This window comes from Electrona antarctica, assembly GCF_951216825.1.
Source record: "Electrona antarctica genome assembly, chromosome: 18".
Lineage (NCBI taxonomy): Eukaryota > Metazoa > Chordata > Actinopteri > Myctophiformes > Myctophidae > Electrona > Electrona antarctica.
Window position 1 is genome coordinate 23,582,340 of NC_136799.1, and position 72,089 is coordinate 23,654,428.

The following is a 72,089-nucleotide window of genomic DNA, read 5'->3' on the forward strand; positions in this document are numbered from 1 at the left end:
CCACAACAACAGAAGCCAGAAAGTTTATAGAACTTCTCCAGGGGCGAGCACTGTGTAAAACAACCAAATGCAGGTGCCACTGTTCACACAGAATGATTGATGAGAAGTGAGGCTGAGTTTCATACAGCAAATTACTCAGGCCTGTCCTGGAATTACGGTGCAGCGGCCGCTATTGTTTTTTCTTTTCTTTTGCCTGGCGGCTTGCGTGTTTCACATATAGGTCCTGACTGGCGAGCGTGTCTCTTTTTTGTATTAGCCTTTATTTATCATGTGAAAGTTTGCTGAGCACACATGCGTCACATTTATACAGTTACACACATTGACATCTGGGAGTTGCTGGGCACAGCATCACTGTAGCAAATGGGATGGGGAGGGTGGGGGTGGGGGGGTTCTCCCCCCCCCCCCTTTCAAGATAGAAGGTCCGCTGGGACCAGCATGAAGCCCAGATTTTGCCCGGCAGCGAATAATAATTCAACTCTTGGCAACCATCCGCGTTCAGTTACGCCGGTGAAATGTTAAAAAATGTAACATGCCGTCATCCCCTGCAGTCACTTTGGGACAGGCCTGAAGGCAGCTGGCTGCTGCCATTTATTGGCTACGGCAACATTCTGATCTTAACGCGTGGGAGTGAGGAAGTCATTAGGATTAAAGGCCCAATGTGATGCTAATCAACTGGACTTGAAGGACACAGCGGGATGTAGTTTGTCACAGTCTTGTCACAGCACTTGGCAGAGCACTGAGTTCCTCTACTTTTGTTTTATATAGCCTACGGTATTTATTCTGTGGTGTCATATTGTCAAATAAACAACTTACATTTAATTGCCACAGTTTAAAAAAATCTCCATGCACACTCCCATCATATGCCGTTTTGAAGAAAAGAAAAATAGGTCAAGATGTGTCAAATATATGAGTACCAAGTCCATGTAGATAGTGTCAGCTGCATAGAGTGCCCGAGTTGGCCGCCAGCTGAAACCTGCTTGTGTCTGGAGACGGTGCCCTGGCCCTTACCAAAAGGCTGAGCTCAAAACACCAGGCCAACATGCACCTGATTATTGGCGCCTAATCTGACCGTGGTCTATGTGGCGCCACACTGGCGTTGCCAAGGCATTGAAGAGCCAGATTGACACTTTCCGGAATCTGTGCATTTTTTTAAAATATCCCTCTGCAGATTAGTCTAGCCCTGCTCAGTTGTGATTAGATTTCGCTGCCCCTGAAGTTGTGGGGCACCAATCAGGAACCAGTATGCAAATGTAGGACGAGTTTGACCAGGGTCATGTCATCTATAAGAAATTCAAGTCTGTTATCTCATACGAGACCGAAAACAAGCTGTTAACAAAATGTTTTCCATCGATACAGTTCCTAACTCAGAGTGAGACCATGGTCATCTATATGATAACATCAATGCTGACGTGCAGAGGAACTACCAGGGGTTTGCCCCAGGGATCAATAAAGGTCTATCTATCTTATCTATCATCTACTACAGCACAAACCAATACAGTCTATTCCTTCTAGAGCACCAGAGAATAGAGCGCAAGGATGACCGACATGGACAGCACCAGCAAGAATGCATGCCTCTGAGATGATTGACAAGCTGACACTCACCTTCAACCGTACCAGACAGGCTGTCATTACCAAGGAGCTCATTGAGATCATCTCTGGAGCTGCCACTTTATAAAAGGGCAAAATCGTCCCTCCTTTTTCCTTGCCAGTAGTAGCTTGAAAGTGCTACAGACAGCTGTCGAGAGTTTATGAACATATATTCTTCTATCCTATATCCTTTTGTCACCGTCCTAATATAATGGCCTACATTATTCTTTTGAGGAAAATTATATTCTTAAATCAGCTCTTTGTGGCACTGGCCACCTATGGTAAAATCAACTATATTCCTTTTTTTTTTTTAAATCATGCTGGCCTGGGCCAGCCGAGCGGTCCAGGCTGGTAATCCTGACAGTGTGTCGCGGGTTCGAGTCCCGATCCCGACTACCTTTGCTGCATGTCTTCACCCCCTTCTCTCTCCCCCTTTCCTGTCAAACTAGTGTAAATCTATCAATAAAGGCAAAAAGCCCAAAAATATCTCAAAATCATGCTGTTCCCACCACAGTAGTATAATGGCCTATGTCAAGAGTCCATCCATCCATCCATCTTCAACCGCTCCGTAGTCGGGTCGCAGGGCAACAGCTCCACCAGAGAACTCCAGACTTCCCTCTCCCAGAGCAACATTAGTAACTTCCTCCTGGGTATCTCATCCTTGGTCTGGCCGGGGTCTCCTCCCAGTGGGACGTGCATCGAGGACCTCCCTAGGGAGACACTCGAGAGGCATCCTAACCAGATGCCCGAACAACCTAAATTGGCTCCTTGTCAAGAGTGTCAAAGACAATGTGACTTATAGGTAAAAAAAAAGAAGAAGACCTGTAAGTCTGGTTTACAATTGCCTAAGTCAAAACACAAATTGGCCTATGTCATTTAATTTAATGTCATTTAAACGCTGACAGACAGCGTTATTTGTATGTCAATAGTCAAAGTCATATATTGAGAGATTAGCTGTGTAAACTAATCAAGAACTGCATAGAATCTTCAGACATGTTCGGACCGAGGGCCAATCATATATTTCTTACATTTTCCTTTGACCACATTAACGTTAATTTCTCCAAGGCAAGGCATGACGCATTTCCACCTCATTGCAATCACCCTCCTAGCCTGAAGCAGGCTGCAGGCACATATCCATCAAAGGCACTTTTTCACGGCCTGGTGTGAAAGTGATCAGGATATACCTAATATACAGAATTTTGTCTCGAGATGAATTTCTACATCAACTACTGTATTTGTGAAACTAGCTTGGCTATCTCTTTCCAGAACAATTTCATTTTTTGACAATCCCGCATACATGATTTCTGTGTTCAAATTCTTGTTAGCATCATGGTTGTTCATAATTTATGTATTGACAAATCAGAACATACATTTTGTTTTAGCCATACTTCAATCTTAGTATACTATATAATATATCTTCTTTCTTCTTCTAATAATAATTTTAGTAATGTCCGCAAAATTTGAGGACGGAATTGAAGCATTTCGGGGCGCTGAAAAATGCCCATGTATGGCGCCGAAATTGGCGCTGTGATTGGCTGGAAGGTGTGCCATTCTGCACTGTGATTGGCTGAGCATCGCATAACGGGTGTGCCACATGAGCCAATATAAGTGGGAGGGAGAGTGATGTCATCAGACATTGCGCAACACTCTCCTCATAACCAGGGACGTGCAGAGAGTGTTAGAGAGGCAGGGACTGAAATCCCATAAGAGGGCACTTTTGGACAAAAATAGCAGATCTACAAGATCACAACGCGTCAAACTGCGACGCGTTGAGAGCTTGTAGATCAGCTATTGTCGGGTGCAACCCAGCACTCTTTAGCTAGTGGAGATGCGGTGTACGACATGGATTTCTAAACAAATTTGTTCAACACAAAATGCTGCGTTCAGGTTCAGGAGACAATTACAAAGCAAGCAACAATTAGCCTGAATGCAGACTTTGGCATGGAAAGGAAAGGAGGGGCATGTGCATTTCTTTCACCATAGTAAATCCTGCATTTGTGGTCTGGAAAGGGCAGTTGTTTTACAGACGGGTAAAAGGGAAGGGGCTGAAGCCTCATAACGCCCCCTTCCTCAATGGCTGGAGCAATTGATCTTGACTACGCCATCCCGGGGAGTGTGGTTGCCTACATGCTGTGATGTCACCGTATATTGTCCAATCATATGAGGGCAAAAAAGTGTTAAAGTGTAAAAATCATTCACCAATGGTGCTAATAGTTGCTACTACTACTACTTTGGGATGTTCAGCAATACACATGGGATGCATGCACACACTACACAACCCCAACTCTGCACATACAGTACTTTGGGTTTGTCATATCCCCAAGCGTGTATGGAACTATGGACTAGTAATATACCAGTAAGACGCCCTGAGGGCGAGGTCGCGTGCACGCATCCGCCTGGGTGATGGCAGACGGCAGGCAGGCTGCTGGGCGAGCGCTGGCGCTTTTGCATCAGATCAACATATGGAATGAATTCTGTACTGGCCATATATGGAGCATGTCTTGAGTGTACAGGGTTTGATGAGGTCAGATCAACATATGGAATGTCAGAACAGGAAGGATGCAGGTTTTCATAGTAAATGCGTCCTACGATCGCAATAAATATTAATAGACCTATAATTACCCAATCACCACTATCATTAACAGGTGTTCATTTCATGTTAATTTCATAAATGGAGAAGTAGTTTGTTTTTAAATACATACATAATCTATACGTTGTCCTTTCAGGGTTTTGCCACACCATTTTATGTCTTCTATTTTTTTTTTTTTTAAGATATTTTTTTGCGGCTTACGCCTTTTATTGGTTTTTGAAGGGACAGACAGTAGGCTGACAGGAAACGGGAGAGAGATGGGGGAAGACATGCAGTAAAGGCCGTGTCGGGCTTGGGAGTCGAACCCGCGGCACACTGCGACCCAGACGGTTACGCCACCGCCTGGGCCATTTTCTGTCTTCTATAATCTACAATCTAATCTTTTTGATATTTCATTGAAAATATGTCAGGTTTCAATGAAATATCAAAAAGATTAGATTGTGATTGTTGCAGTACTGAGAGAAACCAGTCAAAATGTTAATTTAAAGTGAAACTGTGCATGACTGTTAATAATCTAAAAACAAAAGTGTTCAATGTTTTAGCCTTCCTAATGGTCTTAAAGGCGTGGAAATGGAAATGGTGGACATTTTATTTTGAAGTTTAAAACGGTTTCAAGTTGAAATGCTACACCACTAAAAAAGGTATGGCTCCCCCATATCTTGCAAGCATGATTGAACCCTACAAACCCTCCCGCGCTCTCAGATCAGTCAACGCAGGGAAGCTGGAAGTACCCTCACTAAAAACGCCGGGACAACGCTCCACACGTCCCAAACTCTTCTCCCTTCTGGCCCCAAAACTGTGGAATGCACTTCCCGTTGCAATCAGAACTGCAGCATCACTCCCGATCTTCCGCCGTAGTTTGAAAACCCACCTTTTCAGACTCCACCATGGCCCATAGCACTTACCCTACCCCCTTAGACAGCACTTTTTAGACTTAGATAGCATTTGAAACCGACTTATAGCATGTCATGTAGACAGCACAATAACAGTACAGCATAGTATAATATATATGTATAGCTTATATGTATAGTGTCATTATATATAGATATGTTCTAGTTACGTTCTTAGCTTACGCATGTTTCTTGATAAATGCTTTTTATATATGTGATGTATTCCCATGCTTTTTGTTCTTGCTTAATGTAAGTCGCTCTGGATTAAGAGCGTCTGCTAAATGCCTAAATTGTAAATTGCATGGCGTGTGTTTGTTTACAAATCAGATTGTCGGCCAGCTGTACCAGTTTACTGTTATGTGGCTTATTTCTACCCTATAATGTTTTCTGATACATATTTTAGCGTGATGATTAAGTTGAAACCGAGTAATACACTGTCTGGATGTTATCTTGAATGGGAATAAAAACTGAAGATTTCTGTAATCAGTAGCAGATGTGCAGCCTGTGCTGGACGGATGCGGAGATATGGGGAATTAAACGGGTGAGCTTCATTTTTATTGGCTTTTATCGATGTGGGCCTCGACACGTCATCACGCAGCACGTTTTCGTTTTCAGGAAGTAATAAAACATATTTTTTGAGTGGTGCAAACCACTCCAACAACTGGCTGACCGATTTTTTAGGATGTTTTGGAAAATATGTCCCAAAATGGTGTTAAATTGTCAGTCTTTAAATTAATTCTCACAAAAACAATTCCTCAATGCTTTTTAAATAAACAATGATTTCGAAGATTTTTTTTTTGAAATCTTTGAAACTAACTTCTTGATAAGGATTGTAGCAGGGATGTTCCAACCAGATTCAAAACTCCCTTTCATTGACCGGCTTGTATTTCAGCCTCTGCCAGTAGATTTCACTGTTTTCACTGTCTGACACTCGGTGAACTCGCAAACCTTGGAAAATGGCTGTAAGACAAGTGATCTTGTGCCATTAATGGTTGCCCACCCCTGAAGTACAGTAAATTACTCCAGCAGGTGTGTGTGTGTGTGTGTGTGTGTGTGTGTGTGTGTGTGTGTGTGTGTGTGTGTGTGTGTGTGTGTGTGTGTGTGTGTGTGTGTGTGTGTGTGTGTGTGTGTGTGTGTGTGTGTGTGTGTGTGTGTGTGTGTGTGTGTGTGTGTGCGCGCGCGCGTGTTGCCCTTTTGTAGCTGACTGATTAGCTGGCTGCCTGGCAAGGTCACGCATAATATGTATTATGCACACACACATTCTCCGCATTAGACATAAAGTAGCCATACCTGCAGAGAACTTTACTCAGTTCCTTATTTGTTTACTTGCCATAGGGACAATGCACATTAATCAACTTTTCAGGTTCCACTTCAATGTAAATGTTAGCTAATTAGCTCTTCTCATCTGTAGTCCCTGGGTGGGTTATAAAAATTGGTGGCCTGGTGTGATCAATACACCCTCTCTTACACACGGAGACGCCACGCACACACTCACGGCGCACGCACGCACACATGCACACAAACACTTAATACACAAACACAAAATAAGTGCCAAGAAGCCTCTGTGATTAAATTGCTTTATTTGAAGGGGGAGGGGGGTGAGTCAGAAAGCAAACAAAGATGAAAAGACTGTAAATACATTACAGTGCATTTCTGTGGTTTATCCACCATACAGTATACTGTGGCGCTTGTCAGCTGTCGTCAGGAGAGAGACAGCTAGGATTTGGAAAGACAACCTGCAGACTTGCACACACACATGCATGCACACATAGATGTGCATGTACTGTTTACTGGGTCTAAGCGGTTTACTCACACAAAAGTGTGCATATAAACATATTTACACATGAACACACATGCATATAAGGTTCTGTATTGTTAACATGGTGTATGGTAAGAGTACAATTATTTTGTTCTTCAGGACTATGATTACCTCCCTCAGTTGACGGTGACGCACCTGCTGCCCATCAACTGATCAACCCTAAGTATTTAAACCCTGGTCTTCTGCCCACTCACTGATACTATGGCTCAGACAGCCTTTCTGTGTATTAGCATGACTATTGACGAATAGTGTTTAGTATTTTCCTGGTGCATCTGGGTTCTTAAATTAAATCCTCATTTCCTACACTTGCATCCTTTCCTTGCAAGATGTTAGGCCCTCCCACTGTGGGGAATGTAGGAAACAAGGAGGAGGACATTTTGTTTTAGAGAAGTGGAAGTCAGGATATATTTTCTGAAAAATGTCCAATCGAGAATAATAAATGTCAATCTTCAATGTGTTTGTAAAGGTGTCTAACTCACCTCACAAAGATTGAAATTCAGTTTCCCTAGGCTAGGGCAATCTGTAAAGAGCCGCTGAAATTTGGGGTACCATTATAATTATGCAGGCAAATTTTTTTTGAGTGGTTACGGAGCTATGTGTGTGGGTGGGTGGCTGGGTGCGTCTGAGCACGAAAACAGCATGGTTGTTTTTCACCACCTGTGCGCAACCTAACACACACACAAACACACACGCACGCACGCACATATTAACTGTATATATGGTGATTTTGGGTGTGCTAGTACAGTACAGTGGCAGTACAGTACAGTAGAGGGTACAGTAGAGGGACCCCCACACGGTAACTCTGTCATTTCTCAACCGTTTCGGACGTGGGGTGGCTCGCCGTTCCTGTGGGTACGCATCCAGTTGCACCACTCACTTCACACGGGTGTGATTTTTGATGATTTTTGATGATTCTGAATCCATTGCAATCATTTGTTTTGCACAAAAAAATACTCCTTGGGCTAAAACAAAAATGTGATGACCTGGAAAAGTGGCTATGGCCACTGCAGCAACCTATAGGCTATCTCCGTCTCCGTGGCCGCCGTATTGGGAAGGGGGAGCCAAGCCTTCTAAATGATTTATGTACATTGAAGGAGGTGGTCTCTCCACTATTTCCACCATAATTCCCTGAAGTTTGTAATAAATGCCAGACATGGAGTTATGGAGCCAGTATACTTGGTTACATCTAAAATCAACAATGAAATACATCATTATTAAATTCAAGAACCGCTGTCTGTCAGTCATTCCCTTCCTTAGCATAGAGCAAGACAGCTCTCGCCTAGAGCGCCTCACGGAACCTAGCGCTGTGCAGCCCTGTCCTCCAACCTCATCTGCCCCGCATTACACACGCCAAACATTCTAACAATCACCTTAATTACATTAATTTGCGTCAAAAAAATACAACTCCCCGCAAATCACGTGTCACCAGTGTCACCAGCGAAATGCATTTTGGGACGGACACAGATTAATACTGGGACACACTTTTCCGCGTAACAGACCCACACTGGGAAAACTACTAGCTACTCTTGCGTCAGTCGACAGAACTTCTTCTTTGGGGAAGCATCGCGGCCAACGCGGGGGTTGTGTGGCACAGGCACCTGCAAGCCAGTTCTGACAATTGGACGGGGGCATGTTAACGTGAACACACAACTTCACAGTACACTATGGAGGACTTTTGTATCGCAGAGTGTGTGTGTGTGCGTGCGTGCGTGCGTGCGTGCGCAAGCGCAACAACACATAATAATAATGAATAACCCATCCGTTACCATATATTCAGAACGGGTAAGGACTAGTATTTTAAATTGTTTGGACCAGAAAGACAATTTAAAATGTGTTTGTTTGTTTTACAAAAACAGCAAATACAAAATTAATGTTCTGTATTATATTTTTTTTATACATTTTTATCCCACGATTTTGCAACCCATTTTTTCACCCAGTGTCAATATTATCTAATGTAATCCTGGGCGCTACGCTTCCTCTGCCAACCTGGGGGGGGGCAGCGGACTGACCTCATGCTTCCTTCTATGCATGAGGAGTCCAAGCTGCTTCTTTTCACCTAACAGGGGGGAGTTTCCCCGGCCGGATGTAGCGCGTGGAAGGAACACGTTATTCCGACCAGTTTCTTTCCCCTCCATCAGGCACCCTGGCTGGCCAGGGGGAGGTAGTTTAGAGACCAGGATTACTGCATGTTTTTTGTGAGGGTACCTACCCTAGGGCGACACGGGGAGAACATGCAAACTCCACACAGAAAGGCCCTTTCGCCAACCCCGCCTCGGGTATGGGCACTGATGATGCGGAGGAGAGAACACGCCCCCAGCTCCAACAGCGTCCCCAGCGGGAATCGAACCCAGGACCTTCTAGCTGTGAGGCGACAGCACTACCGACTGTGCCACCATGCCCCCGGTTCTGTATTTGAATGGCACTGAAACCATAACACAACATACAAGACAGTTGAAGAAAGCAATTATCACATCAAAGTCGCAGAGCAGTATAGACGCCTTATCAGACAACGTCACACTGATAAGCACCAGCATGCGCGCAAGCCGGCAGCACCCCCACCCCTCATAAGATGCAATGAAAAAGTTCTAACTGAAATCACGTGTAAAAAGATGCCCCATACCCAATCAAACTTTCAGATGGTGTTTTTCTTCCAGTATGATGAAGAACGATTAAGATTCTTATTGTGATCTCTCACTCTTGAAATAATCCATTGGTTTCTGTTGTGTGTGAACAATGAGATGAGATGAGATATACTTTATTAATCCCCGAAGGGAAATTGAAGCGCTACAACTGCATAATGTGACACATAAATCAAGCTGGACAGACAGAAAATAAACACAAGTAAAACACAAGTGGACATAAACACACTAGACCAGGACCACTATGGGACCATAAGCAAACTTTGGGAGGCAGTTCTTATGCATTAGCATTATAGAGTCTGATGGCAGCTGGTATGAAAGAGAGTCTAGAGATAGATAGATAGATAGATAGATAGATAGAGAGTCTAGATAGATAGATAGATAGATAGATACTTTATTAATCCAGAGGGGAAATTTAAGTGTTACAACAGCAACAAGTCTATACCGCTCCGTATGCATTATCGGGGGGAAGGTGAGCCTTCGACTGAAGGCGCTCACCCTATCCGTACATACGTACGTGTGTACGTCTGCAATCCACGTAACTTAGAACTGTTCGCCCCACCGACTTAAAATTTGACACACGCGTTCCACACCATCACTGGGACAGGGCCCCTACCCAGGCTCTGGACAGGGCTCAAATTAGCTAATTGATCACACCTGATCACCCCTACATCTCCATATATGGAGCTGGCCTGTTCTGTCATCACACTGATGACCCCGCCCTTTATTAGTTCCAAGTAGGCCAGTGCCAATTTCTTCAACAAATAAAAACTAGACTAAAATGTTAGGAAGGGACTAGTATCAACATATGGAATGAATTCTGTACTGTCCATATACAGTATGGAGCATGTCTTGAGTGTACAGGGTTTGATGAGGTCAGATCAACATAAGGAATGTCAGAACAGGTCAGCTCCATATATGGAGATCTAAGGGTGGCAGTGGGGACAGTTGGTCACTGAACTAAATAATGGACCCATAATCGTCACAAGCCACACAATCTTCCCAAGATTTTCATACTAAAATTGCTTTTTTCAGAAAGGCAAATCGGGAGAAAATCTAGTTTATTATCGACCTTTCTTTGTTCCAGCAACACACTGGGACACACACGTGGGATCTAGCACCAGTAAACAGAATGTTCGCAAGATCTTTTAAAGTAATAGTTTTGCTTTCTTATCCTTTTGTTAATTGTCCATGTCCTTGTTCATGGCTCTGACGGGAAAAGAAACCTTACCACAGGGATCACCCTCCCGTCTCTTACGACAGTCGATGCTTGTGTAGAGCAAAACGATTACAAACAACAAGCACCCTCACCTGACAATGAACCTTTTGTGACGATGCCATTAACTGACTCTAGGTATGATGCGATCATTGCCTCAACGTCTTTGACACAGTAGCTCAGTAAACCACACGGTTATAAGCACAACCCGTGTAGGAATTAGTATGTCGCTGCTCGGCTATATGTATTCTACAGGTCAGGTGCTCAGACCGCTGATGTGCACACCCTCCCCACTAGTGCCCCACTGATCAAGAAGCCATATGAGACCTCTGCAGTTTCTTGCAGAAGTCCATGATCATATCCTTGTTTTTTCGGACAGACAAGAAGAGGCATTGCTCCTGGCACCACTGCGAAAGTTCTACCTCCTCCTGCAGGTATGCCCTCTCGTCATCATTTGAGATCCTTTTGGCATTAGTTTATAACTGTACCTCTGTACTTTTGGTAAACTGTTAATAAAGTATTCAATCAATCAATCAATCAATCAATCAATCAATCAATCAATCAATCAAAAACCCACCAGCACTGTGTCATCGGCTAACTTGACCATCGTGAAAACACATGTGAAAGGAAATTCAGTGCATTTGGTGCTGATCAGTCTAGAGGATTGCGAGACTATAGCTCCACACACACACACACACACACACACACACACACACACACACACACACACACACACACACACACACACACACACACACACACACACACACACACACACACACACTCGCAGACAGACAGACCCACCCTCTTATAGATGGCTACTCGTAAAGAGCCATCACAAATTGTACAGGCCAGCTCACACTTGCAGTCTTGCACGCACGCACGCACGCACGCACGCACGCACGCACGCACGCACGCACGCATGCACGCAGATGCTGATTGCTGAGACACTCAGACGTTTGACAGAAGAGGCTGGCTGTTTAAGACTGGAGCAGATCCCGGCTGCCTCTCTGACAGGCAGCAAACCGCATTAGCAGAAACAATGGAGCACTCAATCTCTCACACGTTCCCAGAGATAGAGATAGAGAAAGAGAGAGAGAGAGTGAGTGAGTGAGTGAGTGAGTGAGTGAGTGAGTGAGTGAGTGAGTGAGTGAGTGAGTGAGTGAGTGAGTGAGTGAGTGAGTGAGTGAGTGAGTGAGTGAGTGAGTGAGTGAGTGAGTGAGTGAGTGAGTGAGTGAGTGAGTGAGTGAGTGAGTGAGTGAGTGAGTGAGTGAGTGAGTGAGTGAGTGATCAGTAGTGGGATAAAGAAGATCTACAGTATAGTAGCCCAAAATTGGGAGGCTTTGGCATGCCACTGAACTGTTTACCGTTCCTGTCTGTCAGTGGGAAAATGAGGGTCATCAGGTGTCTGTCAGTGGGCAGTACACAGGGTAAATGAGGGGTCATTAGGGGCCTGCTCATCGCCCGAGTCAGTGGAGCAGTCACGATGTGTGATCGGGTTGCAGACCCCTGTCCATCATCTGTAATAGAATCTGAAACATGAATAATGAAACTGGCCTATAAGGCAGTGCTGCTGTAGTTTAGCACGTTTTTGTGTGCTCTGATGCGTCAGCATCCATGCTACAGTGAGAGCCGTTGATTGCAGCTCCTTAAAAGGCAATTGATTCCCTGAATATTGGCACAGCTGTGTCCATTTAAGTGTCTGAATTCGTCTGTCTAGCTCTGAACCACGTTCCGGCCCGCCTGGCTCTATCATCTGTCCACCCTGCTTGTCCACAAGTACACGCTTGACTTCCTTTCGCCTGTGCATCTGTCTTCCTTTCTCTTTGTCCACATGTTGTACCTGTCCCTCTTCTGGTTTGTCTCTGTGTCTCTCTATCTCTCTGTCCGTGTCTGCATCCTTCTGTCCAGATCTGGCGCAGTGCCAGCTCAGCCCAGCACTGCAGAGGCCCTCATCTAGATGATATATGAGTCAATGGCACATCTCCCTCTCTCCATATCTTTCATCCCCCCCCCTCCCTTTCTCTGGCTGGCTCTCTCTTTTTTCTCTTTCACTACTTTTCGTTTTTAACTCATTCTCATGTCGTTTATCAGATCATTGTATAGCAAGCGACATAAAGAGCCAGATTATTCTATTCCTAGTAACAACAGAGGAGGATGGGCGAAGCATGGGGGGATTATTATCAAGAGCAGCAGGATGACAAAGATGGCGTGGCTCATTTAAGAAAACTTTAAGAGAGTGAATGGCAGGAAGAGCGAGAGAGAGAAGAGAGATGCTTAATGGAGAATTTCTCTGCATGCGTCATCGTGCCAACAGTCATTAGCTGCCGGTGAGGGCTTTTAAAATAAAAACAAAACACCCTTCTCCATAATCTGCTGACTTCACCCTGGGTCCACCACCTACATAAATCTCCTCCCTGTGTTAGGGACTGTTTACTGTATATTTACTGTATATTTATTTACAGAGGCTATGCTCCTTTAGTCCTGGAGGGCCCGAACAAGGCATTTATCAAACTCCCCTTCCTTTCTGGTTTGTCCTTCCCTCCCTCTCCTCTTCTCTCTCTGGATTAATTCAGACTGCAGGCAAATCTGACTTGTTTCTCAAATACAATCTTTAGGACTGACATTCCACGGTGTAACACCGTGATCAGATTGGATTTGTGTATTCCAAAAATAGTGTCGCCAAGGGTAACATTTTAACGTGTTGTGAGTTTGTAGATTAGCTATTTCTGGCTTGCGGCACAATCGTACAAAGTTGAGAAGTGTCAAACAAAAAATGAAATCAGTTTCCACATGTTTTTTTCCCTGTTCAGACTTGATACAAACTATTCTGATTTGGGTCAGTCTGAACTTAATCTCTCTCTCGCTCTCTCTCTCTCTCTCTCTCTCTCTCTCTCTCTCTCTCTCTCCAGCTGTAACTTTAGTTCTCTCCCACTTAGCCAGATGGGAAGTGACACATATATCTCTCATCTTCTCCGACAGTGGAGAGGCTGTGCCGCGTTGTTCTGTTCTGTGTATATAGTTAGTGGTTACTTGTTGTGATGTATCATGTGCAACCGCCAACAGCGCTTACTGTGATTAATTGATGCTAATGGCTAACACAGTTAGTGGTGAGTGATGGCTGTCATGGCTCTGCAGACACAACGGGGGATGAGACACAAATCATGATGGGACTCGCCGCTCACTTTTGTGCCATGTGCTCCGTTTCTGTCCTTCTGTACAGTATATACAAGCTGGAGCTGAGAAGTATTTATGGCCCCCCAGAGTCCCACAGTAGGTGACCCTTTTCAGTGCAAAGTCATAGATAGTAGATCATGTAGTTTTTTAAAGGATACCCAAAATGTCCAAAAAGGTTTAATAAAAAGAGGTCACCAAAATAGTTTCACATTTAAACTTCTGCACAGCAATCTCATTATTCTGTACAACATAAGATGGGATATGAGTTGAAGATAAGATAACAGCCGTGTGAAAACAGTAAAGACGAGCTACAATAGAAGGAACAGTACGAGAAACACTGTTAAAATGTGAGAAAAATCAATCCAAAATGGGCCAGATTGCTGCTGACGAAATAGCCAAGTTTAGATAGCTGCAACGGCCAAAAATATGCCAATGTCCTCCCACGTCTGGGTGTCCGTTTTACACTCCAGAACCCAACCTAATTTCATTTGCTATACATACTAACAGTATTATTGTTAACCATATGGCGTTGAATGACTGCTGTGCACAGTGGATATGTACTGGGAGAGCTGACGCAGGAGGGAGGGACGGACGACCTGGACCAATACCATGAATGGATTTACTTGTTTCTTTGTGAAGTCGAAAAACTGATCCAATATCAGGAAATACTGTTGGTAGAGGAATGGGAAACATTTGTTCTAAACTTAGATACAATACAGTGTATATTATGCATCTATATGGATATAAGAGCCACGTTTTTTTTATTTCTTCTGTAACCATCCCTAGTGTACTGTGTCCCTATACTGGGCTTGCCTTAATAGGCTGAAATCGATCTTGTAGATTGGCTACTTTCGCTATTTGACATACAACGAAGAAGTATAGGCTTTAAGTGGTTAACACAATTTATGACTCTGCGGGTGAAGGAAATTGACTTCAAAACTGTCACCTGTGGCTGATAAAATGTACAGCGCTGTCACCTGTCACAGACTAGATCATCTACGTTTTAGAGATATTGAATGACAAACTTCAGATTTGTCATTCTCTTATCCCAACACCCCTCCCCCCATAGAAAAGATGAATGTATGGTTTCGTAAGAGAAATGTCACCTCAGCTAAAGCTACAAATTGGTGATGTAGCATTCTCAGTCAATCATACAATGAGACATTACGAATCTGTGACAAAGCACCCATCACCGCGGATGACTCATCCAATATGGCTGCCTGCCTGCACATGGCCTTAAACTGGAGTGCAGCCCTTCCCCTTTTCCCATCTCTCCATCATTACTCCTCTGGACACGGAGTGCTCATCACTCATTCGCTCCGCTGTGGGGCCTCCCTACCCTGCGGGCTACTAGTCTTAGTTAAGGCATAACAAAAGAGAACACCATTCCTCCTCATCTCTCTTACTTGGCTGACTGTCAGCTCTGACACCAGGAACATTGCAGAAGAAGACTTCCTCCTAGTTCTCTCTCTGACTGCTATACTCTGCTATCCTGATTTTAAGTCTCTCCTGTCCTGTTGCATTTCAACCCCCCCTCTATGCACACACGCACACGCTATCTCTCCCCGCCAACGATAATACTATCCCAATGTCATTGTACCCACGTAGTCTCTCTTACTCTTACCAAATGACAACTCTGTCACCACATTACTGCAGAAGAGGAGTTAATCCTCTATCAACCACATTTGAAGACTCCCCCTGTCCCCATGTAAACCCTACAGTACCTACCCAGGTACTCATTATGTGTCACTCTACTTACTGACTGACTGACTGACTGACTGACTGACTGACTGACTGACTGACTGACTGTAGTGACTATCCACAATGTCTTAGTTAAATATGTTAAAGTGGCTTCTCTCTGCAACTCCTACACAGCAGTCTTGGGTGATGGGACAGATACGTTGGAATACGGCTATAGAGTGTCGCAGTCCCGCCCCCTCGAGAGACCCAGAAAATAATTCCCCGTTCATTTTCCTCATAGACTTTTCAAAAAGTATTTATTTAAAGACCTTTTAAGCGTCGTACAAAGCCAACTCGAGTTGTGACAAATCATGACAACAATCTTTTGGGCCGAACAAATAATTAGAAGAAAAAAAACGGCAGGTTACAACACTTTTTTTCTTGTTTTTCTTCTTTGTAATTATTTGTTTGGTCCAAACTATTGTGTGTGTTGTCATGATTTGTCACAACTGTGTCTAATGTCTAATGCATTGGGAATTATTTCCTGGGCCTGGCGTCATCATGAAAGGGGGCGGGACTGCAACGCTTAATTTTGCAAATGTAATGGTTTGCCTCCTCAAGAATTCAACGTGACAAATAGCCTAATTACCATGTAAAGTGCAAGATTTTCACAAAACAGGGCAATGACTGAAATGACAAAATGACAATTAAGACGTCTTTAGTGGTTGCTGTCCGATCAATTTGTGCTGCTGAAAAGCAACAATGAATCTAACAATGAGAACTACATACTGAAACTGTATGTGCAACTGTGCATCGCAACATCACCATTTAATAGCATAAAGTTTGGAATGACAGATGGACAACATTGAGACTACTTGCATAGTGCGGCACGGAAGAGAGATAGAATAGCTTTTGGTGTCCTAGTTGTCTCCTTATCAGCTATGCAGTATGAGAGCAAAATCTTTTTTTTATTTTTTCAACAATGTATGTATTGATTTTCCTTTTTCCACACAAATGACAATACAAATATACAAAAAACATTACAAGACAATTACTCATATAAAGAACGCAAAACAACAATAACCAAAAAAAACAGCACTACTCCTCTTCAGCTTCATCCATTAAATATGACAAATTATTGTTCTTAATATATCTCATAAAACGGCCCCACACCTCCTGAAACATTTCTTGTTTGTCCTTAAAAATGTATGTAATCTTTTCCAAAGGTAAACATAAAGACAATTCCCTGAACCACTGTGTAATACTTGGTTTGTCTGGCCTCTTCCAGGTCAATGCTATCACTCTCTTAGCTTGTAAAAGACATATATCTATACACATTTGTTCATTATCGCTTTATCTTGTGTCCCTCTGGATATAGACCGAGCAGGAAGAACTTTGGTTCTGGTACAATATTAACAAAATCTTCTGTATTTCCTGCCCGACCTTCCCCCAAAACTCCATCAATTTTGGACCATAGACAGTGGAACAATGTTCTGGGATTGAGTTTGTGCACAAGGCGTACTCCATTGTTCTACTGTTAAATCCTCCTGAATATCTGTTCTCCAGGTATTAAGCCTATCTTCCGAGGACTCTGGAGAAAAGTCAACCAATAGAGCATCTTTTTGGTTTTTAATTTAAAAGATGGACGTAAAAAACAAAAGTGAAACCTATCTAGTTGATTTCTATAAAGCAAAGCCGTGTTGCACATGCAAGCTTGAACTTGCATGTGCAACTCAAAAGAATATCGAAATGGAAGTGATATGTTTTACAATTATTTGTTGTATAAACAAGTTTTGGTCAACAAGAGGGGATGATAAAATAAAAAAATACCATTACGATTTTGCTGTGACCACAAGCGCACAACAGACATGCCGTAACATGACATGAACATGTAACATGTCACATTTTGGGACAAATATATAGCACCCATTAACTTTGAAAAAAGGCAGACAATCCAAATGTAATAGCTAAATGTAATATAATATATAATATAATATAAAAGGGCTTGAAATGATTACTGTTTTGGTCACACGTACTCCTGAAATTTAATCTGTGCAACCTTGAAATATAATTGGGAGCATGTGCAATAAATGGTGGTCTGACGCAAATTTGACATTGGGTGAATTAAAATGAACACTCTTCTTCTCCTGCCATCCAGAAAAACAAAGTATACGTGCATTGTGAGCTCACAGTAGGCGCTCTGATGCTGTAGTATAGTCAAGGACATAGTTTGCTCATTGGCACGAGAGTACAGAGACGTCGCTGAGTGTGTACGAAAATACAGTGTGTGTGTGTGTGTGTGTGTGTGTGTGTGTGTGTGTGTGTGTGTGTGTGTGTGTGTGTGTGTGTGTGTGTGTGTGTGTGTGTGTGTGTGTGTGCGTGTGCGCGCGCGCGTAATAAGCTGTTCCTCTAGTCGGTGGTGACGCATTGACTGGTATAGTGACGATTGAGTATTGAAACATTTTCAAAGATTAATTTTCAATATGTAGCCGTATTGGAATATGCATATTTATGACAACACTAAACTTGATTGATGCCTTATACACCGACCACTACACCACTGGCTGCAGCCTGACGTTATTTCCCCTTCATCGTCTTTTCTCATAACATTAGAAGCACGCTGTAATGCTATGGTTTATGTTTACACAGAAGCACACCCTTAATTCTATCATTGTTGCCTTAAAAGTTCCAAAACATACAGTGCAATATAGCATTAGATGTGAGGTGAATTGTAGCGATTCTGATCTAGATATATACAATTTGAGATAATGTATACATTTGTGAGTGAGTATTTATTTACAGGTAAGTTGACCTGGCAGCTGGGTCAATGCACACGGTCTGTCTGTAGTGGCTTTGTGACAGTTACAGGTCCGGTGTTTGCCTGACAGCACAAACACTCATCACTCAAAATCATTTGACTTACCCCCCTCCACACACGCACGCACGCACGCACGCACGCACGCACGCACGCACGCACGCACGCACGCACACACACACACACACACACACACACACACACACACCCATCAAAATCCTCACCCCACCGTCATTACAAGACGTCAGCCACGTTGCTGCCGGCCCGGGAGGGATTGAAATACCTTCATCCTTCTCTGTCAGTGGCGTATAGTTCCGATCCCCTGGCCTCATTAGCATAATATTCCCATTCCCATGCTGCCTCACTGCTGCCGTATCAGACGACTGCTCTGGGTGGGAATTATGGAGGGAGATATCGCACGCACGCGCTAGCTTTCATCCTTTTTCTATGTGATACGGTCTCTGTCCCGCTCTCTCTCCCTCTCTTACATTCATATTTTTCTGACAGAGACACACTGACTTTGCAATTCTCTCTCTCTCTCTCTCTCTCTCTCTCTCTCACACACACATAATTATGTCTGCTTCCCTCCTTTCAATTTGTTTCATTTATAATTATAAACGCCTAAAACAACCAAACTACCAAGTTCTCCACAAGTGTCAAGTTCTGCCACAAGTTTGTGAACTTCATGTTCGGTAAGTAATAGCCTACTGATGAAGTATAAATCAGGCTCATCTCAATGGCTCTCATACGGCCATGTTTATGAGAGCCATTGAGATGAGCCTGATTTATACTCACTCTGTCTGCGTCCCTCTTCACAACTCAGTCTCATGTATTTTCACCTTTATAGTAGGCTATGTCTGGTCCTTTCCTCCAGTGGTGAAACAAGTCAAAGCCAGGCCCGGAGGGCAGATTGCATGATCGAAGCCCCCTCCCAACCCCACAACCTCTATGAATGATGTATTATACTTGGACAAGCCAAGTTCAAAAAGGAGTTCAAAGCATTTGAGATATTGCAAAACCCATATACTGTATATACTATAGTGTATGCCATCAAAGTTAGTTCAATGATATTCATACAATGTTTTTAATTACAAAATACAGTATGCACAACAGCCCATGCACGCACTCAACCCAGAAGAGTTCATCTCCACAGACAGCGATCAGGAATTGGATACCACTTTAACTAATGAGCAGTAATGTAAATAATGAAAAGCTAGAATGTTTAAAAAGAAAAACTGGCACGGTACGACGGTACGTGGTCCATCAGTTCAAGTAGGCTGCAAATTCACTTTCAAGTACTGGACTATTAGACCACTATTTATGTATTATACATGAGAAGACCTCAAGAGGCGGCTGTTCGTATATATGGCTACAGTGGAATCAGTAGGCCTACTGCTGTATGGGGCTGAGACATGGACTCTCACAGCACAACGGGAAAGGGTCTGGGATGGAGTCTACGCAAGAATGCTATGAATGGCACTACCTGTGTCACATGGATGGACCACATCAGAAATGTGGTCCTCTACAGGGACCTACCACGGGTCACAGACAAATTAAGTCAGAAAGAGAAGGATGAGGCTGGCAGGACACTGCGCCATTCATCCATCCGTCCATCCATCCATCCATCCATCCATCCATCCATCCATCCATCCATCCATCTTCAACCGCGTATCCATATTGTCGGGTCGCAGGGGCAACAGCCCCACCAGAGAGCTCCAGCCTTCCCTCTCCAGAGCAACATTAGTAACTTCCTCCTGGGGGATCCCGAGGCGGTCCAAGGCCAGTGATCGTCGATGTAATCCCTCCAACTGCGCCTTGGTCTGCCCCGGGGTCCCCTCCCAGTGGGACGTGCATCGAGGAGTCGAGACCTCCCTAGGGAGACGCTCAAGAGGCATTCTGACCAGATGCCCGAACCACCTAAACTGGCTCCTTTCCAGGCGAAGAAGCAGCGACTCTACTCCGAGTCTCTCTCGCGTGACTGAATTTCTCACCTTATCTCTAAGGGAGATGCCAGCCACTCGTCTGTGAAAACTCATTTCGGCCGTTTGTATTCGTGACCTTATTCTTTCGGTCATGACCCACATTTCATGACCATAGGTGAGAGTAGGAACGAAGATTGCTCGGTAGACAGAGAGCTTTGCCTTCTGGCTCAGCTCTCTTTCCGTCACAACAGCGCAGTACAGCGACTGCAATACGGCCCCTGCTGCTCCAATTCTCCGGCTGATCTCCTTTTCCATCCTTCCCTCACTCGTGAACAAGACCCCGAGATACTTAAACTCTTTCACCTGGGGTAATGTCTCATTCCCTACTTACTACACTGCATCAGGCACCCGGAATTAGTGGCAAGCAAACTGACACTATGGGAGCGAACCCTGGACAAAGCTAGGAAAGGCAAGAAGCGCACCACCTATGTAGAATGCGGCGCGACAGCTTAGATCGGAGGGTGTTGAGGGCAGCGATTCAGGAGTCCCGAGTTGGTGTTGCCTAGACCGCACAATCGCATCGCACATGTGATGGGCCTGAAAGGGAGTGGGGTCTGTACAGTTCTAACTCATAAACAAATACAGTAGGTCATTGTGAAGGGCCCTGGAAGTCCTTCCCCCCTGGGGCAGCACCCCCCTCAGCCCTATTCTTGAAGCTCTACTCTGCCCTTGGCCCTCCTCTCTTTCACCTCCACAGCACCAGGCCTCTTCTCTCTCTCTCTCTCTCTCTCTCTCTCTCTGTCTCTCTCTCTCTCTCTCATTCATACACCCCCTCTCTGACTGTCTTTATTCAATCAGTCTCTTGTCTCCTCGAGTGAGTTTTCCAACTCATTTCTCTCTATATCACCAACCATCTTAGCATGTCCGCACGCATTATGTATTTCATATTCTCTCCCCCTCTATCGCTCTGCCCCCATCCCTCTACCGGCCCCCCTGCCAACATCAAACTATACCAAAACAGACAACTCCATTAGAAGGGTGAGTGAGCGAGGGTACGAGGAGACAGTCTGAGAAGGAGAGTGGGATATGAAGGAGACACAGAGTAACGGCATGAGTGATGGAGCGTGACGCTGTCTGTTTACATGGCTGGCTGGCTGCAGCCACTTACACAGATGATCTATAATGTGTTTGTTGTATGTCTCCGCTCTCACCACAGAGGTGACACATATCAAACACAGTATTTCTATAGGCAAAAGCTTACAGTAGAGCAGTGGTTACGACACTTTTTCATGTCAAGGACCCCCAAATCGACATTCATTTGGCTGCGGACCCCCATTTGAAAAGATATGTCAGTGACCCCGATAAGAGAGGATTTTACGGCTCTAGCAGTGATTCCAAAACATATTAATTTCATGGACCCCCAGTTTGATATGCAGTAGACTACGGCTGACCCCCATTTAATGGCATTTCTATCTATGGGACTCCAATTTATATTGTAAAACCACTTTTAATTTAACTCTGAGAGTGTACAAATGGGGTCCATTTGGTTCCATTTGTACACTCTCTGAGTTACAGACCCATAAAGGTCCATTTGGTTCCTAACTATCATTTAGCTGGGGACCCCCTGGAACTCCCTCAAGGACCCCTGGGGGGGTCCCCGGACCCCACTTTGGGAACCCATGCAGTAGAGTAGGCCTAGCCTACATCTGATATGTGTAGAAAAGGCCCCATGAGATAGACAGAACAGAGAGGAAGAAAGCCAATCAAGCAGAGCAGACCATTATAATCGGTGACCTTGCTGAAATATGAAAAGTGCCTCTTCTACCTGTCTTTCTCTTAGACTGATTGCTATTCAACTGCCCCGTCACCGGGCTGGCCTGAGTGATGGAGGTCTTACTTAACACCTGGCATTCAGCAAGGACGGAGAGAAATGTGCCCTGGCCTACAATGGCTGAATCATGGCGATGGAATCAAGTTGTGCAACTTCGGGCCAATGTTGTGCAATACCGCCCCCATTTGGTCACTCGACGTTACTGTAAACTCGAAATGACCAAGAAATATATGTTGTGCGATTGAAACACGTTAAGTAGCCTTCGTTACAGTAATTATTTAGAAAAGTTAAATAGCCCATGTGGTTATATAATCTGGCAAAAAAAAAAAAAGAAGTGAATCTAAAAAATATATACAGAAAATCTAAAGAATGTAGTCTAATATCAGATTACATTCTTTAGATTAGATTTACTTTGGTATTTATTTTTTTAACTGGTCTGAGTTGAAAGGGAGGGAATCGAGGATGTGGTCAGTAGAGGGCAGCACAAATCTATACATTTCCTTATTCCAAAACAACCAGCTAGCCAGACAGTCAATATGCATATTGTATCCCTTGGCACAAGAGGGGCAGTGCGTAACTGCCTCTGGAAAAGGAATGAGATGTGCATTTTTCGTTTTAGTCTCTAAGTATCTGATTGGTCGAAAGTTTTAGTTTAGTTTTCCCCTCTGAACTTTCTCCCTATAAAACTTCTGGTGATGTGAAAGCTCCATTCTTTTAAAGTGCGCCACAGACCCTGCTTGATGGAATAATTGCTTTGACAGGAGATTAACTTTCATATTGGATTAACTTGTGTGGTGGAATATCAACTCTGTCATTACATTTAATTGCATGCCCTCGGTCAAATTACACATTTGGTCAATTTGCAACACTTAACCGCTACTCACTTTATCGCAAGGCTCATTTTGTGGTCATTGACGGTTTTTCAGCGCGGCACCAGTCCGTTTTACGCACCAGACGTTTGCGCCATGGCGAACCCGTGTCTCCAACTGAGCGGCTTTCTGATCAGCTGTCTCGGCTGGGTGGGTATAGTGGTCGCGACCGCCACCAATGATTGGGTGACGATGTGTAAATACGGCATGAACACCTGTAAGAAAATGGACGAGCTAGAAGCCAAGGGACCGTGGGCTGACTGTGTCATCTCCACTGCTCTGTACCACTGCGTCTCTCTCACCCAGATACTGGACCTTCCAGGTAAAAGCTGCTCTCTAGTTGTATGCTTTTCTTTCACTATACCTTTTTACCTAAACTATAGCCTATCATTATTTATATTTCTAAATGTTATTTTAAATCTCTTCTAAAAAAAACACCTTTATGATGATAAGGCCTTTTTTTCTTAAATTCCTCTTGCTATTTTTGTTTCATTGATTATGTGTATATGTTTCCATTTTACATTTTGTGCCTGCTATTCATTTTGTAGTTTATCTCTCTAATGTTTTTATCATGTTGCTTTCTTTTACCCTGTTCTGTAAAGCACACTATGTCTGGAAGTGTGCTATATAAATCAATTCATTATCATTATCATTTGGAATGACGATTAGACCTACAGTGAAGTAGAAGTTAACATGATGACCTATACATGGTTCTTGGGTGATCATTATATTAACATGATTCATGTGTACTGTACACCCGCAGCATACATCCAGACAACACGTGCCCTGATGACCACAGGTTCTATCCTGGGTCTCCCGGCAGTGGTGATGGTCTTGATGTCCACGACATGCATCCGCCTGGGTGACGAGCCTCAGAGCTCCAAGAACAAGCGCTCCGTGTTGGGAGGAGTGCTCATACTCATAGTTGGTAAGAGACCACCGGACCCCTCGTTCTTCTAAAGAGCTCCAGAAATCTGTTCAAATGTTGTAGTCAAAGCAATCAATCAATCACTGATGTTGGAGGTGTTTATCGCCTACATTGAAGTTAATCATAGGAGGACATATTGAGACGCGCGCACACACACACACACACACACACACACACACACACACACACACACACACACACACACACACACACACACACACACACACGTCTCACACACACACACACACACACACACACACACACACACACACACACAAACACACACACACACACACACACACACACACACACACACACACACACACACACACACACACACACACACACACACACACAGTTACATCACGGCCCGCTCCTCCCTGACCTTGAACTCCCTTATCCCAGGCTCAAAAGTTTAAGAGGTGCAGTGAAAGTATAAAGGATACAGTGGGTGACTGCTTTCCTCCCTGGGGATACGCACACATACACACGCACACACACACACACGCACACACGCACGCGCACAGACACTCATTGTTCCTGGCAGTCCATCCAGCCCTCCCCCCTGACCCCCATGTACATTCCTGTGCTCCACCTACTCTCGTCCACACCCAGCCTATTTCTGAGCCACATAGAAATCCACTCTCAGATTTAGCAGCTTTAGCACTCCCATAAATATTTGACTATTTAAGCAGTATTTTCCAGCACCATGTCCCTCGTATAGGAGAAACTATTTATGACGCCCGCGTCACCCTGGGTGGAGCTTTTTACAAAAACCTGTATGCGAAGGCAATTTCCATAACCAAAAATAATAGTGCTTTAGATATCTCCAAACACAGCACAAAACAAAATCGTATTTTCGCTTGCTCGCTCCCTCCCTCTGTGTACAATGATAAAGAAAGATCCTAAGAGGATCCTTTTTTTTCATTACTGTGGATTTCTTTTTACCCCCCCCAGACGAAAGACCTTGAGTGTGAAAAAGGCTTTACCACATAAAGCAACAGGGTGTAGAATTAAGAACAAGCATTCACACTTTCAATAACACAAAATGGAATTGCTTTATCGTCCCCTACTCTTAGGGCAAAGTCGTTCTGACACAGTGACTGGTCTGGGAAAAAACCTTTGTGTGAGAGTTATGGTCGTTAGAAAACATTTGTAGAGCTGAGAGCTGCTGGGCGTCTGTGTTCTCGCTTCTGATCTACCCATTTAGTTTGGACTAAAATCTGTACATTTTGGCACCGCATATTCACAGTATATCCACAGTATATTGACATAGTATCAGTGTGTTAAATGATTTCACCCTTTCTTTGCTCACATAGTGAGGGACTTACGTGTAGCCCAAACCATGTCCAATTCTTGGAATTCCTTATTCGAGGTTTGTCTATACTCTGCTGCAGTTCATGACATGGCATACCTTTGGTCTGTCAATATACAGTACATGTATTTCTGATACACCTCATGTTCCTGTACGTCTGTATAGTGTAAACTGTAAATCTTAATATTTATCTACATTATTTATTCGTTACTTTATCTAACAACGTTTTCACTCACCGAAAGTAACTGAATTTCAACAACAAAAAACACGATATGTCAGTAGTCAAGTAAAGGCTACAGATATACCATCCAGGTAGCTCTGGTCCATAGCCTTCTACTGCTTCTATGATTCTGCCCTGCAGTATAAGGCTATATGGGACTTTCAGTTTTAAAATCTCAAATCGAAATCAGACCAGCCTCTCCTCTTTGACCTACTCATCAATACAAAGACGGGTTGTGTCAATAGAAAGCCTACTTTCCTTAGTGGACGCACTATGAGCCCCCCACCACACGTATAAACGGTACTTTTTGGCCAAAAAGGGATTTTGTTTCCACCGGAAGAAAAATACTTTTAGTTACACCAATGCGCCTTCTACCGATATTGCCCAGAGAACTGCCTCATAGAGAATATTTTTCCTCCGGTGAAAAAAAATCCCTTTCTGGCCAAAAAGTACCGTTTATACGTGTGGTGGGGGGCTCAGAGTGCGTCCACTAAGGAAAGTAGGCTTTCTAATTACACAACCCGCCTTTGTTTTGGTGAGTAGCAAAAACGTTCTTTTAAAATACGCTAAAGAGGAGAGGCTGGTCTGATTTCGATTTGAGATTTAAAACCGAAAGTCCCGTAGCCTTATACTGCAGGGCAGAATCGTAGAAGCAGTAGAAGGCTATGGACCAGAGCTACCATCCAGGTAGCCTATACTTAATATGGGTACAGTTAAGTCATCAGTCATCATGCTAGTGCTACAGTACCACTTTGTTTTATTATGGCTATTAATATTAATATTCCAAATATGGAAAGGCATGGCAGGCAAGAGGGAACATAAAGGCAATGTCAGAGTATTACTATACATCTTCGCTGTTGGGCAGAAAGCTCCATCTCAAATATTTCATTTTCTTTAATGTTTTTTTTTGTTTTGTTTTGTAAATCGCTGCCCTATTTTATACTTTATGCCTTTATGGTATGACAGTGTCATACAAAAGTAGTGAAAATAGCCCAAGCTCACAGCTTGTAGATGACGTGCCCAAAATGGGGATGCAACAGTGGTTTTTGATTAAGTCTCTCTGTGGGTTTTATTTTCACCAATGTACTGTACTAGCCCCATGCATTAATAAGGACTTGTGACTAAATAATAACTACACTGGATCTAGTTTAGCCTCGGAGACCACAGGTGTTTTTTCCCCATTTCCTGGAAAGCAGTAGTCGCACATTGCAAAGCGGTGTGTATGTGGAGTGTACAGTACAGTACAGTACAGTACAGTACAGTACAGTACAGTGCAGTACAGTGCAGTACAGTACAGTACAGTACAGTACAGTACAGTACAGTACAGTACAGTACAGTACAGTACAGTACAGTACACAGAGTATTATGTGATCAGCTGATTGTGTTTCTTCCCTGCAGCTGCATGTGGAATGGTGTCGACCATATGGTTCCCCATCGGGGCACACCACCAATATGGCCTCATGTCCTTTGGCTTCTCCCTGTACGCCGGCTGGGTGGGCACCGCCTTCTCCCTGCTCGGGGGGTCCCTGGTCACCTGCTGCTCGACGGAGCCCTCGCCTCCCCATGCCTACCAGGACAACAACCGATTCTACTATTCCAAACAGGGGGGGCCCAACCCCCCGGCCGTGACTTCCACCAACCACGCCAAGAGTGCCCATGTCTGAGGCGCGACGGGTTTGAATGAGGGAAAACGTATAGGTGGACTGTGTACACACCCGTGGAAGGACTCAATCCAACAGACGCGCGCGCACACACACACACACACACACACACACACACACACACACACACACACACACACACACACACACACACACACACACACACACACACACACACACACACGCAATGCACATACCGGTACACACTATTACAATTTAAGTAAAATAAATTTGAATGCAGTATTAACACAGATACACAGTGTTAAAACACATACTGTATTGTGTAGACACTCACACAACTGTTTTTCACGGGGAGCTCATTCTTTGGCATACAGTACAATGGACTGTTTTTGTATTGGTGAGCTCATCTTCAAGTGTCTTCTTGAGAGGCCTTGCATGGACTCAGCCCATATGGTTGCAAAATTGCACAGGTGTCTGAATTACTGCCTGAATCGAAACCTGTGGTCCTAATCATCGTATTGTTCTGGCCATAAGGACTACATTTATTGATACTTTTTTCTATTTTTCTATGTTAATGGAGAGTACATTTTTGAGTACCTTTTTGAGTATGTGTTTTTTTTTTATTTGTATTTTCTTGAATGAATACAATGCTATGATGACTTAAAACAAATTAACACAGTGTACATCGGTCTTGTTTTGCAACAATATATTGTTTTTCCTACACTCAAATATTCAATAACTGTTTGACACATCTGTTCCATTAAATGCTACACAGTAAAATCCTCAGTGTTAATTCATCCATTTGTAACAACAGTGAGAGTAAACACAACAGGGTCCATTAAGGTTACTCAGAGTTAAATGAATGCTGGGGATTTTAATGTGTACTACTAACCCTTGCTCCCACTGGAACAATACATGGCGTCAAATTGCCCCAGATTGCTTGAGAGTTTATGTATAACAGGATCGGCTCTATATGGAAAACATGCAGATTTTGGCCAACGGCCGCTGTGTGTTGGCACCAACAGTTCCCTACATTAGCATTCTTGGCAGGACGTTATTGTCTAGTGTCTGATAAGAGTGATAGTGCTTGATAATAGCTAATCGGAGACCTGACTTGGCAGAGCTGTTGGTATTATCAGTGGGTTCTTTCAATGCTGTCAACTAAAACTAGTTCATTAGACATCATCAGAGAACATCAACGCCCTATTTTATGATTCTTGCTGCCTTGTTCATAATCTACGGTTACTTTGACTGTAACTAACTCATTGCCTCTACAGTATTATTTCCTATAACAGTGTTAGAAAATATCATATGCAATCCATTCCATAACATTCAAACTTATGAACTTCTTGTCTTCTATGAACTACTTGTCAACCAGTAGGTGTAGGGTCTGAATTTATCAATGGAAGAGTAGGGAGACAACCACTGCAGATATGCAGTATATAACTCTGCTGTAAACAGACTCTACAATCTATATACTTTAGTTTAGTTTTTAGTTTTTTTTATGAGTGAAAGTCTGTGAAATGTACAAATTTCAAATACATTGTATGTATGGGGTGTGGAACGTTGTTAACACTTGACTTGATGTGTTGAAAGTTCCAACATCAACAACTACTTAATTTCAAGTAGCTTGAATTGAACCCCATATTTCCAAGCTCTACCACACCAGTGTTAGCTTATTTATTTCTCATAAATGATACAAAGTTGTGCCATTGTTTTTGTTTTATTTTGTATTCTGAAATAAAGATTTGTGTCAGCTTTAAACTGCTCTATGTTGTAATTGTTTCTTACAAAAAAATAATAATAATCACGATATCCTTAACTCCTACTGTTAACTGTGTGTACGCACATGCGTACGTGCGTGTGTGACAATAGTGCAGATTACATGTCTGTTTTCAAGTGGAAACCTACAGATGCAGAATGTGTTTTGTTATTGGACAACAAAGACACTCAGCTGAGGACAGTGAGATAACACATTCACTAATGTGTGGAATGTGATGTGACTCAGTGACCTTACATCAGATCAGTGCAGAAGAACCTGTCCCCAAGACGCACTCGGGTACACAGTGTACTGACCCCCTACGCAAACATGCTGGACAGACAGTATGCCTAAACTAACGTGTGTGTGTGTGTGTGTGTGTGTGTGTGTGTGTGTGTGTGTGCGCGCGCGCGCGCATGTTTTCATGCTTGTGTATTTCGTTGTGTGAGCTGTGGTCACAGTAGTGATGTTCCAGGCGTACAGTCAGACAACTCACCCACAGGATGTTGGTGGGAGTGTTGCGTGGAACCAAGCTGTTCCTCTGTCTATGGTAAAGGCTGTACGTTCACTGCAACATGCTGCTCCGCTTCAGTGAGTTTGTATGGGCTATCTTCAGTGTTAATTCTGCTATCCTTATTGTTAAGGCCTATATGGATTCAAACGCAGGCATCCTTCATTGTGAGAGACCAAAATTGTACCGCTCAACCAAAAGGCAATTTGGCCAGGGAAGTTGTTGTGCTTATGAGCTTTGTGCAGTACTACCTGTCAAACAGTAGGATAGGTGTTCTACCCGACACCAGGGTTTGAATGTCTCAATGGAAGTAGAGAGACCTCCTCCAACCACTGATATTGTATAAACATACAACAAAAATCATTACAATTTGTTCCAGATTGCAGTGTACCATTGTTACAAAATGGACCTGTAACTCTCACTGAGAAAATGAAATATGGCACTGAACACGTGCGTGCGTGCGTGCGTGCATGCGTGCGTGCGTGCGTGCGTGCGTGCGTGCGTGCTCACTGTATGTGTGCATACTTACTCTATGTGTCATCATTATATCGGTTCAAACCGTTCTCCCATATCCCACAGCTGTCAAAATACAGATAGCAAGGAACAGTCAACAAATGAACAAACCCATTTTTTTGGTATTTGCAATAAATAACTTTCATTGATGCATGGAGGCAATATCAACAACTCAACAGAGTGCGCCCAGGAGCGACATAACCACACACACAGAAGAATCCAATTAAAAAGAGAAAAATAATAACAACATAAAAAAACAACTACGTTATACAACTTGGTACCAAAATATACAGAAGATGAATAAAAGAAAAAAAGGGATATCTAGTTTTGCGAGGGAAGCCAATCTCAACAAGTCCGACACACACTGACTGGACATCAGGCCACGGCAGGAAACAGGAAGAGCACAGGAAGAACATGGCATGCCATCTCTGAGACTATAAAGAAACAAACAGTAGCTCATTATTAAAGCAATATAGGAACAACATTTGTTTGCTTGTATTTTTTTCTTCTTTTGCGGAACTGTATTAAAATAGCTTCTGTATGTGTTATTATTATAATCCTACTGTTACTTAAAGATCCTTGCCTGAACCTTCTAAGCTCCTACTGTTGATTTGAGTTTCAACCATTTCAAAGTCCTCAAAAGTAAAGGTTAAGGTCTCGAACCAGACTCTGGAGAGGCTATCGTTAAAAAATATATTTTTTCCCCCGCTGTTTCTCCCAGGCCAATAACTCCTTCCACCTCTTTTATAAACACCCACCTGTGGAGTGCAGGTGGAGGGTAAACAGCTGTAGAAAAATACTTCTCTTAGTTCACTTGTCTTTTTAGTGTTTTATTTTTCACTTTTTGCATACCTATGTCCACCTAGCCTCATTGCATGAGTACATCTACTTTAAAATGTAGTCTGTAAGAATACTTTGAAGGTATTTCGATTAAATATTTTCAAAACATTGGGACAATTTCTTTTTACTTGTGAACTGCTGGCAAACCGTACGGTGTACTTGAAAAATAAAAACAGTCATTTCATAATTTAATAATGTAACTAGATATACTGTACCAATATTTACCAAATGGTGCATACAGTAGTAACTTGCAGACACTCAAGTCCATTTCTAATGTCTTATTGTAACGTAAGTATCCAATCCACTGGCCTTCTACTTAAGTAAACAAATATTGTGGAATTTGGCTTGCTTTGTAAACAGAGATAGTGGTTCGAGAAGAGGGTTATACAGTAAGTAAGTATATTTTAAGTGGGAAGTGGGGTGGTGATGGGAGGTCACACACACACACACACACACACACACACACACACACACACACACACACACACACACACACACACACACACACACACACACACACACTCTCTCTCTCTCTCCAAAGTTTGCTACTGTACATGTTTTTGTTTCCCATTTCAACCACAGTCCAATATCATCCATACCTGCAGGGTGCTGAATGCTCAGGAAAGAGTTCAACAATCAGAGAAATAAAATGTTTCAATTAATCACTTTCAACCTGGCATAGGTGACATTTTTCAATTAAAAAAATAGCAGACCTAAAAGCTGACACGTTGATTACTATTTTCTCATTTCTTATATAGGGTTTAAATGGTTAAGGGTGCATTTGTGAAATCCACTCCGATGCTCTGCTGCATGGGCACAGGATTATTTTGTGCAAAACTGGAAGGATTTTCAAGATGGCACAAATTCAGATGGGTGTGATGGTTTTGTATCATAGTAAGAACTAAATGCGCTTGTTGGTAGGATAACTAGATAATGCAATAACATTTAATTCACAAAATTAGCCACAATAGAAATATTTTGCATCACGCTTAAACTGTCTCTTTAGCTAAACACATTCATAAACAACAAGAGAGCACTCCGACACCCTCGGAGTGGATTTACGAAATGCACCCTAAAATTCAGTCTAGAAAGTGCAGAGGGCTTAAAACGTCATCACTTCGAACAGGTTTAGTAGCAGCGATATCATGATAAGATATACATTTCACAATAAAATTGCCCGAGGATTGGGGACATGGTAGGCTACTGTAGCTTTTAAAGCCAATGCCTGTGCTGAGCTGAGTTGAGAAATTAATCTGTTCTTTACTGTCTGTAACTATTAATATCCTCAATGCTGTGAAAGATGCCTGGGCATGAGAGCTACAGTACGGCTGTATTTGAAATATTGAATATACCGTAGGTGTCATTTGTTAGGATTTCTATTGTCTCGTTGCGTTCAGTCACTACATGCAAGTACAACATTTACAGTCTGGGCCTCATGCGCGAGAGCATGCGACACATCCACCAAATAGCCACAGTGAGGCGCAGGTGTGGACCACACACACACACGCACGCACGCACGCACGCACGCACGCACGCACGCACACACACCCGCATAATAAATTACATACACAGGTACACATACTAGACACACACATACGCATGCATACATTCACACACTCGTATACTGTACAGTAGCCTACCGTATACATATACACACACGCAAAGCAGACTATAAGACAGTAGGCCTACAATCCAACGTAAGAGGAGGCATGACATTGCCTGATTCCCCTTCTCAATTTGGCTGAGCTATGAATGCAAAGCTGTCATGTTTTTTTGTTTGTTTGTTTTTTCCGTTTTTTTTGGCTGAGCTGGATAGTTGGTGGTGGCTGTTTTGGCTAGATAGAAACAGTAAGAGGTGTGGAAAAGCTTTTAGGATTTGTATTTTTTTCCCCCTTTTTTGGTGTATCATATAATTCATAATTATAATTCCACCGGATGTTCCTCGCTGGTGAGGGTTTTGGGGTAGTCCCGAGGATGTGGGTGCTGAGGGGCACATGGGTACGGGCAGGAGTTTGCAGCATGGCATCATTAGATATAGTGCAGTAGACTAGACATATACTGTATAAAAGCCTATTTATACTTATAGGCGACGTGTTGTGAGCAACATTGGTGCGCAACTCAGTTTAAATCAGGCGTAAGGCTTCCCAGTACGGGACCGATGCAGCAACGGGGGGCAGGGGGGTAGTGGACAACATTCAGTGCATATGGCAACAGCAAGACCTTCCACAAATCACATGGTCTGTAACAGGCTGTTTTGTTTGTTCGGTTTGGGAGTTCCGAACCCTGACAGTGCTGCTGCTGCTACTGTACCATACTCCACAGAAATGACTATGGAAGTGGTTCCCAACCTTTTCTGAATCAGGGGCCACCTGACCACTTGTGTAAGTGGTCACTGGTCAGAGGGGGCTTGAATCAATGGAACTAACTTAGTACATTTAAAAAATGACTTTAAGTTACTATTTATTGGTTCATTAGATTTTTCAAGTAATACAATTACTGTGTTTTACTTCATTTATATTAAAATTATGTTATCAATTAAAGTTGTTTTGCCAATTATTTGTGGGCCCACTTACAATATCCTCACAGTCTCACTAGTGAGCCCCGGCCCACAGGTTGGGAATCCCTGGGCTATGTAGTTGGATTTGGCCTGACCAGAATCTGTAATGCAAAAAAAAAAAAAAAGAAAGACAAAAAAAAAGAAAGAAGTGTCCTATAGTTACTGCAGACAAGGTGGGAGGTTTTAAAAGCTTAGGCTCCTTTGGTTGGAACAGATCCAAGAGGGGAAGAGAGAGAGAGAGGGGTTAAACAGGTGGTGTTGAACCTCCTGGACACAAGCTGTGGAAATTGAATAGATTACTGTCACAAAGCCTGACAGAGAAACCAATCACAGCTCCATCACCTGTGAAATCTCACTTTAACCCCTTCGGCTGACATGAGCTGATGGACAGCAGGATGGGGAAGAGAAACAGGGAGATGGATGACTGGGGGTGCCGGGTTAAAAGAGGAGATGAGGGGGGGGGTGGATATTGGCAGAAAATAGCCTGCAGTGGAATGGATGAGGAAATGAGCGATGGGAGAGAGGTAAAGAACAGGATCGGGGGGATAATTCACTTTCGGGCTTCAATGTGAGACTGCACCTACTACCGTGTATAGTAAACTGTGTACGTTGAACTGAACTGCATGGAAATAACTGGACTGAACTGGTCAACTTGAAAGTGAACTAACTCCCATGCCTGTCAAGAGCAGCATTAGCAAAGAGAGGACCACACAGCGAAGACACAAAGAAACATCATAGAGACAAGACAACATCGTGAATCATGCAGTTTGTCCTTCAATATCCATAGGTCTGGCTAGATTAGGTTGTGACGGTGTGTGTGTGTGTGTGCGCGCTGTGTGCGTGTGTGCGTGCGTGCGTGCATGCGTGCGAGAGCTGCAAGCTGAGGCTAAAATTGGGAAGAACAAGAAATACCACATTCTACATGTCTACAAGTATATAATAAAACCAACAACACACACTTAAACACTCACCCCCCCCCCCCCCCCCCCCCCCACACACACACACAGATATGAGAACAGATGTGAGGCGTGTTGGTTTAGTTGCACAGACACTGTCTCATACACATACACAGGCAAAATGAAAGAATAATACACACACATACACACAGATGAAGGCACTATTGCAAGCAAAGTCCAGGTACCACTTTTGATAGAAAACATTGATTCCCTTCTCCCAGTCCCTGCCCAGTCCCTTGGGCTAGATGTTGGAGACACATGAGGCAAGTAAAAACAGACCTATCCAGCAGTTTTTCTCTGTGTGTGTGTGTGTGTGTGTGTGTGTGTGTGTGTGTGTGTGTGTGTGTGTGTGTGTGTGTGTGTGTGTTCTGTGCACGTGCATGCAGCTGGTTTCCTGTCTATCAGAGAAATGAAGAGCTGAGGAGACCTAGGTCCTAGAAACAGGAAGTGACCTGGGATCTGCTTCCTGCCTGTCTGTGTTGAAACACGAAGTGAAGCGTCTCTCCTTTTTTCTCACCACTCTCTCTCTCTCTCTCTCTCCTTCTCTCCCACCACTCTCTCTCTCTCTCTCTCTCTCTCTCTCTTCTCTCCCACACAGTCTCTCTCTCCTCCTGTCTCACTCAGATTGCGGTGGAATCAACAGCTGCTCACACCGTGACACATGCAGCATCATCATCATCAGTGGTGGAAAAAGTAACTAAGTACATTTACTTAAGTACTGTGCCTGAGTACTATTTTGAGGTATTTGTACTTTACTTGAGTATTTCCAATACTTTTACTCCAACTCACTACATCTCAGAGGCAAATGTTACCCTTTTACTCCACTACAATCATTTGAAAACTTTTGTTATTAATTATTTTATCCGCTTGAGCCCCTATATACATTTAGACTTCCGGTATTTGAAAATAGCCGATCTACAAGCTCACAATGCTTGTGAGCTTGTAGATCTGCTATTTTCAAAAGATTTGATTGGAACGGGACATCTGGGCATAATGAGTATACTTTTACTTTTGTTACTTTAAGTACATTTTGATGCCAATGCTTTTCTCACTTTTACTTACTTCACTAACACGGGATTTCTATAGAGTACTTTTTCCACCACTGGTCGTCAGTGACATGTGCCAGTCTATCTATCTATGTGCTGACGTAACGCTGCACTCATATCTGGACCTTTCACCGCCTGCGAGCAGGGAACTCTGGGTGAGTGAAAAACAAGTGATAACTTGTTTTTCTGATTAACAAGAGAGTAGAGACATGACCTTGACACCCACCACAAATTTCTGTAAATGTGGGAGTTGGGCTGGGGGGTGGCAGTGATAGGTGAAAAAAACAACAACAACAAAACGACCATTGCAGAGAAACGATCTAGCCCAAGGGTCAGAAGTACTTACGCATGCACACACGCTCAAGCACACATACACGCACACACACACACGCACACACTCACTGTATGTGATCACATATCATGTCACATCAATTTATACTTTGTCGTATACGATTTTTGATTAAATCGTTTATTTTCGACAAAGCATAAATTATGCTTTAAAAGTTTAAATCTTCCCATTCACACCCAGGCACACCCCTCCATCCCCCCCAGGCAGCAGACAAGGCAGTACAGTACATTCAGGGCAACAGAGAGTCAGTCCTTTCAGAATCCATCCATTGGGTCCTCCTCAGCGAGACCGTGATTGGCTACGGTCCTGGCCCCACCATTTGCTGGCGCCACGCCGCCTTCTGGCTTTCCCTCGGCAGGTGGTGCCAGCTCTGACCCTGACCCCCCCGGCGCCGCCCAGGGGTCGTTAGTGGGCGGGTAGAAGTCGTCGTCGAAGCCGCAGAAGCCCTCGTCCACGCCATGGTCGTAGCGCTGGTAGGTGGAGGCTTGCACCTCATTTTCTCTGGCCGTGATCTCTAGTTTGCTGTTCCACATGCCGTACCCAAAGTAGATGATCACACCTGCAGTCAGATAACACACACACACACACACACACGCACACGCACACGCACACACACACATGGACTTGTTACAGGGGCGAAACGCAGTGCAATTGTCATTGCTAGTAGTTTCCAACCAACGCAGTTGTCATTTTCACGAACAGTGCTCACGTTGTGTAATTAATTGTACTTGTGCCCATCTGTGTGCCCATCGGTGTGTTGGTCTTAAAACGAGGTGTGGTCTTCTTGGTGTTGATATGCATTGATATCTAAGGTGAAGTGAAAAAAGTCAGAAAGTGATTGCACCTTAGACCAGCTCTGATCTAGTCTAAAGTCAGAAAGTGATTGCACCTTAGACCAGCTCTGATCTAGTCTAAAGTCAGAAAGTGATTGCACCTTAGACCAGCTCTGATCTAGTCTAAAGTCACCTTAGACCATCTCTGATCTAGTCTAAAGTCACCTTAGACCAGCTCTGATCTAGTCTAAAGTCACCTTAGACCAGCTCTGATCTAGTCTAAAGTCACCTTAGACCAGCTCTGATCTAGTCTAAAGTCTAGCGCAGTCCCCCAGAGCAGTATACAGTATTACAGTACCCTGTTCATTTAGTCATGAGTGCATTATTAGACTGATCTGTTCTGGACGTGTGCACACTGCTTGCAATCAATCCATTAAGTCATGGACATACTGTAAGTTACTTTCCCCGTTAAAGTGGACACATTATATTGCTTTATCTTCAGCTTTCATACACAAACTAAAACTAAAAACTAAAAAAATCTGAACTTGCAATAGTCGATTTTTGGCCCTTACCCACAAGGCACCAGATGGCGAACCGTATCCATGTGATGGCGGACAGTTTGAGCATGAGGTAGATGTTGACCAGCATGGCGGAGGCTGGCACGAAGGGCACGCACGGTGCCATGTAGGGCAGCCGCTTGGGGTTCTCTGGCTGCTGCAGAATGATGATGATGAGCAGCGCCAGGGAGAGGATGAGGACGATCAGCAGCAGCAGAGCCCACCAGCTTCCCTCGGCGATGCTGCTGGCTCCTGAGGCAGGTGTATCACATTATCTCAGTTGACATTCGCTGGTGTTTTACTATCAAATGATTGCACAGTCAAATATGGAGTGTTAAGGCCATTGAGACCTGAGGCTGAAATGTCTTCTAAATCCAAATTGCTATATGAGTGGTTCTCAAACTTTTTCATGTCAAGGACCACCCAAAATTACCACCCATTTCTAATGTTATCAGCCTATAATCAAGTATATGTCCGTGATCAGAAGCTTGGAATAGAGACAATGTCATAATCAGACATACTAGGAAACGCGGAGTGAAACTATGTTTATGTTTATTCAACTTTCAGCATGATCACAGGTTTTAAAAGACAGGTGCCATTAAAAACACTGAATTATTTTGCCGATCACAAATATAAAACTTCAAATCTAAAATGCAATAGCCTATCTAAAAATCCACTACTGACACGTTAGGGAGTGCTTGCTTTTTGTGACCATGACCATGACCGTGACCATGAAGGAGGCATGCGTCTCTGGTGGCCTTGAGCCACGTGAGGCACCACCGAGTGAGGCGCTAGCCGAGCGAGTCGCCATGCCGAGCGTTGCAACGGCCACCAGAGACGGGTCCCCAGACTTACATGAAGTGCTTACTAAAATAGAGGCAAAGTAGCCACTGCAAGAAGACGATTTGCATATTGGGACTATGATTAAGTGAAAGCAAATTGGCTGAGTCATCTGAATTCCCCCCCATCCCATCCCCCCCAAAAATGCAAACTGACTTTAGACCAAAATAGCATTTCCTCTCTTCTCACCGAAGATGATGAAGGAGCAGAAAACGAAGATGAGGATGAAGAGCAGAAGGACACACATGGTGACCGTCTTCCCCGTGGCGGGAGTGGGCCTGTCCATCTTCCCCGGGAGGCCCAGTCGGATCCTCAGGGTGTAGTACCGCGGCCCCACCAGCTTCTTGAGGCGGCGAGACAGCCCGGTCTCCGACTCTTCTGCCTCGATGCCTGTCGTCATGTCCACCGTGCCGTAGTTGGGGTGGCTGGCGGTGTAGGCGGTCTTGTCGGGCTTGCCGATCAGCATCTCGTTGTCACCCAGCGAGGGGAGGTTCTTGGCTCCGCAGGTGTTGGTGGGCACTCCTCCGTAGTCGTCGGCCTCGCTGGTCGGCGAGCAGGCGTCCTTCTCGCACTCGGCCAGGATGCCTTCCTTCTTCTTTTTGTTCTGCTCCTCGGACAGGAAGTTGACAAAGCCATGGATGTCGCCCTCGGGTTGGTACCGTAGCAGCAGCACACACAGGCTCACCTGGAGAGTAATACCTTGATTAAAGAGCAACTTAACACTAAAACATTTTCTTCCAATCTTCCATTTTGTGTCCAATGTCATGGGTGCTGGTCAGCTGCTATATTATCATAATATAGTAGACGAAGTGCTACTGCTCATTCCTGATGGTTGGTAAATCCTAGAGGGACTGTCTACCATTTTGCTTGCCTGGGCAATTCCTAATGACAGCAATGCTAATCTATTCAAATGCTATTTTGTCATTCCCTTTGTGGATAATTAAGCAATACAACACGAGGGGGGGGGTGCTTTATCATGGTTATTGGCATTGCTGTGCTGCGGCAGAGGCCCAGCACATAGCAGTTTATAGTATTTTAGAACACCACTGTTGTAAAAATCTTTTTTGGCACAAAATGGGGTCTAATAATCGTGTGGATCTTGGACTCCATGAGGCAGTCTATGACTCCTCATGACACCTGACTCCATATTTGGACAAAGTTTTAGCCTGATCTGACCCACATTGACTTCCATCCATTATACAATTCTAGTTAAACATTCCAAAACAAATAACACATAAGTATAGTATAGTATAGTGTTACATTTAGCTAAATTGCATTGCTTTCAGCCATGCACCATGCACATTCTCCACAGTTTATCATTGCAATTGGCAAATTAACGCCTGATGGACTGGTCCACAACATACAGTATGACGGAGGGATACATTTGCCAGTGATTGGTGTAATGTGTTTATTGGCATGGATCAGAATTCCTCTTGGCCAATCACAATGTGTGGTTGGATGTAGCTGTTGTATAAGGATATGGCTATGTGATAAACACATGATCAGCTATGCAGTTCACTGTGAGTGGTCTACTTTCCCCAAGACGAACAGATGGTCTACTCAGGGGGAATACAGTACATACATATTGTATATCGTTGCTGTCGGGAGAAACCTCTTATCTCTGTATTTTTTAAAATTTGTATCCTTCTAAATCAATGCCCTACTTTGTCGTACAAGAGTGTCACGCTAAAGACCATACGTGAGCTTGTATGGACTATTTTAGCTTTTTCTGTGGTGTCCGTGGGTTTTAGAATTATTGAACCAATGACAAGTAATAACTAGAGCTTGTGACTAAATAATTCCATTTCCTGAAAAGTAACGGTTTTGGACATACAAGGTTTCCACCCGACATCGACGATATGATATGTATGTACTAGGGCCGGGACTTTAACGCGTTAATTGAGATTAATTAACTACAGAAAAAATTACGCGTTAAAAAAATTAACGCGGAACGTTTCTCACTGTGTTTCTAGTAGTACTGAATTGGCTGCGGCACGCGAGCTGCAGCAGCAGCAGCAGCAGCAGCTGTTGTTCACTCTACACTACAGGCTACAGCTCCGTCAGAAAGCCCAAAATCCAAACCCAAATGAATCTAATGAAGAAGCCGCTTATATCGCTTTTGCTCCATGGATGGGACATTTAGATGTAAAAGCTATCGGATGGACGTGTGGATAGCGGCATGGCTGTGTGCAATGTCAGAGGGAAAGGATCCATTTATGACCAACGTTAGCTTATATGCTAGGCTTGCTAGCTGCTTCAGTTTAACATGTCTCACAGACCACCGGAGATGCGCGGTGATTTCACCACAGCACGAAGCTGTCAAGCTGTCCTCGATGCGAAACATACTGAAGTAGCAAGCGACAAGCGTGGGTCAGCCCCAACCTCATGTGAAATGTTTCCCCCATAATAAAGTTGTTTTTATTTGTTCTCATGCCCCGCCATGTAAAGTAGATTTGAGTATTTCATATACACACTGAAGACACTATATAAGCACTTGCTGCTCTTGTTTATCTGTTGGGATAAAAAAGTTGTATTGCTTAAAGGGGAATACCACTCATTTTCAACATTTTTCTATGGAGTTGTGTGCACTGGAAATAATAAAGTCCCCCCATTATGTGTTGCCTATAGAACTGGAGGTCTGAAAAAAACAGTAACATTATGAAGTACATTTCAGACCTCCAGTTCTAGGCAACACAAAATGGGGGGGACTTTCTTATTATATCCACACAACAACTCTAAGGTATATTAATGACAGTAAAATGTTGAAAATGAGTGGAATCCCGTAGTCACTATTCACTGGGATACCAAAAAACATTTGAAAAAAAAGGTTTCTCACTGTTCTCGGGTTGAATATTGATATGCGATTAAAATGCGATTAATCGAGATTAATTAACTACAAAGCCTCTGATTAATTAGATTAATTTTTTTAATCGAGTCCCAGCTCTAGTATGTACATACGGAATAATATAGAACAAATAAATACTCACCAGAGTGTAGGCCAGTAAGGTTCCTATGGACATCATCTCTATGAGGTCCCTGAGGCTGATCAGCAGAGACAGCAGAGCAGCCAGGCAGCCGGACACCACACAGGCCACAGCTGGGGTCTCTGTGTAGGTGGACACCTTGGCCAGGAACCTGCATATACAGTACATACAGTTGGAGGCCATCGATATTGTCCTTTTCTTTTTGCTGAGGTTTGCGTGATCTGCGCAAAAGGACAGTTAACCCATTTTGGGCGGGAACCCCTTTTGGTGTTTTAAACATTGTTATAATTTAGCTATTGAAAAATAGCAGATCTACAAGCTCATAGCGCGCCACCGAGTGGCGCGCTACGAGCTTGTAGGTCTGCTATTTTTGAAAAATCGTGGAAATATTTATTTCAGAAAACTGGAGGATTTAGAAGGATTTTTTTAAATTTTGAGGTCAGGCCTAAATGGGTCAAATGATAAGGGACAATATCGGTGGCACCCAACTGTACACATGACATCAGGGTTGTAGCCATGGGTGGGCAACACCCATTTTGTTTTAAATATTTATTATAAATAAATACATGAATAATAATAATTAAAAAAAAAAAGCTTTATGCATCGTCACACACGTGCATGTCCACCCACTCCTGGCCAGGCCCACCCAAAGATTCTGTTCTGGCTTTGCCACTTAGTGTCCTCCTGAGTGTGTGCAGATGTAACCAAATGGACTTGTAGCAGTCCATGATGATTACATTTGTACACTTGTACATTGTACATTTGTTCCTGTCTGCGACGGACGTGCAGGGTTTGAATTCAGATCGGTCAGATAATAATTTAAAAAAAAACTATTTGTGGTTGATGGTTCTCAAGATACTGATCTATTTGAACACAGGTTATTTATTCAATTTCCTGAAAAGTTACGGTTTTGGACATACAAGGTGTGTGTGTGTGTGTGTGTGTGTGTGTGTGTGTGTGTGTGTGTGTGTGAGTTAGATGTATTAGATGTGTGTGTTTAGAGAATCCTCACTTAAACAGCAGGCCATCCCCAGCCATAGCGTAGATGACCCTGGGCAAGGGGAACAGGGACCCTAGCAAAGAGACAGTGAGTCCTGCTATGGAGCCGACCGCCACAATGTACTTGGCCCACATACAACCGTGCAGGGCAAACATCTCCATCAGAGGGGCGTCTTCATCGATGTCAGCGTAGGGCACCATCAGAGTCAGGATGACGGAAACCTGGAACAAGTTACAATATACAAAATGTTGCCATATATGTATTTGACATATGCACAGATGTTTCTATTTGTAAAAGTATTAACCCTTAACACCTTTAAAAATCTTTAAAATGTTAACAGTTAAGGTATCAATCAGTTTGATGAAATATGACTAGTGACTACCCATTACAAAGTAACATGGTTTGTGTACATTTGAAAATATCTTTCCATATTATTTAGACTTTGTATTACTATTTTGGTAAGGACATACGTATCAAGTTCATCAAGTCTGTTTTCCTAATTGATTATTATCTCATGAATAAATAAAAAACATTTTGTAACCATAACCAATACTTGGACACATACTTGGATTAAAACATATCTGTAGCACACATACGGTATGGATGGTGAGGAACATGCAGTCCAAGAGTATTGGACTACAGTATGTAAGTCATTCTAGCGTTGACCCACAAACACACACAAAGACATAACATTGCGTGTATGCTTTGCATGAGTCATGATGGTGTGTGTGTGTGTGTGTGTGTGTGTGTGTGTGTGTGTGTGTGTGTGTGTGTGTGTGTGTGTGTGTGTGTGTGTGTGTGTGTGTGTGCGTGTGCGTGCGTGCGTGCATGCGTGCGTGCGTGCGTGCGTGCGTGCGTGCGTGACACGCACACACTGCGTGTATGTATGTGTGCGTGACTGTCTTGTCTGTGTGCACGTGCATGCGTGCATGTGCTAGTCTCTGATGCTTGCATCTGACGTGTGAAAGCAAGCAAGGCCATCTGTCACCAAGATAAGTGTTCAGTACGAGAGAGGGATTTGGATGAACAGATTATATACAAATAAAGCGACAGAGAGACAAATAGAAAAGACTAACCCTCACTGGAGAAAGTATTACAATGACCTTTAACCCACATTCAATGCAAGGGTGTGTGAACTACTGTACCAATCACTGATGGAAGTAGTACCCAGACATGTACAACTCTGTAACAAGTAAATATCCTGTATTCAAAAATACAAAGGTATTCAAAATGATTTATTTGAATTGTCAAAATGTGTCAATTGCTAATCTACGAGCTCCACGCCTCTCCATGCTATGTATGGTGAGTTTGTAGGCCTACTGTAGATTGCCTATTTTTGCCAAAGGATAAAATGGGGCTTAAGTGTTTGATGTACAGTATGTTTTGCAATAATCCTATATTAAAATTGACAACTGGGAGGAGCAGATGGCAGACCATGCATGGCCCTCTGACTCAAAAATACCCCCCCCCAATGCCCATATATAGGCATGTATGGTGTCCAGAGCCACAGATCCGACTGCTACAGTATTCACATTATGGTCATGTGTGCAAATATAACCGAATGACTTGAAACTCGGAATGAAACTCGGCATGCACATCGGCAAGGACTCGAGGGAGTGTGGTGCCCGCGGCCGAGTCGTTGGGATATGCGCTTGATCAGAACTGCCGATCAGACTGATCTATCCATAATATATGGGAATATACGGATATCCAGTTGTCAACGACCACCGATCCAACCAATATACCCATATATCATATCAAATCAAATCAAAATGTATTTATATAGCACATTTAAAACAACCAAAGCTGACCAAAGTGTTGTACAGGTTAAAACAAACAGAGCGTCCACAGGGCCCATCTGTGCAGACAAATAAGCACATCATTAAAAACACATAAGACGGTCAATTGCAATTAAAAGCCAAGGATAAAAGGTGGGTTTTCAATAAGGATCTGAAAACCTCAACGGACTGGGCAGATCGGATGGGGAAAGATAGGTTGTATATGGGTATGCCAATATACAGGGTATGGGCATAAAGACCTAATGACATCAAGGCATAAAATGAACTCAGGTAGACAGACAGACAGATACATACCTGGGTTCATTTTATGCCTTGATGTCTGTCTGTGTCCCTTTTGTGCTCTGTGCCCAAATGTATCTGAGATACATAATGCTATACATAATGCCCATAATGTATTATTATTATGTAGATATTATGTATCTGAGATACAAAAGGGACACAGACAGACGTGCACAACGGATACTCTGAGTCTGACAGACTAAGACATAATTGGTCGGACTGGCGGTGCGACGTACTGTAGGTGTACAATATTAGCATCTTAGATGTAGTGGAGTAGAAATATAAGTAAAGTATTAAGTTCCTCAAAACTGTATTTCTGTAAATGTATTTGGTTACTTTCCACCATTAGTACTAGGCATGTACTACAATATCGTATATCAATATATATCGATATTAATCCCGACGATATATATCGATTCAATAAAAAAGAAAAATCAATTATCTTTTTTTTTTAGCGGGGGCTGATATGAAATGTGAGTTTTAATCATATGCCATCACATTCGAGCTGTTTGTCTGTGACTGTGGCGTGCCCAGGTGATGGTCGTTGATGCTCATTAATACATCAAGGAAGGCTGTTTCTGTCAAATAGGTCTACATCTATGCTAAGATGCCTGGTCCACAAGATTCGATAAACCACCAAGATACCCATGTACCTGTCTAGATACTTCCTTAATGTTAACGAAGTCCACACCCACAACACCAGAGGGAGTGCAACGAACCATGTACAACCCAGATTCGGCACAAACAAGGGACTAAATTATTTTCGCTCCTATGCCACCAAAATGTGGAACGCCCTACCAACTGTCATTAAGACATGCGAATCCCTTGACTCCTTCAAAACCGCTCTCAAAGGGCACCTACGGATGGCTGCAATTCGAAACTGGCCCCCGTAAAATCTGAATCCCCCCCCCCCCCCCGCCCCCCCCTTTTTCCCCTCACTGTATATATTTCTTTTCCCTTTTTACCTCCTTTATGATGAATTCCTGTTCTGTCTATAGAAGTGTCTATTTGTACGTCTCTAAATGTTTTGATGATTTGAACATGGTGGACCCTATTGGAAACAAGTGTAATGCTTAATTGGGTCGTCCACTCACAGTTAACAGCCTTTGTATTGAGTTTGTGCTTGAAATGTACTGTAATTCTGCAAACTGTTAATAAATTCTTCAATCAATCAATCAATCAAAGAAAGCTTTTTTTTTTACATGTTAACTCGAGCTAGGTTATAAACAAGAAAGCATGTTTACAGTTGTTGCACAGAATTTTACTTTTGCAATATAGTTAAAAATTGTGAAAAAAGCTTGGTCATTTTGTGTTTAAAATATCGTGAAAAATCATATCGTGAACCTCATATCGTGATACGTATCATATCGAGTTGAGTGTATCGCTACATGCTTAATTAGTACCAATCCTGAGTTATTTAAGTGTAGCGAGAAAACTCCTCTTACAGTAGCTAGTAGTGAAAACCACCAATGTTAAATGTTCGTTATGTGAAACCCCCTCCATTGCAATCGATGGGTTCTTTGCCCCCAGGCTATGCTAAAGAAGTCTCAAACTAATTCCTCATAGGAGGGTGTTATCTGGAAACCATAGCAACAACCAACCAGGCTGATGGTGCCATGTTAAGAAATCTGCTGCAGTCTGCGAGCAGAATACTAAATGATCCAAGAGCGAGGACTCACACACACACACACACACACACACACACACACACACACACACACACACACACACACACACACACACACACACACACACACACACACACACACACACACACACACACACACACAGTTGGAGTGCAGTGGATTTTAGTTAGTGTGTATCTGTATTGTGGGGAGAACGTTCACAGGAGGAAAAGAAATGCCGATCTACAAGCTCACGATGTGTCGCGTTGCAACACATTGTGAGCTCAGATCAGCTATTTTCAGCTATAAACTATTTAATGTAGAGCAAAAACAGAAAAGTCACTAATATAGATATACAGTAGAGCCTTGAGGTGTCAGTGGTTACTCCTCTGCAGGTTTACCGTTCAGGCTGGGTCTTCTAATCTCTGCTCTTACATGAATTGATGGGGACTGAAGTGCTGGGCTGCCGTGGGGGAGTATATGAACGTAAAAGCAAATAAACGTTGCAGGAAAGCAATCCAGCTGGTTATCGCATCATTGATAATAGGGATTAGTTATAATGACAGGAAGTGGTCCTGAAAGCGCCACTGCCTCCTGTTTTATGGCAGAGTGAGAAAATAATTGTAAAATCAATTCGGCATTGAAAATATATAGAATGCAGCCAGAGAGACACCATTATGGACTACAGAGAATTCTCGTCTCCCCACCCAAGGCCACTACAGTGCTGATCAATTAACATTGTGTGTGTTTGCGTGCGTGCGTGCATGCGGGTATGTGTTTGTATGACAGTGAGAGTCATACAATACTATATGAGAGTTTCGTGAGCGAAATATCCCCATATATTCATAAAATCTTTATAATACCAACGTGTTTGTGTGTGTGTGTGAGAGTGTGAGTGTGAGTGTGAGTGTGAGTGTGAGTGTGTGTGTGTGTGTGTGTGTGTGTGTGGCCAGCTGTGGCCCTCTACACTCACAGAGACGTAGGCGGTGAGGCAGGTGATGAGGGAGGCAGTGATGGCGTAGGGGATGGAGGTGTGTGGACTCTTGGCTTCCTCTCCGGTCGTGGCGATGATGTCAAATCCGATGAAGGCATAGAAACAGGTGGCTGCGCCTTGCATCACCTGCACAGCAATGCAAACAGCGGAGACAAAGGCTCACACAAAGACACAATGCAACCGGATGGTCAGGTCAGTTAGGTTAGGTGTTATTATTACCAGAGTTACTGGCTGGAAAATTAGAGTCCCTAATCTGTGCTCTGTGAGGCCAAGCACTACAATTAAATAAATTGGATTATAATACAATTTTAATGAAATTTGATTTAATTTCAAAGGCATTACACAAAGGGAGAAGAGATTAGGATGACTGCATTGAGTTTGTGTGTATTGTGAGAGAGACTTAACTGCCCACAATATCATCATCAATGCACAGAATATGATGATGATTCAAATCATATCATCATCATATTCTGTGCCTGCCCTGTGATTGTGCCTGAATATGGATGTATCCATGACCCTGTGTGCATGTGTGCGTGCACGTGTGTGGTGTGCGTGCATTTGTGTGTCCACAACTGGGCCGTTGACATGTTAGTTCCCAGCGGTGAGCTTACCCCAGACCAGCCGAAGGGCAGGAATCTGCCATCGTCCCAGTTCTCTCCCTTGATGAAGAAGAGCCCTGCGATGATCATGAACACCCACACTATGAGGTTGATGACGTTCAGGACGTTATTGAAGCCCACAGAGTTCTTCACTCCCAGGGCTACTATCACCGTCACCAGCATGGCTATCACCAGCGCCAGCAGGTCTGGGTATGACTGCTCCCCTTTACCTATATACGCACATGGACGGCATTGGGCACGCACGCACGCACGCACGCACGCACGCACGCACGCACGCATGCACGCACACACGCACGCACGCACACGCACGCACACACGCACGCACACACATGCACACACTATGGTTAGTTTTCAAGAGCTTGCCCAATGCAGTTAATTTAACAGAAGAAAAAATATATAAACACGAAATAAAGGTTGCTGCCTGCCTCTATCTCTTTCACACACACGCTCCTACATCTCTCCCCATTCCTCTGCTTGTGTCTCTAGGCCAACATAGGCGGCTGTAGCTGATCCATTTGGGAATCGGAAGGTCACCGGCTGTTGTGTTGAAGTGACCCTGATCAAGTACACTTAACTCTATACTGCTGCCTGCAGGTGCCATATTAATGAAATGAAATTAAATGATTACTATATTTACCCAGGGTATCTGGGCTAAGTTCAAGAACTTGTTTCCAGCCAGGCCCTGCTCATAGAACATTTCATTGTAGTGGTTCAATGCCTTGTTCAAGGGCACTTCAGCGGTGGTAATTGTAACGTAATTAAACGTAACGTAATTTTAACGCTGTTCGGCCACCGCTGCCACTGGCATCCACTGCTTCCGTTATAGGATAAGTAAATGCAGAGGAAGAATTTCAGGTATGTGCAAATGTACTTGACACATACAGTACCGTAACAACTAAAGGGCACAACATTTATATTATTTAATGTTTTAACATGCACACACACAGCATTATTATGATTTGACCATTTTATGTGAAACTGTGTGGGACAAAATGTGTAATGGGCGCACATTGGAGCTAAACATCTACGCTTTCCCAGGCCTGCGTTGGAGAGGTTGACCGTTTTCCTGCAGGAAAGGGAAACGTGAACTTTCCATCACAGTGCTGCAGGAACAGCTGTCTGCCCGTCACGTGACCAGTGTCTCTGGCCAACAGGAAGAGGCTGACAGGGCAGGGTCAACAGATAGAAGCGACTGGCACACAGTGGAGGCTATAGCCTTACATACCATATCCACAGGGTTTCCCCGTCTCGTCGCGGAACCAGAGCTAATGTGAAGTGACAATCGTTACAATTTCCGCGGTAGTATGCTGTGGTGGCTGCCATCACTGTGATCATGACGGGGTCTCCAAGATAAACAGGATGGCCGGAAAATTCCCTGGCTCTAGTACTACGATTTCAAGACGCTTTGATTGGTTTTAGACGATTTCCGTGATAATACTCATCATCTGTCCTTTCAACTTTCATTTTTGATATACCGCTCAGTATTGCCACTGCCCTATAAAGCATTTGCAGGGCATCTTAATTGCCACACATTTATTGCTGCAAATAACAGACGACCTTGCCTCATTGTAAGTTTCTTGACCTTAATGGCTCACAGCCAAAACACTAAATAATATACAAAAACAAAGTCTTAGGTACAAAGGATGAATGGACAAATTCTATAAATCTTTTTGAAGATGCAAAATTTCAACATTTTGCTCTTTAAATCCAGTAACGTACCCGTGTTAAGCTGTACTCGTATATTATTTGCATTATGTGCATTCAGCCTACAGCACACCAAGTCTCTTCACCAAAAATTATGAGCTTGTAGATCGGTTTAGGCGGTTAAACGGCAAGTACAAAAGTTAGTTTCAGTCTGTCCTAATGGAAACTAATATCCGCGTGACAAGTGTATACCGTTAATATGACAAAAGGTGCACACATCTTACCCAGGCCTTTGAGTGTCCCGATGTGTGAAATCATGAAGTTGCTGATGGTGTGATTAGCCAGAGAGTCTGCCATGCTGCTCAGGGCCGACGCCCCTGCGGCTGTGCCAATCAGATACTCCAAAATCAGGTTCCAGCCAATGAAGAATGCCACACACTCTCCCACGGTCACGTAGCTGTATGTGTAGGCGGAGCCTGTGGTCTTTGGCACACGCACTCCGAACTCCGCGTAGCACACTCCTGTAGTGCAGAGGGAAAGTCCACCACGTGAAAATGAACACACATACACATGCACGCGATAATAATAAGAGTGAAATATCAATTACCGCACACACGCATGCACGCGCACACGCACGCACGCACACACACACACACACACACACACGCACACGCACACGCACTCACACACACACACACACACACACACACACACACACACACACACACATACGTGTACACCAGTAATATCTTTCAACATTCAATTAAAGACCTAGACTAGAGAGAAATCCTGGACTGAGTGCACGATAATAATATAATACTCTAAGTGAATGTCATGGCAGACGATAGCAAGGGTTGTCTTATTAAGATAGTATTGAACTATTGCCTCAGTGCCCTGTAATATTATGGCTTTGCCCTTCTAATGTCAGCATGTAAGCTATTAGAGGGTGCTTAATAAGTTAATATAAATGGTAAATGGTGCATTTATATAGCGCCTTTATCCAAGGCGCTTTACAGAGATTGTGCATTACATTCACCCATTCACACACACATCCATACACCGATAGCAGCGGAAACCATGCAAGGCACCAACTAGCACATCGGGAGCAATTAGGGGTTCAGTGTCTTGCTCAAGGACACTTAGACAGTAACTCTGGGGGAGCCCGGGTTCGAACTGGCAACCTTACGGTTACCATCCAGGCACTCTACCCCTGAGCCACTGCCGCCACTATGGATCAGGTGTGTGTCTGGCCTGCCTGTAGGTACAGTACTGCATATACAGTAAGGAATTGTAGTATGGCTATATTTGATCTAGTAGACTCAAAGGTCTTGTAAGGCGGTGGTGTCCTGCATTTGGGTCCTCACCACCTCACCAGAACGTGACACGATGATGTAAGATGATTAGAGCGCCCCTCACTTCACGGGGTGTGATTTTATATATATACTTATAAATATGTGTAGATATTTGGCCTTTAGGGGGTTATTGTCTGTGCCTATACTTCTGACATGCATGTCTGAAGCATGAAAACGTGTATACTGTATGTGTAATTTGTGTATGTACTGTAGCTTATGTACCACATGCTGCCGGCCTCACCTGACAGTATGGAGGCCACGGCGGCGATGATGAAGGACACGATGACCCCCGGGCCGGCCATCTCCTTGGCGACCAGGCCGGATACCACGTACATGCCCGTGCCCACGCAGCTGCCCACGCCCAGCGACACCAGGTCCACGGTGGACAGGACGCGCGCCAGCTTGGTGCCGTGCGCCGACGTGCCCCCCGGGGGGCCCGCCGTGTCCAGCATGGACTCCACCGGCTTGGTCCGCAGGACGCGGGACGCAAAGGTGCGCCACTGCGCCCCCCACTGGACCCGCTGCAGCTTCCCCATCAGACCGCTCATGGTGACAACCGAGGGGACACGGAGGGTCACAGTCCTCAACAGGGGAGGAAATGGAGGTCGTGGATTTCTGAGGAACTCTTCTTCAAGCGCTATTTTCTTTCTTACTTTCTTTGTTGTTGGCAGGATTACAGGATAAAGGAGGTGTGGATCAAAGAGATGCTTCTTCGTCGGTCCTTGTGCTGCGGACGACAGATGAGTGAGTTTGTGAAGATAAATCCTAGTATCTGTCTCTTTCTCTATTTTTGTGAGTCTTCCCTTCCGCTGTCTCTGTCTCTGTCTCTCTCTCTCTCTCACTCACAGGCTTATTGGAAGGTTGTCTTATTTTTCCTCCACATGGTGAGACAGATGGGTATCTGTGGAAAAAAAAAGTTAACGTTATGATGACACAATGCTGATCTTTGAGTGCGCATACACGTGTGTGTGCGTGCGTGCGTGCGTGCGTGCATGTGTGCGCGCACAGCTGGAGGACTATTACTGATTCAACCGCACAGACAAGGTGTACCTGAATGGAGAGACAGCTAATTAATGGCCCTCTCCCTACAGCCCTGTTGCTATAGTGACCGAGCTCATTAGAGGTGGCAGAAGATGCCCGATCATTTTCATCTTTGTGTGTGTGTGCGTGTACGTGTGCGTGTACGTGTGTGTGTGTGTGTGTGTGTGTGCGTGCGTGCGTGCGTGCGTGCGTGCGTGCGTGCGTGCGTGCGTGCGTGCGTGCGTGTGTGCGTGCGTGCGTGCGTGCGTGCGTGCAATGTTAATGTCATGTGTGTACACCAATGATAAGAGCTACAGTACTATAACTGTAGTTATATAAAGATGAGTTGGATGTTAATGTCATGTGTGTACTGTGTACCCCAATGATAAGAGCTACAGTACTATAACTGGAGGCTATTATAGTCATTATGACAAATATGCAGCCCAGCTTTCCCCTCCCTACACACACTACACAAATGCAAGCAGCAGAGTCGCACGCACGCAAACACAATACAATGTTTTGGGCCGATCAAATGATTAGAAAGAAGAAAAACAAAGTGTTGTACCCTGCCCTTTTTTCTTCTTTCTAATTATTTGATCGGCCCAAAGAGTTGGCTTTGTCCGAGGCTAGCTCTGGTCCATAGCTCTAATGCGTTTCATTTAGAGCTATGTTACTCTCAACTTCCGCCGCTCGCATGAATGCAGACCAGCCTCTCCTCTTTAGCGTAAATAAAAAGAACGTTTTTGCTACTCACCAAAACAAAGGCGGGTGGGTCATTAGAAAGCCTACTTCCCAAATTTAATGTACAGAATCAGGACCTTTTTAGGTACCTACAAATCAGAGACTTTATAAATAGAAAGCTATTAAGAAGAGAAGATGCAACAGGAGTAGAGATCATTAAGATTTTCCAAAATGCGTATGCAGACTCTACTTATCAAAAGATAGTTTCAAATTTATATGTAGTGCTTCAAAACATGAAAGGAGATAATACTCTGAATATTAAAGCAAGATGGGAAACAGAGGGCAACCTTACTATATCAGCAGAAGAATGGGAAAGAATATGTAAACATCAGTGGAAAATGAGTAGTTCCCCCACATGGAGAGAATTCAGCTGGAAAAATGTGAGTCGTTTCTTTTGCACTCCAGCCCAGAAAAGACATTACACGTATCAGTCGGACTGTTGGAGACTCTGTGGGGAAACATTGGCGAATCATTTTCATGTGTTCTGGAGTTGCCCTTCTGTGGTTCCATTTTGGATAAGTGTCCACAGTGTCCTGGAAGCAGTTTTTGGTGTTGACATTCCTTTTGATTTTAAAACCATGTATCTTGCAGATCTGGAAGGACTTCAATTTGCAAAGCAGGATCAGTATCTACTGAGGGTACTGCTGGTGGCATCCAAAAAAGCCTTAACAAAAAAGTGGCTTACAAATGTTATACCAACTATGAATGAATGGATTGATTTAATCTATAGTATATTTATTATGGAGAGAATTACATTCAGCTTCAGAGGTCAAGTTGAAGTCTCCACAGATAACTGGTTTAGATGGATTACTCATGTTTCTACCATAAGACCTGATTTTGTATAGATTCAGTTAAACCTGTTTAACCTGTATATGCACCTGTTTGAGGTACTTATGTATTATGAATGATCATCAATAGAGAAGAGAGGCAGACATCTCCCCTTGTGTGTATTGTACGTATATTGTCTTGTTTTGTTTTCGGTTGTATGTATTGTCAATTGTCAGTCGTTTCGTTTTCATGTATGTTTGATTAAAATTCAATAAAACGTAAATTGAAAAAAAAAGAAAGCCTACTTCCCTTAGTGGACGCACTCCACCACACGTATAAACTGTACTTTTTGGCCAGAAAGGGATTTTTTTCACCGGAGGAAAAATATTCTCTATGAGGCAATTCTCTGGGCAATATCGGTAGAGGGCGCATTGGTGTAACTAAAAGTATTTTCCCGGTGGAAACAAAATCCCCTTTTGGCCAAAAAGTACAGTTTATACGTGTACGGCTCAGAGTGCGTCCACTAAGGAAAGTAGGCTTTCTAATGACACAACTCGCCTTTGTTTTGGTGAGTAGCAAAAACGTTCTTTTTATTTACGCTAAAGAGGAGAGGCTGGTCTGCATTCATGCGAGCGGCGGAAGTTGAGAGTAACATAGCTCTAAATGCAACGCATTAGAGCTAAGGACCAGAGCTAGTCCGAGGCTTACAAGGTCTTTGAATAAATACTTTTTGAAACGTCTATGGGAAAAATTAATGGGGAATTCTCCCTGCGATCCCTGCGATCTATTGCACTGTACTTGGTGCACTCTTTTTTTTTATTGACTTCGCTTGACGATGTGCTATTTTTTGTGAATAGGGACGCTGGACTTCAACTGGTCAAGACAATATAATCCCTAATTAACACCCACACACACGTCTTACATAAACAAATACAGGCAAGCACTTGCATTCCTCACCCACAGAGATATCTGGACACGGCCAAACACACACGCGCACACACACACAGTCAGTCAACAGCGGTCAATAACGTCTGATGAGTGTGTTGAGCAAAGGAATAGAACCGTGATGAAGGGAAGGGGAGGAAGGTATGAGGAGAATAAGTAAATCTGTTTCTCATTAGGAGCAGCGTACATTGATCCTCTGGTTGCTCTGAGACAGGAGGATATATATGACCTGTCAATATGCGCGCGCGCGCGTGTGTGTGTGTGTGTGTGTGTGTGTGTGTGTGTGTGTGTGTGTGTGTGTGTGTGTGTGTGTGTGTGTGTGTGTGTGTGTGTGTGTGTGTGTGTGTGTGTGTGTGTGTGTGTGTGTGTGTGTGCACGTGCTGTTCAATTTGTGCATGTAAAAGAGTGTGCAACTTGTTTTTATATTTTCAGATCGGGCGGAAACCTTGTATAACCAAATATTTTATTTTTCAGGAAATGGAAAAAAATAACCTGTGTTCCAATTAATTAATTCAATGCAGTTATTAATAGTTAATACTTTTCATTCGTACAATTTTACTTGTAATCTAACTATAAATGCACCAAGTCTCTGTCTGTCTGTCTATCTGTGTGTATGTGTACTGTTGTAATCCACGTAACTCGAGAACCGTTCGCCCCACCGACTTCAAATTCGACACACGCGTTCCACACCACCACAAAGAGTGCAGTGCCCGATGTTGTCCAGAACCGCCCCAAAAAGGCCTCTGCCCGGGCTCTGGACAGGGCCCCTGCCCACGTTCCATATATGGAGCTGGCCTGTTCTGACATCATTCTGACGGTTGCATAGACTCCATATTTGGGCATGCCTGACAAATGGGCATAAAAGGGACACAGACATATCTGGGTGGGGCATGCATTTCCAACTTGCATTGTTCCAAGTAGGCCAGTGCCCAACAGGCACCACTGACGCTGTAGAGGCTCCAACGCGCACCGCTCTAGTGTATTACATTTATCAGAAACAGCTAAATCTAGCAGATCTACAAGCCTGCAACGCATTGCATTGCTCTGTGAGCTGTAGCTATTCTTGCTACATTTGCGTGACACACTTGTATGATAAAGTAGGGCTGTCATTTGCAAGAAGAATATGAGAAAGATACAACTTTGCCCACCAGTGTACTGTGTGTGTTCCGTGTTTCTGTGTTGTGCATGTGTATTAGTAGCACGCTCAGACATACCTCTTCTGGTTCAATTGCCCACATTGAGGTCTAGACACGTATCCAATCACTCTCAAAAGAAACAAACACACACACACACACACACACACACACACACACTTTTCACACCTTCCGTACATTTTTCTGTTAGTCTAGGACCTAGCTAAGATATGTATGCAATTCATTTAGGAGAGAATATCGCAACTGTTCTTGACTAATATGACCGCCGCGAACAACTTGGGAACTGTGAACAATTCTCTATCCGGGTCGAAATACCCGAAAATGACCACGCCCTATTTAAAATGACCGCTAGTACAAACATGGCTCTATCTTCTAAACCGTTGGCGCTACAGATTTTCTGAGGTGCTCAAAATATTCAGAATACTCATGTTTGTTGAATCCGTGCCCGAGCCAGCAACCCTCCGGGTCATCATAGTGGCCAAATCCAATATGGCCGCCAGTCCGCCACCTGAAAAAGGTTTTGTCTAAAACTTTTGAACCAGATGAGCTTTGAATGCAAACTTTGTGTCTAAATCATGTTTTTTGACAATTAGAAACATTTTGGAATGGTTATCTTTATGTGTCTGAACCTTATTTGCTTATTACGAATACTGTATGGCCTATGAAAAAATGTTATGTAACATGAAGTTTCATCCAGATTTGAGTGTAGAGTTGTTGGAATAAGTTAAGATCAAACTGGAGGAAAGAAACAACCTCTATACAGATGCAATGTTATTGAAACAATAGAATAATGGCATAATAAGAGAATAATAATAATAATTTATGCTGGGCAGGTCTATCAAATTTTAACAGTGTGTTTAAATTAGAAACACACATGCGCGTACACACACACACACACACACACACACACACACACACACACACACACACACACACACACACACACACAGCATTTGCTCCGTCCTTTTGATTTCACAGGGAGAAGTCTATTTGTTTTTGTCCTGATCATACAACTTCTATCCAGCTTTGCAGAACTTTATTTGTGTTCAATAGGCCTACACGACTGTTGCAGCCTCAAGGAGGATGGTGAAAGCTTTACTGGCATCTATAAGACGGGTCCAGTAAGGTTCCTAAATCTTACTCATGGAGTTAGTGACCAGCCCGATGTACTGAAATTTGGGATGTGGTGGCCTTTTGACAAGTTCAATCAATGTAGCCTGGGTAGGTGGAAGGTTCTAAAACCCACTGAGCAATAGACGGCTATTAGACGTGCGTCTAAAATTGCGATAAAAACGGCTAAAAATGAAAGTTTTTGTAGACGTCTATTCTTAGATTAGACGTTGATTAGCGGTTGTTTAAACGTCTATATATAGACCGTCTATATATAAATTTCCATGTCCAAAGATTGGCGTATGGTCTTCGTCATATACAGCAAGAGCTGTAGCCATATAGCAGAGTAGATGAAGCCATACATTGTTTTTTTCTCAAATGGTACCAAGGCAATGGTACCAAGTCCCTCTAGGACAGAGGTGCCCACACTTTTTGTACCTGAGGCAGCTTTAGAATAGCACCACTGGCATTACATAATAAGACAAAAACACACTTTCCTACATAGTCTGGCCAATCTTTGGAAATCTTTTCAGGCTCCAAGGTGAGAGTGACCAGGGTTTCTGTGAGATTCCTGCACTCCTTTTCCCATAGTCAGGGAAGGCAAATGTTGGTCAAACAATGGTAGCAAGAACCTTCCTCCTACCCAGGCTACATTGATTGAGCTTGTCTAAAGGCCACTTGCGCCCACTACATCCCAAATTTACATTGGGCTGGTCACTGACTCCAAGACTTGGATACCTTACTGGACTCATCTTGTCGATGCCACATCATGCCAGTAAAGCTTGCACCATCCTCCTCCACTGAGGATGCAACAGTCATGTAGGCCTATTGGACACAAAGACAGTTCTGCAAAGCTGGAATCCGTTACATCTCGATATATAATTGTATGATCAGGACAAAAAAAGTCTTCTCACTGAGGAATCAAAAGGACGGATCACAAGTTCACAACGTGTGTGTGTGTGTGTGTGTGTGTGTGTGTGTGTGTGTGTGTGTGTGTGTGTGTGTGTGTGTGTGTGTGTGTGTGTGTGTGTGTGTGTGTGTGTGTGTGTAATTCAAAATTTGATACACGGCTTTGACTAATGCTCAGCATAATTTATTATGCTATTATTATGCTTTTATTATGCCATTATTCTATTGTTTCAATAACATTGCATCTGTATAGAGGTTGTTTCTTTCCTCCAGTTTGATCTTAAAGATGGAGTGCCACTATTTTTGTATTTTTCCAGTTTTTCATGTGTCCATGAGGTGACAGTACTTCATTAGACACCTTGGAGTCGTTTGTATGTGCAATGAAGTATTAACTTTGTATTTAGGGTTTCTTCCTGGAGGCTGAACAGTCATGAAATAAACAGTAATATAGTGACATCACACTATCAGTCCTCCCCTAACCCCTCCCCCTTTATCATACAACTACAGCTGTGGGTGCAGCTTCAGTTCAGGTGGATCACCACCCATCACCACCCACCAGTCAAACCAGGCATACTTAATGAACTGGTGGGCGTGTCCACATAAAAACATGATTTTTTTTTTGGCGGGTGAACAAATCGTGGCATCTTTAGCTTATCTTCAACAACTCTACACTCATCAGAGTGCTCTAGATGGATTTAATGATAAATATGAGAATTCCAATGTGTTTCTATGCTCAAAAAGCACAAAATAGACGTTAAGTAACGGTAAGTAAAACTAATTGTCAGATAGTCGCCATCTTTGAAATATGCAAAATAGATGTTCAGCAACACCCAGTCATAAAGATAACCATTCCAACATGTTTCTAATTGTCAAAAAACATGATTTGAACACAATGTTTGCATTCATAGCTCTGCAGGTTCAAAAGTTCTAGACAAAACCTTTTCAGGTGGCGGACTGGCGGCCATATTGGATTTGGCCACTATGATGACCCGGAGGGTTGCTGGCTCGAGGACGGATTCAACAAACATGAGTATTCTGAACATTTTGAGCACCTCAGAATATCTGTAGCTCCAACAGTTTAGAAGATAGAGCCATGTTTGAACTAGCGGTCATTTTAAAAGGGGCGTGGTCATTTCCGGGTATTTCGACCCAGATAGAGAATTGTTCACAGTTCCCACGTTGTTTGCGGCGGTCATATTAGTCAAGAACAGTTGCGATATTCTCTCCTAAATGAAGTGCATACATATCTTAGCTAGGTCCTCTACTATGTTGCAAATCAAATCACAATGGTAGGCAGTTTTCTTTCTTCTAAAGGACTGTTACATTTTAATACTCGCTGGCTATTTTTCTTGATGGTCGCCACCTGCCCCGTGGAGAGTGGACATTATGTTGTCTGAACAATCTGACCACCAAAGCACTGTGGTAGCAGCTGTTGCAGCTACTGCAAATCCTTGAAAATAGTCTTTAAATTGGCCAGGCTCGCAGCTCTCACTGCTTTGATTCAAAGGTCTGTTTCAATAAATGTGCCTCCCCTTCACTTTTCCTGGGAGCTTACTGAAGGAGCTGGCTCTAAAAGTGGATGGAATGGGCATGTATCAATAATAAGTCTTTAAGTCAACTGATATTGATAAAGTACCCCTATTGGTAAGGTTTCTTATCTTATCTCCACTTGTCTTATTGTCACTGTGGGGCAGAAATCTGTTACTTTTCAGGAAATGGACCCAGAGTATTTATTGTTTATAGTCACAAGTTAATACTTTTAATTTCTTAAATATTCATATAAAACCTATACAGACTTAACCACTTTCAATCTGATGTGCCTAAAGTTTTTCGAAGCTCACAATGCGTTACATAACTTAATTTGTGACACGTTGTTAGCTTTTAGATCGACTATTTTCACTACTTTTTGGGGTTAAATATATTCATATTAATATATTAAGAATATTGTCACAAATAACATGATACTGATGTCATGCCCAAATGGGTGGGTCTTTTTTTAGACTGACGGGGGAAGCACAGCAGGGGAGCACAGAGATATTGGCATTCAGTACCATGATGGGACAGAGCTGTCTTTGACCCATTCAGTACCATGATGGGACAGAGCTGTCTTTGACCCATTCAGTACCATGATGGGACAGAGCTGTCTTTGACCCATTCCATTCAGTACCATGATGGGACAGAGCTGTCTTTGACCCATTCCATTCAGTACCATGATGGGACAGAGCTGTCTTTGACCCATTCCATTCAGTACCATGATGGGACAGAGCTGTCTTTGACCCATTCCATTCAGTACCATGATGGGACAGAGCTGTCTTTGACCCATTCCATTCAGTACCATGATGGGACAGAGCTGTCTTTGACCCATTCCATTCAGTACCACGATGGGACAGAGCTGTCTTTGACCCATTCCATTCAGTACCATGATGGGACAGAGCTGTCTTTGACCCATTCAGTACCATGATGGGACAGAGCTGTCTTTGACCCATTCAGTACCATGATGGGACAGAGCTGTCTTTGACCCATTCCATTCAGTACCATGATGGGACAGAGCTGTCTCTGACCCGTTCAGTACCATGATGGGACAGAGCTGTCTCTGACCCATTCAGTACCATGATGGGACAGAGCTGTCTCTGACCCGTTCAGTACCATGATGGGACAGAGCTGTCTCTGACCCGTTCAGTACCATGATGGGACAGAGCTGTCTCTGACCCATTCAGTACCATGATGGGACAGAGCTGTCTCTGACCCATTCCATTCAGTACCATGATGGGACAGAGCTGTCTTTGACCCATTCCATTCAGTACCATGATGGGACAGAGCTGTCTTTGACCCATTCCATTCAGTACCATGATGGGACAGAGCTGTCTTTGACCCATTCCATTCAGTACCATGATGGGACAGAGCTGTCTCTGACCCGTTCAGTACCATGATGGGACAGAGCTGTCTCTGACCCATTCCATTCAGTACCATGATGGGACAGAGCTGTCTCTGACCCATTCCGAGGCCGATTCTACAAATGCAGTAGTTCTTTCGTTTTTTTAATAGCCAACGCAAAACTAGAAAATGACACTGATGCTTTCCCAGTTTGAATGGATTATGGAGCAACCTGGCCGGAATATCGTCCATTATTTGTAATTACATGCAGCTGATCTGCCCCCATTTTTCATCGCTTTCAACCTAGTATCATATTTTGGGCATGTCATTATAGGTGATGGCCTTTTCTGACCTTTTATCCGAAAGTTTAACTTAACAGTCATTGCTGTTACACAAAATACAAATGGTGCTTTTGTAAACGGATCCCTAATACAGTGGCAGCCATCTTACACAACACCTGCCTTGCCTCTGGCCTCCTTTAATATTGTAGCAGACACTGCAGGCTACTTTTTCGAGTCCAGCAGTGTTTACTGTGCACAGTAAACACTGCTGGACCCAAAATGGTGTGCACCAACTGCTCTGCCTTTGTTATCTCAGCAGTGTAACGATCTGTCTCTGTCCGCCCGCTGCCACATGCAGTCCCTGTGCCGCCCTCCAGACACAGACACTAATACAACATACATTTTGCTGTTACATGCAGTCCCTGTGCCGCCCTCCAGACACAGACAATAATACAACATAGCTGCCACATGCAGTCCCTGTGTCTCTGTCCGCACGCTGCCACATGCAGTCCCTGTGTCTCTGTCCGCACGCTGCCACATGCAGTCCCTGTGTCTCTGTCCGCACGCTGCCACATGCAGTCCCTGTGTCTCTGTCCGCACGCTGCCACATGCAGTCCCTGTGCCGCCCTCCAGACACAGACATTAATACAACATACATGTTGCTGTTACATGCAGCATGCGTAGTGGGACTCATGGCTACATCATAACAAATAACAATGCCTTCTAGCTGCGGAACTATTGAACAGACAGGCTCATGCAATACATTTGAACTTCCAAATCAACATCCGCGGAATGCATTGAATTTCTTTCATGGGAATTCCTTAAAAGAGTCATCGAGCCTAGTTATGGAGCCTACTAGTTAAAGAGCTGCTGGCAAACACAATTTGCATGTACACGGTATGCCATAAGTATTTTACTCGCTTTAAAAAATGTGGATCCTCTCTATTTGAATTCTTTACAACTCAAACGGCAAATTGAGCCAGATGTCACACAGACAACACAATAACCACCTACTATACACAAGCAGGCACTGACGTCAATAAGAGTAAACAAACACCATCCATTAATTTGCTCTGCTAGAGTCTTGTCTAAGATCAATAATTGAACCCCCAACCCTTCAGCCCCCCTCCCCCCCACATATCACCATCATCATCACTATCATTGATGCCACATAAGCTAGTTTGCCAGTGCATCCACTCCACTGCCTAATCAGCCGTGGCTAAGCCAACGTCTGTCTGAATTACTCAATGAATCACCTGATTGAGCTCCCGTTGCCTTTACGAGCTGCCGTGTCTTAATAAAATAAAGTGCCCTCGCTGATTCAGTCAAAACCAACCTGGCAACCGTCCCTGGCCCTTTTCTTGAGTGGGTGTCACATACAAAAGAGGAAGTAGCTAAGTCATCATCGTAGGAGAACGCCTTAGTCAGGGGAAATTATCTCGGCTGATGGACTCTGTATCCCTCTGCCTTTCTCTCCATAGGCATGTCTCACTTTTTTGTGGGTCTCCATTCCAACTCTAAACACCTCTGTGTCTCTCCATCTCTCTGTGTGCCTGTCTCATTCTGGCTCGGTCTGTCTATCTTTCTTTCCAGTGTCTAGTCTGGGACAAGTGTCCTGTTGTTAATGGGCATATGGACCATGGCAAAAACAAACTAGACTGGTTGGATGTCTGAAAGCTTTGACAAGACTTGTCTCTCTCCGTCTGCTTCCTACTGTGGAGAGGCACTACTGTTATGTCTGTCTGTTTGCCCTCTTGACGTCTTAAAATAAGCCAGGGCTTCTGACCGCCGAGCTGCCAATCAATCTGCATTTGCGCAGTAAGTCTGTCCACAGTCCACTGTCTCATCTTAGTGTTTTTAATCAGTGAACAGGAGGGGAGAGGAAGGAAGAATGGAGCAAAATTGGAAGCTACTGCTGGTGCTGTCTCAAAGCAGAAGCATCAACATATCTCTGGGGAAGGTTACATAACCGTGAGGGAGGGAGAGAGAGAGAGAGAGAGAGAGAGAGAGAGAGAGAGACGAAGAGAGAGGGAGTCTGTGCCTAAGCATTGGCTCACTTGGGTGACACAGTTCCGCTCCACCGCTTGGCAGGGTGAAGATTTATGACCACCGGAGCAGACCCCTGTGCCAGCCTCCATGCACACTCACACACCAGGCCCTGGTACAGGCGTCTGTAACATAACATCCAGACAATAGTCTTCCCTGATATAGAAAAAAGCAAATGCATTTAGCTCACTCATAGGCGGAAGCAGAAGCACGTGAGTGGAATTAATTCACTCTTGGCAGGCTTTAGTGACGTGTTTTTACTTTCAAATATAGTTGATCTACTTAAAGAGGTCCTAGAAAAGAGATCATTTCAAACTTTATGATCAGTTTCAGACTGGTTGGTAGACTTACTGTCTGATTCCCTGGTTGACTGGACAGTGAGGACACATTACTGACACGCGTAATAAATTAGATTTGGAACGTAGTTCTTAAAAAGTATAAATAAAAAACTGGATATCTGCACGATGAGTGTGTTAACTGGCTCTGATTCTCCAATAACCTGACTCACGTTTAGTGTTTCCGAGGCTGATGCACATTGGGTTTGAGTTTAGATTTTGATGTACAACTGAGGCATCCCTCCTCAGCTACTCTCAAGAGACACTCATGAGGGCACTTTTAGATGGAAGGTATGAACACGACGCTGTCACGAACCTTAGTTTTCGGTTTGGTTGGCTGATGTGAGGTGGCTGACTCGGTTCATGGATGGATGACTGACTGGAGCAGTGTCTACCTACCTGCGGGCTAACTGTCAGGCTTGCTGACATCCTTCCTTCCTTCCTTATAGGATGAAGTTTAAAGGGATTCATTTGTGACATCATTAATTGTTTTAGGTTTTCTGAGCTCAATTGCACCCAAAATACTGAACTTTTAACATTCAGTAGATTTTCTGTGGTCTGGGGTTTTCTGGCTCAAACAAGTGCTCTGATTTTCCTGCTGACTGTGATGTCACAGCCTGCAAATCCCATATGACAATGGGATTTGCCAGCAGATGTCACTGTTTTCACTGTTTTGCCTGTTTTCATTGCAGCTCAAAAGGCTTCACAGACACAGACAGCTGTAATTGAGGTCATAAAACCTAAAATAAAAACAAAAAATTAAAATGAATTAAAATTAATGTTAGGAAACCTTTAAATCATACTGGCCTATTGCAGATTTGAGGGATACAAAAGATTGTTGCTAATGATCCACAATGTCTTGTTTTGTCTTTCCTACATTTGCTAGGAGTGAGGTACTATAACTGTCTGATTTACCAGCCACATGCATTGCACTGCTGAATGATTGCAAAGTTGGACTATAAAGCTTAAAACACAGTGGGCTTTCTTTATAGATTGAAGTTACATTGATCATTTAGACCAGGCCAGGCCTAATATCAATCTTACAAACTGGTTGCTGGAGTGTTGTTTACACACTTCATAAAGAGAGAGACACATAATTTGGACACTCAGGCATGAAGGAATTCAGCATGAGTTCAAGTCCGTTGCTCTCCCCGTGTCCCCCATATATGGGGACTAGGTTGGCGGAGGGTGTGTAGAGCCCAGGATCACATTAGAGAATTGACACAGGGGTGAGAAATGGGCTACAAAATCGTGGGATAAAAATTTAGAAAAAAAGAAGAAGAGAGAGACACATTATCTCAGCAGTTGACGGCCTCACTGTCTAGCCACATCCCTCAAACACCGTGAAATATGGCTGATAATGGACATGGGCTGTTTTGCCAACGGTTGCTGTACAAAAATAAATATATAAAATATAAGTTTCGTGCTCACAATGTTATCTCAATCAATCGCCACTGGCTATATTGTCCATCTACTTCAGAATTCACCCATGTATCACAGCCTTAAAAACCCCTATCTACCCAACCTTTAGTACCAGACGCGTCTAAATGGGTTGTGTCTATCTGTGATGTGTTTAGGCTGGCTTGGGGGGAAATACTCTTCTCACTGTTGTTGACTCTCTTCTCTCTCTCACTATTATCCCTCCTCCTCTTCTCTTTATTTTCACCATTACTACCCTTCTTCGGTTTAGAGATAGCCAAGACAAGAGAGACTGTCAACAGTCTGTGAAGTAGTTACTGGGTTGTGATGCTTTGCAGACAGCAGCTGGCTTTTCATTGATTCTATAGCTTCACTTGTCTCCTCCCCATCCACCGCTTACATACAGCATTCTCACTTCTGTTCAGTCTTTCAGTCCATTTCTTCTTTCTGCAACTCTCTGGCCTTGTAATTCTTCACCATGGAAACCACATGATCAACACCACAATGTATACTTATACACTTAATACAGTAAACATGTAATTGCATTTTCAGGTCGGGATAGCAATTTCATCCAATCAGGAGAGAGAACTCACACTGGATACAGGAAGGATTAACAAGTGAAATTGGAAGTGATGACACAAAGAAGTGAGCAGACAAAATTGACTGAAACTGCCTGGCTGAAATTGGCAAACCACCTGAGACCCCCCAGTTACTGAACATACACGTCACCTATAGAGCACCGAAGTCTGACGTCAATATCGGTAGAGGGTGCTAAATCCACTGGTTCATGTACTTTTTATTTGCATTGTAATCCCTATAGGGGGATTTCAGACCGCCTCATATAAGAACTACATGAAATAGTAAACATGTATCGTAAGCGATACAGAGACACCTCCCCGACAATTTCGCAGAGACAGTTTTTGGACCAGAATTCTTATATGAGATGATTTTAAGAGGACCCCATGTTATTTTCCATAGAGAAATTACTTCTGTGAACCAGCGAGTGACGTCAGGACTTCTGCACTCTATACTATCCGAATATAGAGCGTTAACTTTTTAACTAAACGTTTAGTTTTAACCCAAGAATATGACTTACCCAACCTTTAATACTATTAATACAGGTAAAACGTTACACTCCAAAGATATGACCCTGCCACCTCCTACTGCACGGCACGTACACTTGACTTGACAGCAGAAAGATCCAATCACACCATGAGAGGCCAGAGAAAGAGATACTCCAGGCAGAGTATGTGCAGTAGCAGCTTAGATAAACCTATCTTTATAGTGTACCTGGAGGTCCTGGAAGCACATGCACACTCGCACATTCATAATAGAGATTAGATTACATTGAAATGATAATGAAGCTCCCCTCCACCACAGCACGCACACGCACACACACACACGCACAAAATCCCTCCATTTCCTCTCTATGGTTCCACTCTGACTCACCTCTCCACCCTCTCTCTCTGTATCTGTTTGTATGTCATCCTCCCCCCCACCCCCACCCCTCTCTCTCTCTCTCTCTCTCTCTCTCTTTCTCTCCCCCTCACACTCTCATGCTGCTTCTCATCCTGTTTTCCTCTATCTCTTTCTCCCACATCCTCTCTTTCCCTACTCGATCTCTTGTCTCTCTTTGTGCAGCTGTTGGCCCAATGAGCCAATGAGAAAAAGGGTGTGTGCTGTTGACATAGATAAAGATCATAACTGTGTGTGCGTGCCTGCGTGCCTCTGTGCGTTGTGCATGTGTGCGTGTGTGTGGCTGATTGTATTAGTCTGACTCTTTATACGCAGGCAGGTTGACTGACGTCAGTGCAGACAGTGAGAGTATACGTGGAGAGAAGTTAATGTCACATGTACCCCACCATTGAAGTGTGTGTGTGTGTGTGTGTGTGTGTGTGTGTGTGTGTGTGTGTGTGTGTGTGTGTGTGTGTGTGTGTGTGTGTGTGTGTGTGTGTGTGTGTGTGTGTGTGTGTGCGTGCGTGCGTGCGTGCGTGCGTGCGTGCGTGCGTGCGTGCGCGTGTTCGCTCGTTCAGTATGAATTAAGTGTAGCTCATGACACCAGCTGAACACATGCAGGCCACGATGTGAGTAATCAATCATCCCACACAGTTTGGGGTCACTCACACACAAACGGCACACACATTCAAACACACACACTTAGCCCTGAAATGTTATAAATATTTGGTCTGATCTGAGTTAGCCCTCTGTCTGTCTGTCTGTCTGTCTGTCTGTCTGTCTGTCCGTCCGTCCGTCCGTCCGTCCGTCCATCCGTCCATCTACCTCCTTCTTTCACTGTGAACTGGTGACTGGTTGGTGACAGATGTTGTAGTATATCTGTGGGGTCAAAGTGCTCTTGAGCACTGATACACCACTGATCTCTGAGCATGATGCAGACATTGAGGATATTTGTTAGTCTGTATCTAGAAGACATACGTATACAGAAAGACCGGTTGAGCTTGCAAACTGGCAAATATATCGCTGGGCAATTATGTTGTGACATGATGATGAGACTGACTTATTGTCTGGCATTTTGAAAGAAAAAAGATCTATTGATATTATAATCACAATACGATATCAAAGTCACAATATCGATATTGAGGTATCCATGTTGTCCATATTGCCTATAGTCTAAAACACATTATTCATCTCTATCACCATTGTCATCTTTTATTCTCGTTCTCCTTCTTTCTTTATCTGAACTCACAGAGTGTATAAATGGAACCAAGGGGATCTGTAAGGGTCCAGAATTATACTGTTCGGTCTTCTTCTCCTTGCTCTTCACCTTCTCGTGTTCGTCTTTGTCTTTGAAAATATCGACACGCATTGTTCTGCGTTAATGTCTCCATATTGATTCTAGTCGGTCCCAGCTCTCTTCAATGTCTGTGGAGTGGACACAGTATAAAAGCCTCCGTGCTAATTGAATTAGGTCAGTTTTTATGCTCTCAGAGTTAAATTAGCACTGAGGATTTTACTGTGGGGCTGATATGAATGTGCTATTTGGCATTCATTTTGAGACAAAGAAAAGAGTTTGCCCTAGCTTCACATAACTTTTCTTTTAAGTAGCGGCTGAAAAGGGGGAGTTGTTTTTCATGTCATGGCTGTATTGTATAAACCTCCATTTATTAGGGTTGTCACAATTATTACTGTACATAATCTCCTGATTACAATTATTTGTCATAAACGCAATTGTTTTGCATAACGTCCATTGTTTCCATGGTGAACAATATTCATACATTTTGAAAGAGATTCTAAATGTAGTGTCGCGATGCAAGCTTGTAGATTGGCTATTTCCACTATTTTAAAGATTTTTTGAAAGTAGCTTATATAAAGTTATATGTCAGTCATGTCTTTGTATTTTTTTAAGTTATCTGCCCTGTGCAATTTTTTATAGAAATGTAATTTTTAATTGTATGTTCCAATGTTTCAATTCCGGAAATTTAAACTAAATTGTTAATCGCAATTGAATACAGTATACGACAATTAATCGTCAAGTAAAATGTCCTGATCGTGACAGCCCTATACCTCCATTAAGCGATACAACAACTCGTTCACAAAGGCCTGGCTGCTGTTTTTGTCAATTCTGTTTGTTTGGTATTTGCAAACAGCTAATGGGGAAATTGGAAGAGGTCCAGAGTTAATGGTGAAATTGGAGCACACAGGGACAAAATGAATAAAGAGTTTACACAGAAAGTACCATATAGATTAGTTTGGAGAAAAACACACACGCCAACAGCATCCTGACCCTCACTTAAACAATGCCACAATAGATGATGCAGTCGTTCAGTCAAAGTAAAGGCCTTTTGTCAAACAGAATCAAGCTAGCCACATGTCTAGTACATGTACAGGCAGCTAAGAATATTAGATCTCACACTATTGTCAAATTGTTGAAGACCATTTTCAGGGAAAGCTCTCAAAGTAGACTGAATTAAAAAGGCATCTAAACACTGTAGTGTACATAATATACACACTTGTCTTGAGTATTGATTACGGTCACGTTCCAGAGCTTTAGCCATGCAGTGACTAATTGTTTTCAGCACAAGTTAATGCAGAGACAGTGGTATGAGAGAGAAAGAAGAAAGACGATTAATTAAAGGGTAAAGAGCCAAAGACCTTATGGGGGGGGGGGGGAGAGAGAGAGAGAGAGAGAGAGAGAGAGAGAGAGAGAGAGAGAGAGAGAGAGAGAGAGAGATCTAGTCATGTCATTAGGGATTAGCCCAGATCCAATGCTTGAAGCATTCTGTGAGAGTGCTCACTGCTCATGCTTAGTTACACAAACACACACACATATTACTTTCTCACTGTTTTCATTCATCTGTGAGCTGTATGAGGAGAGAGAGAGAGAGAGAGAGAGAGAGAGAGATCCACATGTAGGCTAAAGACTGAGAGAGACTGATGAAACCACATCTCTGAATAATTGAAATTGGTGTTGATTTTGTCACAAATCAGAAGGCATGACATCATTATAGGATCAGTATATACATAGATAGATTAGGCTATGCTATCATTCAGGGCACATACTGTAGCATAGGAGTATAGCACCAGCCACTGAGCCAGGGACCAGGGTTGGAAACTCAATCTCATCTCATAGCATCACACTCTCCTCTCCTCTCCTCGCATGAGCACAAAGACAATAGAAGCATCACGGGTTCAAAATCCCTTTCTCTCACTCAGTGTGTCTCACACACACGGCACGCACGCACGCACGCACGCACGCACGCACGCACACACACACACGCACGCACGCACGCACGCGCACGTGCGCGCACAAGTCAAACAACCTATTTCTCATCATAATATCAGTAGCATTTCTGCCGCAGACTCACCAACTATTTAGTGAAAACGTCCCACCCTTTACCGGTTTCCGAGTCGGGTTAGCCGCGCCTCCTAGCTCTCTCTATCTCCTCTCGAAAACCACCAGCGAGAGTCGGTAGGCTATACTATACCGCAACTATCCGGTCCGGTGGGACAAGCGACGCCCGCCCCGAGCACTCTATCTGGAATAGCCTGCCCTACCCACTGAGCAGGTGAGCTCCACGAAGGAAACATCCCTAAAAAAGTGTCCGTGTAGGTAGGCTACTCCAGTCATCAAACACAACGTCTTTGAAGGATGAAACGCTAATTATGCGTCATATCATATCGCCGAGGAACCGCAAAGACAGACAGGGAGACTAGTCTCAAGAGATAGGTTACGGATAGGCCTAGAGATAGAGGAATAGAGGGGAAAACCGCACTCACTTTGACCCGGGTGGTTAAAGGATGCCCATGTCGGATGGATGCTGCAGTCAGTCAGCAGCAGCAGCAGCAGCATCTCTGGCTGCTCGGCGCGGTACGGAGGGGGCGGCGGGCTGTGGGCTGATGATGTAAAAAGCCTTAAATCATTCAGAAGTCCGCTGCACACCACGTGACCGCCCTCACTGTCTATTATTTATCCGGTATGCTTCCTGGTTCCCCCCGCCTCCCCTCCTCGTCTGCTTTACTGACCGACCGACCGACCGACGACTATAGACACTCTAAATTCTAAAATGAAGGTCTAACCCCAAGTCCCCAACACACTGACACCTCGTGTCGGTCGCTTGAGATTACCTGTGTGTGTGTGTGTGTGTGTGTGTGTGTGTGTGTGTTATCTCTGGTAGGTAGGTAACCTCTGGTCTGGTGAGTTGACAGACCACAGGCTATTATCTTTAACACGTTAAACAACGTTTTAAGGACCACCTCACCCATTTCCAAACCACCTTCACAATAATTGGGTATACTGACACCACGGCTTGTAAACGGCGCCTCAAACTGTGACTCCGCCCACAACCGGGGGAAGTTGTGATTTGCGCTAGAGTAGCGATTATCAAACGTATTTGCAATGCCATACGTTGAAAGATCTGTTGCCCATGGACAAGGCACCTCCGCAAGTTAGATAGCATCGGCATAGATGTTTGTCCGTATGTGATTAAGGATTGGACCAAGTTGCATTGGCAGCCATAGAAAATTCTTACCCCAGGCTAAAACCGGATGTGACGTTTTTGGGCGTTCCTGTCTAGCGTGGTGTCAGTGTATGCACGTGACATCATCATACCCGGAAGTTATGCGGAACGCCTACTAACGCGTCCTTCGAAAGCCTACACTGGTTGTGCAAGGACTCGCTGTGATTCATTGGCCAGTAGCCACTTTGAGTGGCAATCGGGGCAAACGACCTCGCCAGAACATTATTTGCTATTCTCTGCCTATCGGGTCGCAACTCGAACGGCCCCGAGTCGGCTAAGAGAACTTCGCAACGTTCGACACGGCAACTTGCTCGCTTTGGCTCACTCGGTGGTGTCTCGTGTAGCTCAAGTTCGCCTGAGACGGCGGGCCTCCGTTGCGGTCTATAGTCCATAGAGTAATATATTTAGGTCTAGTCCGCAGTTGTTGGAGGCGAGAGGCAGAGAGGGACTTCTGCGTTGGCCACAGATGCACAGCGTACTTTCAGGCCTTGACAGCCTATACATCAAAACAGTCCTATCTGATTGCATTGGCGTTAAAATATGTTAAACTCACTTTGCCACTCACTTTATGCATATACTCTCTATAGAGCATAGCAGTGGGCGTGGTTTTCTGGACCCACTGAAATCTCTCCAATTCATTTTTCAGATTTACAAAAATATTTACTGGTATATCAATTATTCTAAGCCTATAGAATCAAGCCATCCAGGATCCTGGTGAATCATGACCATAAGACCTTTGATTCTGTGAAAAAAATAAAGTAAAGAAAAAAATGACCATTTATTTATTCGTAGGCTATGATATAGTACATTTATAATTAGGCCTACCATTTTTTCACAGAATCAAAGGTTTTATGGTAATGATTCACCAGGATCCTGGATGGATGGATTGATGGGAATAATGAATGGCCGATTTTTCAGTGGGTCCAGAAAACCATGCCCACTGCTACGCTCTATAGATGGTGCCATTTCTACTGTGTCTCAGAGGAGGGCTGGTGGACAGTGGAGAAACATTCCTACCGGTATATCAGTGTAGGCTAGTGGGGAACCTGGGGGTAGGCCTATACAGGTCCATCTCAATGAATTAGAATATTGTGTAAAAGTAAATTTTCTTCCGTAATATAATTTAAAAAGTTAAACTTTCATATATTCTCAATTCATTGTGCATAAAGTGAAGTATTTAAAAACCTTTTTTTTTAAATGTTTTTTGTGGCTTTTGCCTTTATTTTATATTTTTTATGGAGGGACAGACCGTAGGCTGACAGGAAATGGGGAGAGAGATGGGGGGAAGACATGCAGTAAAGGCCGTCGGGATCGGGAGTCGAGCCCGCGGCACACTGCCAGACTGGATTGCCAGCCAAGGTGCCTGGACCACTGAGCCATGGCCCAGGCCTTTAAAACCTTTTTTGATGATTATGGCGTTACAGCTCAAAAAATCCTATCTCAACAAATTTGAATATTTTACGCAGACGACTGAAAAAATGAAAAGTATATTAATGTATGCAGTCAATACATTGACTGGGCTACTTTTGAACAAATTATTTCATCAATGTGGCGTGACATGTTGAGGTGTTATGGACGCCCAGGTTTGCTTTGATAACAGCCGTGAATGCATTTGTATTGTTGAGTCTCATGTCTCACACCTTCCTCTTGACAATACAACCTAGATTCTCTGTGGGATTCAGGTCAGGCCAGTGTGCTGGTCAGTTAAGCACAGTAATACCAAGGTCAGTACAGCAGTTACTACTAGTTTTGGCACTGTGGGCATGGGGTGCCAAATCGAGCTGGAATGGAAAATTAGCATCTCCATGAAGCTTGTCAACATACTGAAGCACAATGTAGCACAAGATGGATGTGTTGAAACCAGTGTTAAGTTTTCACTGTCAGTGGATCAACACCAGCAAATAACATGGCCAAAATCATCACTGTGTTTTGTCAAGTCCAGAGTCTCAACACAACCATCTATTATGATATTTTGTGTGTGCCTTCGTACATTGATCCGCGGTCCGTGGGCTAATTAATGTCAATTTGGGGGTCCTTGACATGAAAAGGTTTGGGAACCACTGCCATATACCATATGGTAGTATCTGCCATGAGAATAATTGACACAGCTCTCTACTTAGCCAGTTAGAACTGGGTGATTTATACATGGATGTGATGACGTGATGAGTCTTGGTCTTTAAACCCTTCCTATATGACATTGTTTTCTTGCTTTAACCAGCACCGCCCACTGGATGTGCATGAGTGCTGTCTAATTGGAAACCTACAGTATTTGATTAGGCTACAGTATCCATCTAAAGATGAACTATAATTTAAAGTACTTATACTACTGATTATTATACTCAGTAAGAAAATATGAACTGCTTCACCGTATTTTACAAACCTGATGACTGTAAA

General features: G+C 43.6%; 2 protein-coding genes across 2 annotated transcripts; one reads left to right on the plus strand and one right to left on the minus strand.

The window, feature by feature from the left end:
* Positions 1-22,886: 22,886 nt before the first annotated feature.
* On the plus strand, positions 22,887-27,336 carry cldn11a (claudin 11a). The gene is made up of 3 exons (XM_079527321.1): positions 22,887-23,357; positions 23,799-23,963; positions 26,897-27,336. Exons 1-3 carry the CDS (start codon positions 23,132-23,134, stop codon positions 27,160-27,162), a joined length of 657 nt encoding a protein of 218 aa, XP_079383447.1. The 5' UTR covers positions 22,887-23,131; the 3' UTR covers positions 27,163-27,336.
* An 8,569-nt stretch (positions 27,337-35,905) lies between these two features.
* On the minus strand, positions 35,906-50,666 carry slc7a14a (solute carrier family 7 member 14a; the record flags this gene model as incomplete). Its single annotated transcript, XM_079527458.1, has 9 exons — positions 35,906-36,210; positions 36,997-37,233; positions 38,011-38,506; positions 40,809-40,956; positions 41,818-42,026; positions 46,482-46,628; positions 47,114-47,331; positions 49,051-49,287; positions 50,360-50,666. The coding sequence occupies 9 exons, from the start codon at positions 50,664-50,666 to the stop codon at positions 35,906-35,908; spliced, it is 2,304 nt and encodes a 767-aa protein (XP_079383584.1).
* Positions 50,667-72,089: the final 21,423 nt, after the last annotated feature.

Coding starts and splice junctions, on each gene's coding strand:
- cldn11a (XM_079527321.1), top strand. CDS start 23,132: ATGGCGAACCCGTGTCTCCAACTGAGCGGCTTTCTGATCAGCTGTCTC. Junction 23,358..23,798: donor CCAGATACTGGACCTTCCAG/GTAAAAGCTGCT, acceptor GTACACCCGCAG/CATACATCCAGACAACACGT. Junction 23,964..26,896: donor AGTGCTCATACTCATAGTTG/GTAAGAGACCAC, acceptor TCTTCCCTGCAG/CTGCATGTGGAATGGTGTCG.